This window comes from Cebus imitator, unplaced genomic scaffold, assembly GCF_001604975.1.
Source record: "Cebus imitator isolate Cc_AM_T3 unplaced genomic scaffold, Cebus_imitator-1.0 Scaffold365, whole genome shotgun sequence".
Lineage (NCBI taxonomy): Eukaryota > Metazoa > Chordata > Mammalia > Primates > Cebidae > Cebus > Cebus imitator.
The window spans coordinates 954,727-1,023,574 of NW_016107680.1; the positions used below are offsets into that span (position 1 = coordinate 954,727).

At 46.5% G+C, this 68,848-nt stretch overlaps 1 long non-coding RNA gene across 1 annotated transcript; it reads right to left on the bottom strand.

Moving 5' to 3' along the window:
* Positions 1–32,971: 32,971 nt before the first annotated feature.
* On the bottom strand, positions 32,972–46,836 carry LOC108288118. The gene is made up of 2 exons (XR_001818605.2): positions 46,571–46,836; positions 32,972–35,208 (listed from the first exon to the last, which is right to left on the bottom strand). It is a non-coding gene; the product is annotated as an uncharacterized LOC108288118 (long non-coding RNA).
* Positions 46,837–68,848: the final 22,012 nt, after the last annotated feature.

A 68,848-nucleotide genomic window follows, 5' to 3' on the forward strand; every position in this document is an offset into this window, starting at 1 on the left:
ACTGACCCCAGTGTGTAGTGCTCCCCTCCCTGTGTCCATGTGTTCTCATTGTTCAACACCCGCCTATGAGTGAGAACACGGTAGGGGCAGTTAGGAGCTTATAAGTGAAGGGGAGAGCAGATTGTATTTTACGGGAACCCAGTAAGATTAACTCTGGTTCCAGTAAAGCAGTGCATTGGAGAAGGAAGAGATGATAAAAAAAAGACCAAGACCACTGATGCAATTTTCCAGGGATGAGACGTGGGCGTTAATTATGATCAGTGGCGATGTGGACAAGGAAACCAAGCACGACTCGAGAGACTCCTAGGACAGCATTAGCCACAGACATTTGTGTGATTAATGCTTTAAAGCACCGTCAGCTCATATACACAACCAGTATATATATTGTGTTATAAAACCAGTATGTCTGAGGTCTCACAGCTGAGTCTTCAAGACCGCAAATAGGCCATTCATCCTTCGGGCCCACAAATCCTAGTTCCTGAGCCAACACAAACAGTTTCGGGCCCTGAAGTTACCACCTGTTCTTAGTGTCAACTAAGAACCTAGACCTTTGGATCCCCTGGCCAGAACAGGAATCTGACACTAGATTAAGACTCTGGGGTGAGGGGAGGTCAGGCAATTAAAAGAGCAGAATGGATTTGCAAGTATAGATGAGAAACTGCAATGGACATTTGGCCTCAGTGAGAGGGCTGCAATTGGGAATGGTGAAGACTGTGGCAAACTGAAGCTCATGTGCCCTACCTAAAGTGGTCAGCTGCCATTCTACATCAGCTAACTCTTGCCATACAGGAATAAAACCATATTTTTGAAATTTTGAACGAAGCTGGAAATCTGAATTTTTGTTGTCGGCTAATTCAAGTTTTCAAACATAACAGCAACACTATGTGAGCTGAAATCAATTTTGTCGGCAAGCTGAATTTGGTCCACTGACCTCCAACCTTAGCCCTTTGGCCCAGGGATTAGATAACTATTAGGCAAATACACAAGACCTCACAACAGAAAGAGAAACATGAAGGTAGGTAGTGATGTAGGTGAGATGTGAATCACCTGCTAGAAGAAAGAAAAGAGTACGAGACACTTTTTAACTTAAAAGGAATCAATTGCTATTCGTAATTCTCCTCTTCCATTTCCAGACGATGGAATAATGGGTTTTGGAAAATGTACAGCACTTGTAACCATCAAGCAATGCCATCGCCACGTTTGTGTTTCGCAATTGTTTTATGTGAAGGAAGAACAAGTGTTGTTATCCTCAGTTGGCTGTTGAGAAAACGGAGGCACAGCGAGGTCTGCAGCTCCCTAAAAATCGCTGAGCGGTAGATTGTCACCTCCGGCGTCGACCTATACAGCCACTTGTGAATAGGCCATCTTAGCACAGGACATTTCTCTCAGCAGCTGCCGGTGTCTGAAAGTGGCAGAGAACCTCAGCACAGGTTGGCAAGGTGTGAGAAAGGACGCGCCTGGGAATGCTCACTGCCCCCCGCTTGCCCATGGCCCCAGCAGAGGCAGGACCGCAGACAGCAGTCCAGGCCTGTGAAGAGCGCATCTCTTCCCTGTGCCATCTCACAGCGGCTCTGCGGGGGGCTTCGGTGCCCTCGGTTTTTCTCACCTGCAGCTTGTCAAATAGCATTCTCTTTTTGTCTTCATTGCTATTTTTATTGGAATTTGGAAGGAGCTGTGGCTTATAAACACAAAATGGCAAAACAAAAAAATTTTAAGAAGATTTTGGAAGGGGTTGGATTTAGGACTGCTGGGTTGTTTCTTAGGTTCCTAACTTTGGGGTGACCTCTTTTAAAAGTCACTTTACTGGGGCTTTTTCCAATACTTACACTGACCTTTGCAGACTATTGCGAAAACATGTATAACATTTGGAAAATATGCATACAATTAAGCAATGGTTTTTAAATATACACTTGGGAAATTTGAACAAAATCTGAGAAATGGGCCAGGCATGGTGGCTCAAGCCTGTAATCCCAGCACTTTTGGAGACCGAGGCAGGTAAACCACGAAGTCAGGAGTTCAAGACCAGCCTGGCCAATATGGTGAAACCCCGTCTCTACTAAAAAATACCAAAAATTAGTCAAGTGTGGTGGCTCGCCTGTAGTCCCAGCTACTCAGGAGGCTGAGGTAGGAGAATCGTTTAACCCGGAGGCAGAGGCTGCAGTGAGCCAAGTTTGTACCACTGTACTCCGGCCTGGGCAACAGAGTAAGACTCCATCTCAAAAAAAAAAAAAAAAAAAAGTCTAGAAATCTGAGAAAGGAATGAAACATCAAGGAGGCAGAATATTATAGTAGTCTGGAGCAGGGATGGCAGGGCATGGGTTTAAATCCTGGCTTGATCATCTTCTAGTTGGATGACCATGGAAATGTACCTTCCTCTAGCTTCTAAATACCTTATGATATCTTTATCCAATATCTACCTTATAATATCATTAGGAGGTTATATGATTACGAGCAGGTTACCTGGGAAACAGCTGAATGGAGATGAGCATGCAGGGCTTTTCTTGGGGGTTGCTTTTGGGATCAACTCATTGCGGGGAGTCGGGGGAAGGCAAAGAAGCGAATTTGGACAGAGGGAGAAATTAAGTTGCAATTTAGTCTCATCAAAGGCCTCAGCTAACCCCATTTGAAGCTCTGAGCTAGTAGAACATTTCACAGTTAGGTCCTGAGTCGGGATGAGGGGGTCATGTCTTTAAATTCCCATGTGGGTCAGTCTTTGGGTACAGGCTGCCCGTGGGAAGGCAGTAAGTCTCAGGCAAAGTGGCTTCCTTCAGCCCAGAGCAATTCCTGAAGGGGACTGAGACTTGAGGGCTGTTTACAGGCAACACGCCAGGTAGCTGGGGAGGTAGGTCCTTCATTCAGAAATGAAAACCTGGGCAATGCAGCCTCGCGTCCACTACACTGAGACAATCTACACACCAATCCACACATCATTTCACATATGCATGGATAGAAGAATAGTAGAATTGATTGATGCATGATAACTTTCAAGTAGTAAGGTTATTTCCTTACTTTTAAAGCACAAACAAAAATAATACATAATCAGAGAATAATGGAATCATACAAGCTGGGAGGCATTTTAGGATGTATTTCCTCCAATTGCTTTATTTAAAGATGAAGAACAGAGAACTTTAATGACTTGCCCTGGGTCATGGCAGAGTCTAGATTTAAATTCAGGCCACTGGGCTTCAAGTTCAGTGCCCCCTCCACCATATTACAATAGAACACATTGTCATGGGAATAGCAAATGCATTTCATCTTTTATGCGAACTCTAATGAATTGGTAGTGACTGCCTAGATTCATATGTTGAGAAGGAGAATCAAATTAGAGGTTTAATAGAATCTAGATCCTCATTCTGGGTTCTATAAATTCCTTGGCTCAGAGAGGAACACAAAATGGCATACGAGCTGAAAATGAGATTTATAGAGAAAAGCGGACCACTATCCTAGAAGAGAAAATGCCAGACTTGGTTTAAGTTAAGCTTGAAATCTATCTGGATTGCTTTTTTCCCCACGGAAGATGGTTCCTTGAGTGATATTTCCGCTGTCCTCACATGCAAAGTCAGGGCGTTGTAGCACATATTCATGGAAGCCCTTTACAGCTATTCTTTGAGTGTATCCAGAAATCCCTATTGATGAGATGAGTAATCTGGGTTGTGTCCTGAGAGACACTTCCAGATGCCAAGATGACTGCATGAAGGTGGACGAGGGCACCCATCCTCCTCCTCATTCCACGTCATGATGGGAGGCGTGGACTCCACAGTTAAAGCCTCCTGGAAGAAGACTGAAATTTTTTCTTACTGTACCAAAAGGTAAATTTTAGAAAGTTACCATTTTAATCCATTTCACATGTCCATTTCAGTGGTGTTATGTCCATTCACAATGGTTCACCACCATCACCATCCGTTTCCAGAACTTCTGCATCATGTCAAACAGAAACTCTGTACTTATTAAACAATAACTCCCAGAGTCCACTTTGCCCCAGCCCCTGGTAACCATCTCTATCTCTGTGAATTTACCTATTCTAGGTGCATCATATGAGTGGAAACATAAAATATGTGTCCTTTTGCATCTGGCTTCTTTAATTTAGGGTACTGTTTTCAAGATCCATCCAAGTTGGAGCAGGTGTCTGTACCTCACTCCTTTTTAAGGCTGAATGACATTCCACTGCATGGGTAGACCACATTTTGCTTATCTGTTCATCTCTAAATGGACATTTGTGTTGCTTCTCCTCTGACTATTGTGAATAATGGGGCAATGAACACTGGTGTGGGAAGGATACTTTCTGTGCCCCGTTCATGCTTGAAACTTTAGGATCATGAACTCCTTAAGAGGCTACATCGTGGTCGGGCTTGCTGGCTTATGCCTGTTATCTCCGCACTTTAGGAGGCGGAGGTGGGCAGACCACCTGAGGTCGGGAGTTCAAGACCAGCATGGCCAACATGGTGAAATCCTGTCTTATTTAAAAAAAAAAAAAAAAAAAAAGAGGTTACGTTGTGCAATTTCTCATAGAGCAGGGAACAAAGGCCCAGAAACACCAAACCTCTCACCAGTGGCAGCCCTGAAAGAAGGCACCAAGGCCATGGGATTTAAAACTTGGGTTCACCATTTGGTTGAATCTTGGTAAAAAGAATGCACCATTTTCGACAATCCATGTCCAGCACATTTTGTGGCAGGTAGGAGTCACATGACTGAAATAACATAATTTACTTTTACTGGTTGTCCAGTATCTGTCAAACCAATGGCCCAGTTACCTATTGTTTTATATCAAAGTGCCCTAAAATTAGCATAGAACAGCTCACCAACGCTTTAAATCTCTGTGACCTGAGATAAGGAATCCTCACTGTCCCTGATCCAATGACCTTATCACAATGACGTTCCTTATCACAATGAGCTGAATCTGAAGGAGGGAAACTCAAATGGCCGGAAGGAACTTGAACAGCCGGCACTGGAAGTACCTGGAGGCGTCTCATGCCTGCGTCAGGATGCCTCAAAGCCTGGCCCAGCTTGGACTGTTGATCATGCACCCACAACCGACCTTTCCAGGTAATGCTGAGCCTCCACACAGCACGGTGGAATCAGGGTACTCACACTTCTTACTTGGCAGTTCAAGGCTCTAAAAATGAGGATTTGAGTCAACAAGGCAAAAATAGCATGATTTTTTATGACCTAGCCTTGGCAATCACATGGCATCTTTCTCTCTCTATTAGTCAAAGATAAACATGCCTGCCTGTTTTCAAGGGGAGGGAACATAAGCCCCACCTCTTATGAGGAAAAAGTATTGAAGAACTTGTGACTGTAATTTAAAACCACAACATTTGGTGAATATTTTCCCCTTAAAGTGGCCCTGTTGGGATGCCGCCTTTTGGAAAGCCATCTGCGGAATATCCTTTGGACTTACTGGTGGTGGTGAGTCTTCACCTTTAAAGGTAGAGCGGACTTGGGGGAACCCCAGTGATGAAGGAAAATGGATCTCTGGACATTTCCTGAATCACTTTGTGGAGTACCAGTATGTGCTGGGCACTAGGGAGAGATACAGCAATATGGGGCTCAATTTTTAGTTAAAACCAAACAAACCTGAAGGGTGATTCCAGAAACTAACCAGATTGTCTTCTATGTCTAGTGATCAAATACGAGACTTTCCAAAGTACCACCTTAAGCAAAATCTATATGTTGAGCAATAGCTGTGCCTTCACCCTACCCCAGACCACGTCTGCGAAAGGCGGCCATCTTGTGGGCAGGTAAGTTCTGGTGTGTTCTTTAAAAACAGCCTCTCCCATGATTATGTAAAGCATAATCTTCAGGGAGGCAGCATGTTAACTGGACAAGAAGGATGTGATTCTGTGTGTTTTCTTCTGGGTTCATCCAAATGGAGCTGCGTAACAGGAAACATGGACTGCATGTTCTTTCACTCAGGCAGATCACACCAGATCTGTGATCGGATCTCATGCTAAGGTTTGCACAGGCTTCCTGAACATGGCCTTGGGACTCTTGTGCTTTAGATAAGAACGCCTGTCCCGCCGACATTGGACCTGGTGTCCTCACCTCCTGTCTATTTGGAGCTCTGTCCTAGAGGGCTGTCGGGTTACAAAGGCGACAGCAGTCCTCTGTGAAAAGTTCCAAATCTTTCCAGTGGAAACAGACAATTTGTGTCTGTGCTGTGTGATCCAGATTTTTGCATTAGCCCACAGTAGAGTTTTAGCAGTGCTCAGGTTGAAGAGGCTAATTTCTACCTCCCAAACTAAGTGATACCCCAGAAGACAGGCCAGTGAGCAGCGTGTACAGGGATGGTAAACCCACACTTCCTGTCCCACCCTGAAAGTATGTGTCATCGCTGTGCTTTTCAAGAGAGCCCAAACTAACTCACACCTTGTACCTGACTGGTTCAAAGACCCACCTCTTCAGGAGAACTGTTTAATTTGGCTACCTCTTCAACCACGCCAACGAGGACCCTTACCTCTTCCTGACTCTTAAAAGTCATACAGTGATCTAACCAGTGTTCTGGGTATTATCCCTAAGTGAAATAGGAGTCCCAGAAAGCAAACAACTGGCAGTGTCAAGACATGCCCTTTTCTAAGATGGCAATCTAGCCAGCATGGTAGCCTGTGCCCTCGGCCTGTCATGGTACCTCTAGAAAAAGGAGCATTGCTGTGATAAGAGCACTGGGCTAGGAATAGAGTCCTGGCCTGGCCTTACTCCACGACAGTCTCATCTGAACACTCAATGAAAATTGATGTGGAAGGCCGGGTGCGGTGGCTCATACCTGTAATCCCAGCACTTTGGGAGGCTGAGGCAGGTGGATTACCTGAGGTCAGGAGTTCGAGACCAGCCTGGGCAACATGGTAAAACTCCGTCTGTACTAAAAATACACAAATTAACAGGGCACGGTCATATGTGCCTGTAATCCCAGCTACTCGGGAGGCTGAGGCAGGAGAAACACTTGAACCCAGGAGGTGGAGGTTCAAGTGAGCTGAGACCATGCTATTGCACTGCAGCCTGGGCAAGAAGAGTGAAATTCCATCTCGAAGAAGAAAAGAAAGAAAATTGATGTCATGACACATCAGTGAAATGTGTATTCATCTGAACACACAATAAAAATTGATGTGAACATTCATCAATGAAATGGCAATCATAACACTGACTTCACACGGTTGCCGTTAAAGTCCTTTGTAATCTTTGGTGCATTCTACAAGTGTTTTTTAAATCTATAAAACCTTTTATTTAAGGAAAGTATTAGCAAAATTTTCTAAGGAAAAAAAACAAGACAAACCCCCCAAAAGTTGTTTTTACAATTTAAACCTTCCAAAGAACAGAACAGTTGTGATTCTCATAGACCTACCAAACTCTGTATCAGAATCAGCATGTTTCTCTCTCAAATACTTAAGTACAGAGGCTAATTCATAAGGATTTTATTTATTTATTTATTTATTTTGTGAAACAGTCTCACTCGGTCGCCCAGGCTGCAGTGCAGTGACACAATCTCAGCTCACTGCCACCTCTGCATCCCAGGCTCAAGAGATCCTCCACCTCAGCCTCCGCATGTCACTACACCCAGCTCATTTTTCAGTTTTTTGTAAAGGACTCATAATATTGCTTAGCCTGGTCTTGAACTCCTGGACTTAAGCAATCCTCTTGCCTCAGCCTCCCAAACTGCTGGGATTACAGGCATGAGCCACCACACCTGGCCAGAATTAGCAGTATCTGAGATTTATGTATTATGTAGCAACCTAGGAGCTGGCTGAGATGTTATCTTGCAATGAGTACTCAAGGCTGCCTTGAGAATTGGACAGAAAGCACAAGCATAGATATAGCTTATGTGTCAAGTACACTGGGCAAACAATCTGGTAAGTTAGTTTATTTTGAGTCAGGTGAATCTGTGACATGGTTTAGAGGATATTAAGCAAACTATTTTTTAATTTTTAAAAACTGCATAATAATATGGATAAAACCAGCCTACTCAAAACCACTTAAGAAATACAAATACTTTCTTAAGTTAGAAGGATCATCTCTTTCCTTGAATATAAAATAAAAGATTAAATATAAAAAACATTTAAAATTAAATTCACTTATTACACAATGTTCTTATGTATATTTTTCCTGGCAGTTAAAGTGAGGTAAAAAGTTCATTTGAACTTAGACTTGAGTTCAGGTTTTGGTTCCAGCAGTGAGCAGGTACGTGTACTTTGGCAAATGATTTAACTTTTTAGAGTTTTACATCCTCTGATGCGTGTAAAATAGCTTTAATTGTGAAGTGGTTGAATGAGATGGCATTTGTTAAGGTCAGAACTGACTACATATTTTGTCTAGCACAGTGCAACATAAAAATGCATGGCCCCTTGTTCAAAAAGCAGGAAAAAACTTTCTCCTTCTCCAGGGGTCACTGTCTCCACCTGTCTAGGTGTTTTAGTGACAAGCTCTGTTAGACACAGATAGATTCATCATGAGGCAGGAGAGTGAAGAGCCTAGCACTCTCCCCATTCCCAGAGAACAGGGGAGCACAGCCAAGAACCCAGCCCAGGGAGGTGGGAGGCAGGACCCAGTGTGTAGAGCAGCTGTGCTTTCTTCCCTATTGGGCCCCACTGGTCCCCTGCTGGTGAAGCCCGCACTGGGCAATTAATGTCCTTATTTGAGGGCTCCTGGCATTTAGACACAGAGATTGAAATGTTAATTCAGTCTCTCCCACCCACCAAAGGACTTTGTGAAGATTACAAGAAATGATATGCCTGAAATGTCCTTTGCAAATTGTAAAGCGCTCAACAACGTAAACTATTGTCTTTCAAAATCAAAATTTGTCTGAAATGGATAGCATGTTGTTTTCTGCTTAGCAAAGCAGTGAAGGAGAAAGTCTGCAGTAAAAGAAAGCTGTGTTTTTATTTTACAGATATCTCGTTATAAAGTCTTCTGTGACAGAGAATGAAAAACATTTATTTTCCTTTTTCTTTATTTTCTGATTTTTTTTTTAACTTTTAGGTTCAGGGGTACATGTGCAGGTTTGTCATCTAGGTGAACTCATGTCACAGGAGTTGACTGTACTGTGCAGATTATTTCATCACCCAGGTACTAGGCTTAGTACCCAATATTTTTCCTGATTCTCTCCCTATTCCCAACCTCCAAACCCCAGTATCTGTTGTTCCCCTCTTTGTGCCCTTGTGTTCTCAGCATTTAGCTCCCACGTATAAGTAAGAACATGCAGTGTTTGGTCTTCTGTTCCTGAGTTAGTTTGCTAAGGATAATGGTCTCTAGCTCCATCCATGTGCCCACAAAAGACACAATCTCGTTCTTTTTTATGGCTGTGATCCTGCTCTGATGAGTGGAGGCACACCAGGCTTCTTGGTCCTCATGCCGATTTAGATAAAATGACACGTACACACGCGGAGTGGTTTTAAGGAGCGGAGAGTTTAATAGGCAAGATAGAAGGGGGAAGAAAGAAGGAAGCTCCCTTGTACAGCAACAGAGGAGGGGGCCTCCAAAGCCACGAGAGGGAACCCTCAGTGAGATGGAAACCAGTCAGGTATATGTAGAGACTGGAGGAGGCAGTGTCTGATTTGCACAGGGCACAGGGGATTGGTTTGAGCAGGTATGTCATTCATGTAGACAGTGAAAAACCTGGTCCTCCCGCCCTAGCCGTTTAATATGCAAATGTAGGGTGCCATGATGTTCTACACATGTGGGGGTGGCCATGTTGCCAGGCACATGTTGGGGCAAGGGCAAGAAGGGCTCAGGAATCACCATGTTTGGGTGGACCCAGTCTCTTGCATATCAAAAATTGCCAGCTGGGGCTTTCCAGCTAGACAAGAAACGTCTTTAAACATGAAAGCTTTCCAAGGACCCCTTTTCCTCTCTATCTGCCTAAAATAATTTCTTAATAACTCCTACAACAGCCGCCTAGTATTCCATGGTGTATATGTGCTGCATGCCCTTTATCCAATCTGCCATTGATGGGCATTTAGGTTGATTCTGTGTCTTTGCTATTATGAAAAGTGTTGTTATAAACATTCATGTGCCTGTGTCTTTATGGTAGAATAATTTATATTCTTCTGGGTGTATACCCAGGAATGGGATTGCTGTGTCAAATGGTAGCTCTGTTTTCAGCAATTTTTTGAGGAATCGCTACACTGCTGTCCACATGGTTGAACTATTTATACTCCCACCAACAGTGTGTAAGCATTTCTTTTTCTCTGTGACATTGCATCTGTTATTTTTCAAATTTTTAATAATAGCCATTCTGACTGGTGTCAGATGGTATCTCACTGAGATTTTGATTTGCATTTCTCTGATGATTAGTGATGGTGAGCCTTCTTTCATATGCTTGTTGGCTGCGTGTATGTCTTCTTTTGAAAAGTGTCTGTTCATGTCCTTTGCCCACTTTTTTTTTTTTTTTTTTGGGACGGAGTTTCGCTCTTGTTACCCAGGCTGAAGTGCAATGGCGCGACCTCGGCTCACCGCAACCTCCGCCTCCTGGGTTCAAGCAATTCTCCTGCCTCAGCCTCCTGAGTAGCTGGGACTACAGGCACGCACCACCATGCCCAGCTAATTTTTTTTTGTATTTTTAGTAGAGATGGGGTTTCACTGTGTTGACCAGGATGGTCTCGATCTCTTGACCTCGTGATCCACCCACCTCGGCCTCCCAAAGTGCTGGGATTACAGGCTTGAGCCACCACGCCCGGCCTCTTTGCCCACTTTTTAATGGGGTTGTTTGCTTTTTGCTTGAAAATTTTAAGTTCCTTATAGATGCTGAATATTCAACCTTTGTCAAATATATGACATGACGTGAGAGAATACTTGCAAATATTTTCTCCCATTCTGTAGGTTGTCTGTTTACTTTGTTGAGTTTATTTTGCTGTGCGGGAGTGCTTGAGTTTAATTAGATACCGTTTGTAAATTTTTGCTTTTGTGGTCATTGCTTTTGGTGTTTCTGCCATAAAATCTTTACCCTTTCCTATGTCCAGAATGGTATTTCCTAGGTTGTCTTCCAGGGTTTTTATAATTTTGCGTTTTACCTTTATGTCTTTAATCCATTTTTAGTTGATTTTTGTATATGGCATAAGGAAGGGGCCCAGTTTCATATGGCTAGCCAGTTTTCCCAGCACCATTAGAAATGGAATACAAAGCCCTTTCCCATTGCTTGTTTTCATCAGCTCCATTGAAGATCAGAGGGCTATAGGGGAAAACACTCATTTTTATCTTTCATCTTTGCCCCCAGGGCTCTCAGATGAGGATGTTCAGTCAGTAATACGGTCACTGATAATATCTCTGGCATCACAAAATTCTCCTAACTTATTATCTTATCAGCAATCTTTTTGATAAGATAACCTTATCAGTAATAAAATTAATCTTATTACCTTACTATCTTTTTTGTTTGTTTTGGTTTTGGTTTTTGGAGACTGTCACACAGGCTGGAGTATAATGGCACAGTCTCTGCTCCCTGCAACCTCTGCCTCCCCTGTTCAAGCAATTCTCGTGCCTCAGCCTCCTGAATAGCTGGGATCACAGATGTGCGCCGCCACACCGACTAAGCTTTGTATTTTTACTACAGACGGGGTTTTGCCATGTTGGGTAGGCTGGTCTCCAACCCCTGGTCTCAAATGATCCTCCCGCCTCAGCTTCCCAATATCTTGTTATTAATGAAGTGTCCTTCATTGAAGATGGGTTCTCTGAACTATGAAGATGGCTTTTTGCTATGCAAGTTTCCGTATGAGTGGAACTGCTCAGAACAAAGAAAGAGGCTGAACACTGGCCCAGCCTTGCTCTCCCTTCCCTTCTTCTTCTCCTGGGCAGTGTTCAGGGTTCAATGGCAGAGCTAAGCAACTATTTAGAGAATATGAATTTGAAGGGACATCAAGTTATTAGTCCACCTCAGGCATCCACATGTCTTGGTTAGCCTTACCTGCCTTTCCTGATGGAAAGGCAAAAAATCAAATAAAATTCTTAGAATTTTAGTGCTGGGATGAATCTTAGGCTTTAATTAAATTAGCTCAAAGGACACTGCTCATTATTGGCAGAGCCAGGCCTGAGCCAGGGCCTCTGAATTCCTATTCCAGTGCCTTCTTCGTGATAATTTGCTACCATTAGTTGTGTGACCTTGGACAAGTCACTTCACTTCTCCAAGCTTCAGTTTCCCCATCTGTAAATCGATAAAACGATCCATCTTGCAGTATTGTGATGAAGAATGAACGTATGTAAGGCACGTACAATACACCAGAATAGAAAAGAGTAGAATAACGCTATGGACTGGATATTTATGTCCTCCCCAAATGCACATGTTGAAATCATAACCCTCCGTGTCATCACATGTGGAGGGAAGTGACTCGGCCTTGCCAGCAGAGCCTCATGAATGGGATTAGTGTCCTTATCAAAGAGTCCTTAAAGAGACCCTTTGTCCCTTTGCCATGTGGGGACACAGCTTGAAGCTGCCATCTGTGAACCAGGAAGGAGGTCCTCACCAGACACTGAACCTGCCAGCATCTTGATCGTGGACTTCCCAGCCTCCAAAACCATGAGAAACACATTTCTACTTTCTACAAGCCGCTCAGCTTACTTTGTTATAATAGCCCAAAAGGATTAAGACAAATAGTATAGTCTGGAGCATGGGTTAGGACTCAATAAACAGTGCTGAGAGTGATGACTGATATTATGGTAAGAGATGTCATCTAACTCCCTAACCAGAGACCAGTGTAATTCATCTCCATCTTGCTTGAATTAAAAATCATGATTTTTCTCCTACTTATCTTTGTATATGTGTATGTATAGCAATCACATATATGCTATGTATATCAATCATACTTATGTTTTTAAAAACCTGTGAAGACACCAATTAGAAGCTAAACAGAAAGGAAATGAAGACAAAACACACACACACACAAAACAAAAACAAACTTGAGGCCAAGTGCAATGGCTCACGCCTGTAATCCTAACACTTTGGAAGGCTGAGGAGAGTGGATCACTTGAGTTCAGGAGTTCCAGACCAGCCTGGGCAACATGGCAAAATCCTGCCTTTAAAAAACAAAACAAAACAAACATAGCCAGGTGTGGTGCAGCACACCTGTAGTCCCAGGTACCCAGGTGGCTGAGCTGGGAGGATCACCTGAGCCCGGAAAGGCTGAGGCTGCAGTGAGTCATGATCACACCACAGCCCTCCAGCCAGGGCAACAGAGTGAGACTCTGTCTCAAAAAAAAAAGGAAAAGAAAAAACTTGAAATCCAACTTCCAATCCATGTTGAAGTTGATCAACAAACAGTAAGTAGCTTCCTTTCATAGCACTTCATTTTCCGCGTGCAGAGCCAGAGAGATCATTCTGTTATTTAATGTGCTAGTGAGTTCTAAATGTGTGTGGTTTTAAAATGGTTTCTCAAGAACTCACACGCATTTTCAGGTCAGTTTTTACAGGCTCTCCTTTTATGTGTGTCCTGCCATATTCCCTGTTGAAGGAAAAACTGTCCACAGTGCTGAGGCCAGAGCCGCCCTGTGCAGATAACGGTCTGCTCCACCTGTGGTCAGTCAGGTGGTCTCAGCAACCTCATTCGAGGTATCTATTATTCAAGTTGTTTTTTTGTTTGTTTTGGGGTGCTGTTTTTTGAGACAGGGTCTTGCTCTGTTGTCCAGGCTGAAGTGTAATGGCATGATTACAGCTCACTGCAGCCTCGACCTCCCAGGCTTAAGCGATCCTCTCACCTCAGCCTCACAGAGTACTGGAATTACAGGCATGAGCCACCATCCCTGGCTCATTCTTCAAGTTTATTACAAAAATATGCTGATGTGACTTGTATTGTCATATCTCCTATGCTGTGGTGATTTAATGACTCTTCCTTTAAGAGGCGGAGCTTAGTTCCCTGACCCCATTGATTGCGGGCTGGACTTAGCGACTTCTAGCTATTACAATGCAGCAGAGGTCCTGTTCTCCGCCTCTGCTAATTGCTCCCCCTGTTGTCATCCCCATTTCTGTTAAGGGCAACTCATCCTCTTCCTACTGTCTCTCATACACGATATCCATTTTGCCTTCAAATCTTGTCAGTTCTACCTTTAAAATATATCCAGAGCCATTTCTCACCAGGACCTGGGCTACCAGCCTAGTCCCAGCCAGCTTCCACCCTCAGCTGGATTTTGCAATAGCACCTAAGGGTCTTTCAACCTTGCCTCTACGGTCTATACCCAACACGGCAGTCAGAGTGATCCCATAACGTCTGAGTCAGATTTCGCCACATCTGTGCTTATGTTTCAGCCCAGTGGAGCCAAAGCTCTTACAAAGGACTGGCAGCCTTCGTGCTGACCCCGTTCGGTTCCCAGGCATGTCTTTGAGCTCATTGCATCCTCTTGTCTTGCCTGGTCCTTGCAGGTCCTGCTTGTTCCTTAAACACCAGTTACACGCCTGGCTTCAGGTTTGCACCTGCTCTTACCCGCCTCACAGATACGAAGATGGCTCACTCCCTCTTCCGATCTTGGTCCAAATGTCAGCTCCCTCTGGAAGGTCTTTTCTTACCATCCTATTGAAAATGTTACTCTTTCCCTTCATATTGTCTTTTTAATAGTATTTTTAGTGTGGGAAAATATATGTAATGTAGAATTGACCATTTTAACCATTTCTTAATGTCAGGTTAGTGGCACTAAGTACATTCACGATGTTGTACTGTCTCTATCCATTTCCATGTTACAAGATATCCAATTTGCTTTCAAATTCTGCCAGTTCTACCTTTCGTGTATATCCAGGATCATTTCTGGCTGAGTTTGCTGAGACCAGCTGACTGGCCACATGCTCATCATCCCAGACTGGAACTCCACTTCATCACCATGTCCATGGCCTCTTACTCACCCTATTGGTGAGGGGGGGATTCCCACCCTGGGGTTACCGAATGGCCAAGCACTTGGCATGTGACACTGGAAAGGTGAGATCAGCAGCAATTCATTAGTCACATGTATCACATCCTGGAGGAAAAAGCCTAGACTTTAAAAAGTCACACGAGGACTCCCCTCTGTAACAGAGTGAAGATCAAGGGGCTAGGGGAGACAGGCTTTGCAGTATCAAAGTGGTGAGTGACCCCTGTTCCCAAAGGAAGGTGTGATTGGCTTGTTTGAATAATTCCATGGGCCGGTGGGGAACTGAAGCCCCCTACTCAGCGATGAGCAGGAACTGCACCTGGCCCCTTGATAAGGAGGGTTCTGTGGGGCTTACCTATGGAAGCAGAGTGGGGAGGGGACCTTGAAGTTAGGTCATTCAAGGTCCCTTTGGTTCCACTGGCTTTCAAGACAGCACCTAATACTGAGCCTTAATTTTAGGCCTTACACCAAAACCGTTCCCTATTTCCTTCCACGTTTTGTTTTTTCTTTTTCACACTTACCATCACATTTTACCTATTCCCTTATCATCCACCTGCTCCCACTGAAAGTCCATCAAGGAAAGAATTTCTATTTGTGTTATTCGCTGCTATATCTTCAGTGCCCAGAGCAGTACCTAGCACATAGGAGACGTACAATAACCATATGTTGAATTAATCAACCGTAATATTCATTTCCTACTTTGTCATTTCCTTCCGAAGAATGTAAATAATTCCCTTTTCTTACTTTTAAGTATCTGTCCATTCTTACGAATCGTCAAGAATTAGATTTCAGCAACTGATAAAATATTGCTTCAAAAAGTAAATTGGGTAGAATTTTAAGCTGCTTACTAAAATTTTTGGAAGTAATTGTGTCTGAAGCTAAGGTGAAAGTTAAAGCTAGTGTTTTGGTATCTGTTTTTATTCAAAGACCTTAAGTTTAAAAAAAAAAAAAAAGAGATTCCCCAAGAGACAGGTGAGACGTGCTGTGTGACGGTTGTCCACAGCAAGTGTAATCGTCCAGGTCAGAGTGAGTGACACCGTAATGCAGCCCAGTTACCTGCCTCTCATATCACATTTGTAGCCAGCTGACCTCACCATCTCTCAAGCTTACAGAACTGACACTATTTACTCCATGAGGAAGTCTTAAACATTTGAACTGGAGATTGGAATTTTACTTTCAAAACCTATTTAAAAACAAACTTTAAAAAAGTAACTGTCAAACATGGGAGGATATATTACCAACTGCCCAAACGCAAATGACAATTCTGCCAGTTCTCTGCCTTATTCTGCAGAGATGCTTGCAAGGGGCCGGCCCAGGGCTGAGCCCAGAGCCTGGATTCTAGACCTTCATTTACCAGTAACAGATTTCATGACCTGGGGCCAGCCATACAGCCTTTCAGTATTTCAGTTTGCTCATCCTTACAATGGGGCAATCATACCTACCCTACTTGCATTTTGTAAGATGTTATTAAATGTAATTAAATCGTAGGTGTGAAGGTGCACTGGATGTCAAGGGAGCCTGGTTGCTACCAGCCCATCGTTCAACAGACTTTTATTATTACCGTTCCACACTCTTCAGAGGCCTATTTCACAGCTTCCCCTTTGCCCTCAAAGCTCCAGCACCTCCTCTCCTTTCTTTACCTGGAGCTAATACCCTTGCTTCCTATTTCACGGGGACTACTGAGGCAATCGGAAAAGAACTTCCGCAGATGCATCCACTCCAGCCACTCCAGCGTCTGAACCCACACACCGTTTCCTCCGGATGCACTTATCTAGAACCAGTTTCTAGTTTTGTTGGTTTTTTTCCCCATTGTTTTTCAATTTTGATTTCTGCTCTAATCTGTAACCTGGATTTATTTGCTCTTCTTTGTCTAAGCTTAAGGGAGAAGCTTAAATAATTCTTAGCTCATTCTTCTTTTTCACTTCAGTGCTGTATATTTCTTCTATGCACCACTTTAGCTGCTTCTTACAGATTTTAATATGTGACGCTTTTAGTGTCATTCAGTTCAAAGTATTTAAAAAATTTTCTGGGTGACTCCTTCTTTGGCTCTTGGGTTATTTAGGAGTGAGTTGTTTGATTTCTAAATACTGAGGGCTTTCCCGTATATCTCCTAATTGCTAATTTCTGATTTAAATTCAGATATTTGGTCAGAGAATATACTTTGTATAATTTCAATAATTTTAAATTTATTGAGACTTGTTTTATGGCCCCGTATACGTTCCACTTAGTGAATATTCAACCTACATTCAAAAAGAATATCTTTTCTGCTGTTGTTAGGTGGAGCATTCCATAAATGTCAATTAAGACAAGATGGTTGGTTGATAGAGTTATTCAAGTCTCCTACTGGGCCATAAAACAAGTCTCAATAAATTTAAAATAATTGAAATTGTACAAAGTGTATTCTCTGACCAAATATCTGAATTTAAATCAGAAATTAGCAATTAGGAGATATGTAGGAAATCCCTCAATATTTAGAAATCAAACAAGTCACTCCTAAATAACCCAAGAGCCAAAGAGGGACTCACCTGGAAATTTTTTTAAATACTTTGAACTGAATGTCAATAAAAGTGTCACATATTAAAATCTGTAAGAAACAGCTGAAGTGGTGCATAGAAGAAATTTAATTTTTAATTGACAAATAATGGTTGTACATATCTATGGGGCACAATGTGGTATTTTGATACATGTATACATTATGAAATGATCAAACCAGGCTACCCAGCATATCTATCTCCTCAAATATTTTTATTTTTAAAATCCATTTCTTATAAATTGCATGTATCTGGATATTGCTTTTTGGTCTTTGTCATTTTATTGGAGAGCTAAGGTTATTTACGTGTAATGTCATTGTTGATATGATTGAGTTTAGGTCTACCATCTTAATATTTGTTCTCTGTTCTTTGTTTTTCTTTTTTTCTTCTTCTGGATTAATATGTTTTTCAGTATATTTTCCATTTGTTATTATTTATATCTCTTTGAGTTTTTTTAGTAGTTGTTCTAAGGTATATCATAATATTATATTACTTCCTGTAAAAGGCGAGAAGCTTACAATAATATACTTTCATTTTCTGCTTCTTGTCCTTTGGATTATTAGTGTTATACATTTTATCTCTATATGTATTATAAAACTAACAATACATTGTTATTGTTTTAAGCAATTTATTTTAATAAAAATTTGAAAACTAGAAAAAGTTTTTTTATGGTTACCATTTCTGGTACTCCCCTTTATTCTTGTCTTTTTTTTTTTTTGAGACAGAGTTTCACCATGTTGGTCAGACTGGTCTTGAACTTCTGACCTCAGGTAATCCACCCGCCTTGGCCTCCCAAAGTGCTGGGATTACAGGCATGAGCCCCTGGGCCCTGCTGATTTTATTCTTTCTTATGACAGAATGGTATTCCATTTTGTATACATACAGATCACATTTTCTTTATCCAGTCTTGCAATGATGGAGGCCAAGGTAGGTTCCATATCTTTGCTACTGTGAATACTGCTGTGAATAGTGCTGCGATTCATAAATGTACAAAGTGGGGGTGAGGGCAGGGAAAGGCCGACTGCCCTCTGGACCCGGGGAAGAGAGGAGGTCTCCTCCCATCTCCTCCTCCAGGCCTCCTTGCATCTCCTCATCCCATCCCAGATTCAGAGGAGCCCCTGCTGATTCTCTGTTTTGCCTGTTTTAGAGACAGGGTCTTGCTATGCTGCTCAAGCTGGAATGCAGTGGTGAGATCACAGCTCACTGCAGCCTGGATCTCCCAGGCTCAAGCCTTCCTCCCACCTCAGCCTCCTGAGTAGCTGGGACCACAGGTGCATGCCACCACGCCTGGCAGTTTCCTTTTCTAACAGATGACTTCCTCTGCAAATTCCTCAAAACATAAAGCATTCCCAGTGCCCTTGGAATGAAATTCAAGGAATATAAATTTTATTCACACAATGCTTCTAGAATATACATTTTGTGTGATGAAGAAAAATTGCTTTTTTATTTGAAGTAAATTATAATGAACTAGATTCGCTTTTTTTTTTTTTTTCCACTCAGCCTGCAAACTAGTTGACAGCAGTGATTAGCTGTCATTCAAAACAGCAGACAACTGTCTTGGTGACTTCCATTTTCAGGTTCCTGAGGCGGGGTGGCTGGTGGGAAGGGTCCTCAGGATCTTTATTAGATTCTTTGCTAAGTAATAATACAAATATGAAGTAGGAAAATCAAAGTAATATTCTCTTCAAATTGAGTTTTCTTTTTTCTTATTTCAAGTTTATCTTGATAAATGCAAACTAAAACAAGGAGATACCTCTTTAATTCTAGCAGAATGCCTAAAAGCAAAAACAAAACCCCTGACATTACCAAGTGCTTGTACAGATGGGAAGCAGCTAAGTAAAACCTCTCACATTGCTGGGGAAGGCAAATAATGCAACCAGTCTGGAAACCAGCTTAGCAGTTTCTTTTAAACGTAAACATTCACTTAGTATAAGACTCAGCCATTCCTCTCCTAGGTATTACCCAAGAGAAGTGAAAGGTATGTTCACATCTGTATGCAAATATTTATAGCAGCTTTTTTTGTAACTGCCAAACATTGGAAGCAATCCAACTGTCCATCAACAGGTGAATGTGAAATCAAACTGGAAACTGCATGCAATGGGATACACCCAGTAATAAACTAAAGAGGGATGAACTAGGAATACATACAGCAACTTCTCAAGGGCATTATGCTAAGCGAAATCAACAAATCTCAAAGGTTCACACCGTGTGATTCCACGTAGGTAACATTTTTGAATTGGAGAATAGATTAGTGATTTCCAGATGCTGTAAGTGGTGGGGAAGGAAGGAGCAGAGAGACTAGGAAGGCACTGCACAGGGTAAGTCTCGGTGGTGCTGGACGCGGTTCTAACACTGGCTGAGGTGTGGTTATGCGAACCTGCGTATGTGATAAAATGGCAAACATGATATTGCTGGGGCTTAGAAAATGGCACCCCAAAGGGAGACCTCAGAAGCAGCGCTCTCTCTCTTTTTTTTTTCCCCGAGTCAGAGTTTTGCTCTTGTTGCCCAGCCTGGAGTGCAATGGCGCTATCTCGGTTCACTGCAACCTCTGCCTCCTGAGTTCAGGCGATTCTCCTACCTCAGCCTCCTAAATAGCTGGGATTACAGGAGTGTACCACCACATCCAGCTAATTTTTGCATTTTTTAGTAGAGTCGGGGTTTCACCATGTTGGTCAGGCTGGTCTCAAACTCCTAACCTCAGATGATCCATCTGTCCTGGCCTTCCAAAGTGCTGGAATCACAGGCAGGAGACACCGCGCCAGGCCTGAAGCAGCTCTCCTTGACCTTCTCCTGCCTTCCTGTCTCTGGCCCCTCATTCTCCCTCAGGCTAGTCATAGAAACTAGAATCCCTCCTACCCAAGTGGCCTTTCTGTGTAAAAACTGGACATAAAGAAATTATCTGACCCACCTTGTTTGACTTTAGGTCATGGGAAACCCATTCCAGAGAGGGCCCTGCCCCACACCCAGAAAGAAGGAATGCTGCCCAGAGAGGCCAAGAAGAATCTGCCCAGACAGGCCTTGCCGGGTTTCCCGACTCAGTCCGGCAGCATTAGACCTTATCCTTTTTGTCCAATAGTGTCTCTGCTCGGCTGCCCATACTTTGTTGAACGTAAGTACAAAAATGGATGGTTTCCCCTGTATCTTCGGGTCTTCATTCTGAAGGTTCTTATGTCACATAAAACTATGATCAAATAAATGGGCATGCCTTTTCTCCTTGTTTTTGGAGACAGAGTCCCACTCTGTTGCCCAGGCTGGAGTGCAGTGGCCTGATCTTGGCTCACTGCAACCTCTGCCTCCCGGCTCAAGCGATTCTCCCAAGGACATTCTCCCAAGCGAACCTCCCAAGGAGAATCGCTTGAGCCGGGAGGCAGGTGCGCACCACCACACCTGGCTAATTTTTGTATTTTTAGTAGAAACAGGGTTTTGCCGCGTTGGCCAGGCTGGTCTCAAACTCCTGGGCTCAAGCAATACGCTGGCCTTGGCTTCCCAAAATGCTGGGATTACACATGTAAGCCACTGTAATCCCTTTTCTCCTATTAATCTGCCTCTTGTCAGTTGATTTTCAGCAACTATTTAGAGGGCGAAGGGGCAGTTTTCCCTCCTCTCCCACAGTATCAGTGTCCATGTCCCGCTCCCGATGGCACGCGGTAATTACGTAAGGTCTAACCATTGGAGGAAACTGGCTAAAGGGTACAGGGACCACTTGGTATTATTTTTGCAGCTTCCTCTGACTCTATAATTACTTCAAAATTAAAAGCATATATATGATAATATTGTTACATATAATGCATATTTTACATATATATAGGTACACACAAACATGCATGTACATATACACATGCATGCACATATTGTAGGAGTTATTAAGAAATTATTTTTGGCAGATACAGAGGAAAAGGGGTCTTTGGGATGTTTTTGTTTCTTTTAAAACAGCTCCAGAAATGTGTCTTGTCTAGCAGAAAATCCCTGGCTCTTAGAACCCAGCCGGCAACCTTTAATATGCAAACGCCGGCTCTTAGAAACTGGGTTCACCCAACATGGTGACCCAACATGGGGGTTCCCACCATTGTCCTCTTGCCCTTGACCCACGTGTTCCTGTCAACATGGCCGCCCACACATATGTCCACGTGTGTAGAACATCAGGGCACCCCGTATATGCACATTAAAAGGCTGGAGTGGGACGGCCAGCTTTTTCCAAGTGCTACATGAATGGCATGCCTGGTCAAACCAATCTCCTGAGACCTATGCAATTCAAACACTGCCTCCTCCAGCCTCTTCAAATACCTGGCTGGTGTCCAGGGCACCGTGCAGCTTTGGACCCCCACACCTCTCTGTGTCTGTACGGGGGAGTTTCTTCCTTCTGCCTTCTCCCATCTTTCTTGCCTGTTAAACTCTCCCCTCCTTAAAATCACTCCAGGTATGTTCCCCTCTTTTTTTCCAATTCGACTTGAGAGGAAGAACCTGGTATTCCTCCACTCATCAGAGCTGTATCAAAATAATAGAATAATATGGATAAATCTCAAATACGCTAAGCGAAAGAAGCTAGGCACAAGAGGCTACATTCCAAATTACTTCATTTATATGACATTCTAGAAAAGGCCAGACTAGGGACAGGGAACCGACCAGTGGTTCCCAGGGATCCCAGATGGGACAGTGTGAAGGAGTGTAGAATGATAGAATTGTCCTGTATCCTCACTGTGGTGGCAATTACTTGAATCTATGAGTGTGTTAAAACTCGAGGAACTGTGCATCAAAAAGGGCAAATTTTACTATACATATATTTAAAAGTGAACATTAAAAAGTGGTTTGTCAGCAATGCACAGAACAGCTCACTTCTATTGCAAGAAACGATTGTGATTACTTTTGCATAAGTTACACATTAGGCCTTCACAATTTGAACCCCAATCGTGACACTATCTAAAGGCGGAAAAATTCTCCGAGATTGTGTGATCAGTAAAAGATTATATATTGCGTTATATTTGTTCAGTGTTTTTGACTTTAGCGACACTAATGAGAAGCTTTGACAGTGGTTAGTTTGTTGACCAGCCAGTTCAAATTACAGCTGGGTGGTTACCAAAAAGGCTGGACAGATTACAGCATTGAATTAAAGTCTGAACAGAGCTGTGGGAATGCTAGCTTGAAACCAAACTAGGGTTTGAGGGGAAAAGAGCTTGGGAATTAATTGCATTCCTTGAATTCATTCCTTGGAAGTGTTTTGCACTGGCTCCCGCAGTGACTCAGGTGTACGTGCTTTGTTTAGCAGTTGATTCTTTGGATCCTAGGAGGTTTGGAATGCAGTATGTTTGTTCTCACCCCACTCCGTGTCCGTGAATCTGTTCAGTAGGTTTATGTATTCACTCTTTAACTTCTGTTGAATGCTTTTGCACCTGAGTATAGCAACAGTAACATTAGGCTAGAAAGTATGCAATCATAAGTTGAAATTGACATGGACAGGTGACTAACAGGTGGACAATGTTGAGCTCGCCAGGTCACCACTCTCATGGCCAACGTTTTCTTTCTGCTATTTTTGGCTTGGTTCCACATCAGCAAGTTTAAACCCCGAAGTTGTAAACATATTGCTTTTAAGAAAAATCAGCTCATGTCTGGACATTGATTTAATCGCTTATTCATCTTTTTATAGTACTCTTTGTTCTCAAGATAAGCTACTTTATAAGGCAAAATTTCCTTCTCGGCGTCATTACATATAAACTTTTACTGATGAAATGCCAGGTTACATCTGGTGTCTACCCATAAATGCAGGCAGATGCTCATACCCGGCCGTGCCCTTGCCCGCTTCTGGGGGTGCGGCTTTGCACTTCCTCTCTGTGCCTGTCAGCACCAGGGCTGAGCTTTGCTTACAGCATAGATGCTCAGCTATCTGACTCCGAGCTCAAAGTGCTTCAAATGATACTAATTGATATCAGATGCTATAAAATATTCATCACTTAGTTTCATTTATTAGTTCAGAGAGGCATGCAATGTGAGTTTTTTGCTGTTTGTTTATATTTTTACTTTAACTTTTATTAAAGTAATACAACCATGAATTTTATAGAGCCAAACAATTCTACAATGTTCATTAACACAAAGAGTTCCCCCCACCTCTTCTCCAGAAACACCACTTTCAATTATCTGAGCCAATTCTATTGGCGTTAACCTATACATCTCTAAATAAAATGCTTATATTGTGTTCCTTGATTTTTCATTTTTAGGTATTTATCTATTGACTTATCCCTTTGCAAATGAAGAATTTGGCGGCCCTTCCTTCCCTTACTCTGAGGAAAAACACCCATACCCTTCTCATCTGCGTATCTTCCTAATATGCTTATATCATAATTTTTGTTAGCTCTCTGTTGAGCACTGGTATGATTACAACCATGAAAATGCTATTTTAAGCCATGTAGCAAACCATAATGACTTGTCCTATCCTAGCCACTCTTTGCTTCCCTGGATTAAAATTTTATTATTATTGTTATTGTTGATGCTTATCATGAATTCAAACACAAACTCATTTAATTATATAAATATCCTATTAAGACAGCCTGAGCATTACATATCTTGTCAATCCAATCTTCATGAAATTTCTCCCAGATTCTCCAACATACTCCAGTCTAGACCAGTGATCCCCAACCTTTTTTGGCACCAGGGACCAGTTTCATGGAAGACTATTTTTCCACAGACAGTGGGGGATGGTTTGGAATGAAACTGTTCCACCTCAGATCATCAGGCATTAGGTTCTCATAGGAGCTCACAACCTAGACCCCTTGCACGTGCAGTTCACAGAAGGGTTCATGGCCCTATCTGATGCCTCCACTGATCTGACAGGAGGCGGAGCTCGGCAGTAATGCCCGCCCACCTGCCATCCACCTCTTGCTGTGTGGCCCAGTTCCTGACAGGCCACCGACCAGTACCAGTCCATGGCCTGGGATTTGGGAACCCCTGGTGTACACTGTTCTCAGCAACTGGGGCAGAACTGTCACCCTAGGACTTCTCCATCTTCTGGGGATTCTCTTCACTTCTCTTGTGTTGGATCTCCTGTTTTCTGCACGTCTTCTTTCTTGATTGGCTCCTTCGTCTTGGTGAAGGCTTTCTTTTAGCAGCTTCTCACCATAAAGGAATAAAGGTGCATGGGAAAAACAATATCTGGAACATTGCCTTTCTAAAATGTCCTTATTCAATCCTCATGCTCAATGGATTTTTTTTTTCTTGAGACGGAATCTCACTCACGTTGCCCAGGCTGGAATGCAATGGCGCAATCTCAGCTTGCTGCAACTTCAGCTGTCCAGGTTCAAGCAATTCTTGTGCCTCAGCCTCCCGAGTAGCTGGGACAACAGGTGCCCACCACCACACCCAGCTAATTGTTTTGTATTTTTAGTAGAGACGGGGTTTTGCCATGTTGGTCAGGCTGGTCTCGAACTCCTGGTCTCAGGTGATCCACCCACCTTGGCCTCCCAAAGTGCTGAGATTACAGGGGTGAGCTACCACGCCCAGCCCTCAATTGATATTTTGACTACATACAGAATTCTAGGATAAGAGTTATTCTTCTTCAGATGTTTGAAGGCCTTGCTGTAATGTCTCCTAGCCTCTGCCATTACTGTTGAGAAGCCTGACAACATTCTGATTTGATCCTTTGTATCCTTTAATCTTCTCAAATCCTGTCTTTATCCCAGCAGTTCTAAAGTTTCCCAGTGACATGCCTTGATTTGTGTCTGTTTTTATCTACCATGTGTCAGTCTGAAATCTTACATCATTCTTGTCCAGGAAATTGTTCAAATTATTTACTAAAATATTAACAAATGAGTTCTTCCTTTCCATTTTTTCTTTTTTTTTTCTGTTCTCTCTTTCTGAATCTCCTATTATTTAGATATTGGCTCTCCTAGACCAGTCTTCTAATTTTTGTTTGTTTGTTTTTTGCTCTACTTTTTGGGAACGTTCTTCAATTTTATCTTTCAATTTGTTAAGCTTCAAACATTTTCAATAATGTTTCTAAATGTTTAAAGCTCCTCTGGCTTCAAAAGTTCTGTTTTATGTCATCCTGTTGCTGTTCCAAGGGTAAAAGGTCTCTTCATGTGTCTGTTAGGTTAGTGCGGATAGGTTTTTAAAAGAGCTGCTTCTTGTGAACACCTCTATTTTGTCCACATTGCTTTTTACATTGCTTTGTCTTGGTCTGGTTCTTTCACTTAGAATTTTTCTGATGTGTCTCGAATCCATGATCACGTGCTCATAAGAGCGAAAATAAACTGAACATGTGGGTTGTCAACAGTGAACTTTACCCTGGGGGTGATCTGGCTGAGCTGTTTCTCCAGGAAACTCATAATCAGTATCTTTAAGATCTTTAAGATTTTCTTGGGGCCAGTCAAATACCCACAGGACTTTTTTTTTTTTTTTTTTTTTTTTGAGACAGCTTGTCACTCTTTCACCAAGCTAGAGCGCAGTGACGCGATTGCGGCTCACTACAACCTCCAACTCCCTGGGTTCAAGCGATTCTCCTGCCTTGGCCTCCTGAGTAGCTGGGATTACAGGCACACACCACCACGCCCAGCTAATTTTTGTATTTTTTGTAGAGACGGGTTTTCACCATGTTGGCCAGGATGGTCCCCATCTCCTGACCTCGTGATCTGCCTACCTCAGCCTCCCACAGCACTGGTATTACAGGCGTGAGCCACCATGCCTGGCCCCCCTCACAGGACTTTTTTAGTCTCCTGCTTGGAGGATAATGGCCTGGCTGGGTTCTCAGTGTTCTGGGAGCTAAGGAGGATGGAGGAGACTGCAGGTCTCAGAATCCAATGAGAATCTACTTACCTACTGTCCCTGTTTCTGGGATAGCATCCACCTCCATCTATGTCTGCTGTCCCCTAGTCAGGGGACCTTTTTTCCTGTGAGTGGGGGGCGGGGCCACTGCCTGATTGCACAAATTGCATGAGATGATGTGGAAATGAAATTGCCTCTTGTTTCTGAGAGAAGGTCTCTCTCTGTCACCCAGGCTGGAGTAGGGGCTCGGTCACAGCTCATTGCAACCATGACCTCCTGGACTCAAGCCGTCCTCCTGCTTCACTTTCCCGAGTAGCTGTGACTGCAGGCATGTCCCCCTAGGCCCAACTAATTTTTTTAAAAAAGGTTTTTGTAGAGACGGTGGTCTTGCTGTGTTGTCCAGGCTAGTCTCAAACTCCTGGTCTCAAATGATCCTCCTGCGTCAGCCTCCCAAAGGGATCACAGGAATGAGCCATGGTCCTGGCCCAAATTGCTCCCTAAAAGCTTTCCACAATTCGTTTAGGCCTGGACCCTCAGTGGTGCCAATTTGTAGCTGTTTAGAGACCCTGGTACAAAGTAGCTTTCCTCCCTGCTGATTTAAGATTCAGCTTCTTTACTCCTGCTAAGTCAGTTAAGGCTCATGTGTATACTTTCTGGATTCCAGAATTTGTTGTGGTTGTCCCCCCTCCCATTCCCCCATGCCATTAGAAATCTCCTGTACCGTAGTTTGAGAGAGCTATCGGGAGACAGGCGTGTTCAACCTGCTATCCTTATCCGGAAGTCACTATGTCCTGGCAACGCGATGAAGCCCTCCTGGCCTTCCCAGAAGGTGCTACCTTCTGGGAAGATGGTATTCTCCACGGTGTGGAGTTCCCAGATGTGGGGGTTCTTCCTTATCATCCTCCCTGATGTTAAGTCATCCCTCTCCTCTACTCAGTCATGGCTCCTTCTACACCACATCTGCTTTTCCAGATGTGGGTTGGGCATACAGAATGCAGAACATTCAAGATGTCTCCTCTTACACAAAGGCTTTATCCTATATTTTCATCTAGAAGTTTTTTTTTTTTGAAACAAAGTCTCACTCTGTCACCCAGGCTGGAGTGCAGTGATTCAATCTCAGCTCACTGCAACCTCTGCCTCCTGGGTTCAAGTGATTCTCCTGCCTCAGCTTCCTGAACAGCTGGGATTACAGGCACCTGCCACCATGCCTGGCTAATTTTTGTATTTTTAGTACAGACACAGTTTCGCCATTTTGGCCAGGCTGGTCTTGAACTTCTGACCTCAGGTGATCTGCCTGCCTTGGCCTCCCAAAGTGCTAGGATTACAGGCGTGAGCCACTGCACCCGGCCACAACTAGAAGTTTTATAGTTTTAGGTTTTACATTTACAGCTATCGTTCATTTTGAATATATTATTGTATATTTATAATGTAGAGGTTTAAATTTATCTCATCCTGTGTAGATATCCATTTATCCCAGCATAACTTGTTGAAAAGACTATTCTTTCTTCATTGAATTTCCTTCATACCTTTGCCAAAAAAATCTGTTGTCCATGTATGTGTTGTTCTATTTCTGATATTTCTGTTCTGTTCCATTGATCTATTTATCTTTATGTCAATACCACATTATTTTGATGAATTTACCTTTATAATAAGTCTTAAAATCAGGTAGTGTTAGTCTTCCAACTTTGTTCTTTTTCAAAATTATTGTGGCCATACCAGGTCCTTTGCATTGTCATGATTTTTAGAATCCATTTTTCAATTTCTACAAAAAAATCTGCTTTGATGTTTTTATTAGAATTGTGTTGCATATATAAATCAATTTGGGGAGTTACTATTTTAACATGAGTCTTTGGACCCATGAACACAGTTTATCATCATTTTACTTACGTAGGTTTTCTCTAACTTCTCTCAGCAATAATTCCTAGTTCTCAGTGTACAGGTCTTTCACAACTTTTGTCAGATTTATTCCTAAATATTTCATGTTTTTAATGCTGTTGCAAATGGACTTTTATTTGGATTTCCAATTGTTTATTGCAAATATATAGAAATACAACGAACTTTTCTATATTGAGCATATGTCCTGAAAAGCTCATTTATTAGTCTGCTAGCTTCTTTGTAGATTCCATCAGTTTTTCCACATGGATGATCATGTCTGAATAAAGACACCTTTCTGGCCGGGCTCAGTTGCTCATGCCTGTAATCCCAGCATTTTGGGAGGCTGAGGCGGGCGGATAACAAGGTCAGCAGTTCAAGACCAGCCTGGCTAGTGTGGTTAAACCCTGTCTCTACTAAAAAAAATATAAACAAAACTAGCCGGGCATGGTGACGCAAGCCTGCAGTCCCAGCTACTCGGGAGGCTGAGACAGGAAAATTGCTTGAACTCAGCAGGTGGAGGTTGCAGTGAGCAGAGACTGCACCACTGCACTCCAGCTTGGGCAACAGAGCAAGACTCTGTCTCAAAAAAAAAAAAAAAAAAAAAGATACTTTTCTATATTGATCTGGATGCCTTTTGTTTTATTTTTTCTTGCCTGTTGAACTAACAACCTCTAGTACGGTGATGAGTAGGAGTGGTGAGAGCAGATACACTCGACTTGTTCATGATCTTAGGAGGAAAGCAGTCAGTCTTCTACAATTCTTAAGTGTGACATTAGTTATGGGATTTTCATAGATGTCCATTACCAGGTTGAGAAAGTTTCCATCTACTTTTAGAGTTTTTATCAGGAAAGGATGATGGATTTTTGTCAAATCCTTTCCCCACATCTATTGAGATGATCATATGTTTTTTCTTTTTCTACCAACTTAATGAATGATATTCATTAATTTTCAAGTGTTAAACTAACCTTGAACTCCTGGAAAAACCCTACGTGGTCATAATATATTATCTTATATGTATACACATATACACAATGCATAACATATCATAAACGTATACACACCCACATCCGTAGTTAGATCTGACTAATCTATAGTTTTCTTTTTTTAAATTGTCTTTGTCTGATTTTGGTATCAGGGCAAAGCCAGCCTTGATTTTCTGAAAGAGTTTGTATAGAATCAGTACTGTTTCTTCCTTGAATGTTTCATAGAATTCTTCAGTGAAGGCATCTGTGCTTGGAGTTTTCTTTGTGGGAAGCTTTTAAATTACAAGTTCAATTTCTTTCATAAATATTGGGCTATCCATTTCTTTTTGTATGAGATTTAGTAGTTTGTGTCTTTCAAGGAATTTGTCCATTTCAACTAAGTTGTTCAATTTAATAGCATAAAGTTATAGATAATATCCCTTTAAATCCCTTTGTTGTTGTTTGGCTTGTTGTTGTTGTTGTTTAGACAGGATTTCATCATGTTGGCCAGGCTGGTCTCTAACCCCTGACCTCAAGTGGTCTGCCTGCCTCAGCCTCCCAAAGTGCTGAGATTACAGGCGTGAGTCACCGTGCCCGGCTTCCCTTCAATCCTTTTAAAGCAGGGTTTCTCAACAGGCAACAACTAACATTTTTGACTGGACAATTCTTTTCTGAGGCAGCATGTTCTACACATTGTAAGATGTTTAATGACATTTCTGATCTCCACCCACTAGACAGATGTCACAGTGATGCCCCCTCCCTTCAGCTTCCCAGTTTCCAGACATTGCTGAATATCCTCTGTGGGGGAAATAGCCCCCAGCTGTTTTAATCTCTGCAGAACCTGTAGTGATGGCACCTCTCTCAATCCTGGTATTGGTAATTTGTGTCTTCCCTCTTTTTTCTCTTGACAAATCTGTCTAGAGATTTATAAATTTTATTGATCTTTTCGAAGATCCAATTTTGGTTTCATTGATTTTTCTCTATCTTTTTAAAAATTTCATTAATTTCTGCTCTGATCTTTAATGGTACTAGCTTTAATGGACTTTCTTCCATGCATGTGGAGTTTAATTTGCTCTCCTTTTTCTGATTTCCTTTAGAAGCTGAGGTCATTGATTGAAAACAGTTCTTCCCTTCTAATGTGAATGTTTATTGCTCTAAGTTTCTCTCTAAGTGCTGCTTTAATGGCACATCCCACAAACTTTAACATATTATGTTTTCATTTTCTTTCAGTTCAAACTACTTTCTGATTTATCTTTTGATTTCTTCTTTGATCCAAGGGTTATTTAGTTGTGTGCTACTTAGCTTCCAAACATTTTGAAAAGGTTTCTTTTTTTTTGTAATTGATTTATTATTTAATTCTGTGTGGCCAGAGAACATACTTTGTCTGACTTTAATCCCTTTAAGTTTATTGAGGTGTGAAAGATGTTTTATAGCCCAGAATATGGCCTTTCTTGGTGAATATTCTGTGTGCTCTCAAGAAAGTGTATTCTGCTCATGTCTAATGGAAGGTTCTACAAATATCACTTAAGTCAAGTTGGTTAATAATTGAGATCATTTGGCTCTGTGTCCCCACCCAAATCTCATCTCAAATTGCAATCCCCACATGTCAAGGGAGAGACCTGGTGGGAGGTGACTGGATCATGGGGGCATTTTCTCTTACTGTTCCTCTCTCTCTCTCTCTATCTCTCTCTCTCTCTCTTTCCTGCTGTCTTTGAAGATGTGCCTTTCTTCCCCTTGCCTTTTGCTATAATTGTTAAGTTTCTTGAGGCTTCCCCAGCCATGTGGAACTGTGAGTCAATTAAACCTTTTTTGTTTATAAATTACCTGGCCCCAGGTAGCATCATTATAGCAGTGTGGAAACGGACTAATATAATAGTGTTACCCACAGTTCGTATATTTTTACCGGTTGTCTCCCGGTCTCCTTGCTCCTATTGATTGCAGTAAGAAAAATACTGAAAACTGCATCTATACTTACGAATTTTAGTAGAGATAAATCAATTTTTTCCCAAGATAATAGACAATAAAATATTCTCCTATGGATAGAGAATTCAGAAGGAAGAGATTATTTTGATAAAGAAAAGCAACACTTTTGAAACGGAGAAGCTTTTAAATTTTTTCTATTATACACAGACAGTATTGTGAAACAGTTAATTTAGGGAAAAAAGAAAGACAGGTATAATGGCAGTCAGGAGCATCTGGATGTGAGGCTCTGTAGCATTCAAGTCAAAATGAAAAATTTGAATTTAGTCATGGTGAAACTCAGACAAGCCTAAGTTAAAGACCATTCTATGAAATAACCAGCCGATATCCTTCAGTCATGTTAATGTCATGTACATTATATTATCAGGATATATTTGGATCAAAGAAGTGTTTCAAATGAAAGGAAACTGTAAAGAGAAAACAACTGAAAGTGGTGTGACTCTGGGATGGATCCTGTTCCAGAAGAAAAACAACTGTAATAAATTACAATATTGGGGCAGTTGATGAAAGAGACAATGGGCTCTAGATTAGATAAATGTATTGTGTCAATGTCAATGTTAAATGTCCTGAATGTGATAATGGTACTGTGGTTACAGTTAAAAATGTATTTTTCCTTAGAAACTACACAAAAGAATTAAGGGATGATGTATGTATTGTCTATTACTCTCATATGGCTCAGGAAAAAATCGCTGTTAAGAGAGAAAGACATGTAGCAAAATGTGAAATATTCGTGAATAAAGGGCATGTAGGCACCGTGGGCACACCTGCTGGGATGGCTACCACCAAAAGCGCACACTAGTGAATGTCTGTGGGAATGTGGGAAATGGGAGCCTCAGGGACTGCTGGTGGGAATATGAAATGTGCTAACTCCAGAAGCCAAACATCGGGTCACCGTGATGGCCCAGCCCCTCCACTCCGGGACACACACTCAAGGAAACAACACATATCCACCTGTACCCAAGAACAACGAGACCAAGAACCTGGACCCAAATGTTCGTGGCCGCATTAGTCACAAGAGCCAAAGCGTGGACACAGCCCCAGTGTCCAAGGTGAAGCAAAATGTGGTCTAACCAGACAGTGAATTATTTTTCACACATAAAAAGGAATGAAGTGCCCGTTCACATGAGGCGTGGATGGGCCTTGAAACATAATGCTCACTGAAAAAGCCAGTCACTAATGGCGTGTGTTGAATGAAACATTCCCTTTATGTGAAATGTCCAGAATGGGCAAATGCATGGAGACAGAAAGCAGATTAGTGAAGGGGACAGGGTGGAGAGGGAACGGAGCGTGACTGCCTCCGTGGATATGGGTTTCCTTTCAGAATGAAGAATATGTGCTCGAATGAGGTCCTGTGATGGTTGCACAATGTTGTGAGTATACCAAAAACCACTGAACCATGCCCTTTGAAAGGTCCATTTTATAGTGTGTGAATTACAACTAAAAAAAATAGCCACCAAAAGGCCTCGAATGACATCACCGAATGGGGTACAGTGTGCCCATGTGTATGGGGGTGGAGTGCAGCATGCCCATGTGTGTTGGCGCCTGGTGTGTATGGGGTGGCGGGACTCATGCCCATATGTGTTGGCACCTGGTGTGTATGGGGGTGGGGGGACGCATGCCCATGTGTGTTGGCACCTGCTGTGTATGGGGTGGGGGGATGCGTGCCCATGTGTGTTGGCGCCTGGTGTGTATGGGGGTGGGGGGACACGTGCCCATGTGTGTTGGCGTCTGGTGTGTATGGGGTGTGGGGAGGCGTGCCCATGTGTGTTGGCGCCTGGTGTGTATGGGGTAGAGGGGACGCATGCCCATGTGTGTTGGTGCCTGGTGTGTATGGGGTGGGGGGACGTGTGCCCATGTGTGTTGGTGCCTGTTGTGTATGGGGTGGGGGGACGTGTGCCCATGTGTGTTGGCACCTGGTGTGTATGGGGTGGGGAACGCGTGAAGTAGACCCTGGGAGAGGAGTGTTGCACAGATGCACGTTCTGGGGACACATTGGCCCATGGGGACCTCTGCACTGAGACACTCTGATGTTCCATAAAGTGAGTGAAGCAAAATCAAAAAAACATATTGATACAAAACAGCTTTGTGTTCCTGCATTTGAACTGTGATACAACCTGAATCTTCTGTGCCAGTTTCAAGGGAAAGAAAAAGCCCAGTGCACCTCTCCATCCTTTCGTCCGTGCATCTAGTAAGCACAGCCCTTATCTGAGACTGCTTAGGGACGCAGAGCACAGGTGTGTGCACTGAGACACACACACACTCGTCCCGTGCCGCAGGGGAGAAGGGGAGGCGTGATGTGGGCACCACATTGTAAACCACAGGCCTAGGGATGGAGGTGCTTCCTGGTGTTGGCAGGGGAAGGCTGAGCTCACTCCTGTTCAATTTATGGCATGTCCCCTGGAGGAGCCACCGGGAGTGGTGCCTTCACGGAGTTCCCTCCTCGTGGGCTCCTTACTAGTTCCCCACACTTGCACGTGGCAGGCACTCCGTAACTATTGAGTTGAATAAATTTACCAAGTTAGCAAACACTTGTTAGTTTTGAGCAGCCCCACCCCAGAATCTTTTCCTGTGGGGAACTGCCTAGAATCTCTAAACGCGGGCTCACTTCCCACACGCGGGGCTGGCACCTTGACCTGGGTTGTCAGGGTCCTTCTCAGGGATGACTCTGGGCCCTGGGAGAGAGGGATTCTTGCCTTCTGAGATCACAGGTGTCAGAGAGCGGGGTTCCTGTATCCTAAGAATGTCCATCCCCGGCAGGCTGGATCGCCAAAGGCAGAGCTGGAGCAGGCTGAGGACATCCCTTGCCCCTGGAAGGCGCGCCTCCTCTGTTTTGCTTGAGCTCCTTAGAGTTGGTTCCTGTCACTTGCAACTGGGAAGAGTCCTGACCAACACGGGGAGAAACACTGATTATCCTCATTTTACAGATGCAAAAGCTGAGGCTTCAAGCCTTGGGCAAGTCACTGAAATGTCTAGTGCCTTGCTCTCCTGTGCAGAAGGAAGATGATGGTAAGACCTAGGGTTCCCTACAGAATTGGGCTGGCAGGAGAACTAAGTAAAACAATTTATGAGCTCTCTTGTCATGAGGCCTGATACAAGCTAAGTGCTGGGTTAAAGTTAGCTATTGATATTATTACCCAGTGCTTGACAAGCCTCCCCAGGTCACACAGCAAGGAAGTGGCAAGGCCAGGATTTGAACCCAGACTGTCGGCCTCAAGCCCAGCTGCATTTGTGGAGTGAGAGGATACAGTGCAAGAAGAGGAAAAGTGGAAAACAGCCTTGGGAGGGCCGGTTAGGATCGGAGCTAGAGAGCCCTGAATGCCATCGAAAGCGATTTAGATTTTATCCCCCACATAATCGAATGCCTTCGAAGTAAATCCAGAAGATTATTTTGGCTGGGGTGTGAGAATCTAGAGTCGAAACCAGGGACACCCAGCCTTTTAGAAAGGCTTTCAACAGTCTGGTGACATGGAGATGAAGAACTGAAACAAAGAAGAGGTCCCAGAAATCCAGACAGGGACTGTCATTCCAGACTAGCTGTCCTCGAGAGGGGAGGGCTTGATGATCATGCTTTGGGTGTCATCCCCTGAACTGGGGCCAGCGGCTAAACCCCACACAGGAGAAATCGCTGTGTTACTAACACATCTTCAAGGCACAGTTTGAAAACAGTTCAGTAATTTCCAGAAAGACAGTGGCTCCGGGCACCACTCTTGAGGAATCCCTGGATACGTGCCTTTTCAAGCCTGCAGGGCAGAATGCTGATGCCATCCACTGGAGGGAGGGGTGGGTTTGGGAGTTCAGATAATAAGTTCCTGCTGGGACTTGTGCATGACGGTGGGAGGAGGAAGCCGAAGTACAGGCCTGGAGAAGTCAGCGCTGGGGAGCAGTATGGTCAGCATGGAGGGGTGGCTGAGATTGGGACTCAAGGGAGAAGTCCCAGGAAAGCTCTCGGGAGGAATGCCGCAGTGTGAACCCATCCGCAAGCAGACCTCAGCCCAGAGGAAGACCTAAGACATCCCACACCCGTGAAAGACAAAGCAGGTTCACAGCCCTCCGGGCTTCTTGATCCTGTATTTGTATTCAGTTGCTAATGCGGCCTTAACAGAGAACACAGATGGGTGGTTATGTGACAGAAAGTGACTTCTCACAGTCCTGGAGACTCCAAGTCCCAGATCGGGGTGTTGGTGGGGTTGGCTTCTCTGGAGGCCCCTCCTTGGCTTGCTGAGGGTCGCTGTCTCCCGCTGTGATCTCTCGTGGCCTTTCCTCCGTGACTGCATGTTTCTGGTGTCTTTGTGTGCCTAAATTCCCTCTTAGAAGAACACCAGTCACACTGGATGAGGGCCGCCCTAATGGCCTTATTTTAACTTCATCACCTCTTAAAAGGCCTGTCTCCAGTCGTTTTCTAAGTATTTTTATTTAACTGGATAAAAAATCTTCATGTTAGGATTAATTTTTTAATTCCCTCCACTTTGAGGAAACTGAAGCCTTAAATGTGTAAGGAAACTCCGTCTCAATTTAAAATATATGCAGGTGGTGTGATGATAACATGAACATCCCGGACTGGCTCTGTGGGGTATGGCTCTATTTCAGTAATTAAAGTAAGTGCCGATCTACAAAAAAAAAAAAAAAAAAAAAAAAAAAAAAAAAAAAAAAAAAAAAAAAAAAAAAAAAAAAGGCCTGTCTCCAAATACAGTCCCAATCTGGGGTACTGGGGCTTAGAGCTTCAACATAGGAATTTTGGGGACACGATTTGGCCCATAACCATATCCAAGGTTGATGAGCTCCTCTTCCTCTTCTGGAGAAAAGGCTACATCCTGGGAGTGCAGGCAGGTGCTTAGGGACACCATTGCTCCTCTGGAACTGGGGCTAGTCCCCAGCATGCTCTGCTTCCTGCCTGGGGAAGCCAAGAAGCCACCTGTGCGCCCAGAAATGAAGCCACCCACACCCATGGGTTCCTTTCTCCTGGCACAGCGGTGGCTTGTGTCAGCAGAACGGTGGAGCACACAGAAGAGTCCTTCTTTCCGTGATCCTCGGACCAGAAGGCGAGGAATCTTTCCTGCCTGGGAAAGAGCCGTGAGTGGGACAGGCCAACCCAGGGCATGGGTTTGGAGCATGCTCCCTGACTTCCTCTTTGAATGTACTCAGAGGCCTTCCCACAGATGCTCAAATGCACAAATGGACAGGGCACATGTGTGTGTGGAGGGAGGAGGGCACGCAGAAGAGCAGTCGGGCAGGTTCACTGGTCCCCCGCTCCTGAGGATGTCGGGGGAGCTCGGCCTTGGCCCCGGGCATGCATTGAGCCCTCCTGCCCTCTGAGCTGGAAGCACACACACTGCCTGGCAGGAAGAAGAGGCCCTATCCTTTGTATCCTGATTCTTTTTCCAAACTTAGGGAGGGGTTCCCCTAGAATAACTGGTTGGTAACTGGACAAGAATCTCCCCGAGTCTAAATCTTTTAAATCATATCTCTTTTTTCTTGTGTAGATGCACCCAACTGAAGACATCCATTCCTTTGCATATGCAGAATTTCAACATTGTCTACGGCTTATGTACCCAAGCTATTTTTTAGTTGTCTTTATCTAAAAAAAAAAAAAAAAAAAAAATGCCATCACTGAAAGCAGTCCTGTGTTGGGAGCAAGCAAGGGCTGTGTATTTGCAAGAGCCAGGCAGAAGCCCTAGCTTGGGGGAGGCAGTCACGGCACAGTGCCAGCCACAGTGCCAGCCACGTCCTCAGCTTCAGTCTTCCGCTGTAGGTAATGATGGCATCTACTACACTGGGTTGTTTTGAACATCAGATGGCCTTACACAAACTATGGGCTCAATCCTTCTGAAAATGCCACCACTCACACAGATGAGGCGGCCTGGGGGAACAGAGCTCCGGATGCAGAGCTTGAAATCTGGGTTCTGATAACAACTTGGCCATAACCTGTCTGGCGACCTTCAACAAGCCTCTTTCTGAGACTCACTTTTCTAATCTATAAAATGGGCACCACGTCTCAGCTTTAACGTACATCAAAATCACCATGGCCGCACCTTGGGTCCTACTTCCGGAGATTCTAATTTGGTGGTTTGGAGATGAGGCCCAAGAACCTGCATTTTAAATGAGCATCTTAGGTGATTTGGATGCAAATGGGCTGGTGGGCATGCCACGTGGAGCACTGGTCTGGACGTCCATTCACTCATTCAACAAGTGTTTACTGAGCACTGTGTTAGTCTGGTTGTTACTGTAAAGCAGTGGTCCCTGGCTGGGCTCCGTGGCTCATGCCTGTAATCCCAGCACTTCAGGAGGCCAAGGTGGGTGGATCACCTGAGGTCAGGAGTTCAAGACCAGCCCGACTGACAAGGTAAAACCCGTCTCTACTAAATACAAAAAATTAGCTGGGCATGGTGGCACATGCCTGTAATCCCAGCTACTTGGGAGGCTGAGGCAGGAGAATCTCTTGAACCTGGGAGGCGGAGGTTGCAGTGAGCCGAGATTGCGCCATTGCACTCCAGCCTGGGCAACAAGAATAAAAACTCCGTCTCAGGAAAAAAAAAAAAAAAAGCAGCAGTCCCCAATTTCTTTGGCACCAGGGACCGGTTTTGTGGAAGACGACTTTGCCACAGACCGTGGAAGTGGGAGGTGGTTTCAGGATGATTCAAGCACATGACATTTATTGTGCACTTTATTTCTGTTATGATTACATTGTAACATAAAATGAAATAACGATACAACTCATGATAATGTAGAATCAGCGGAGTCCTGAGCTTGCTTTCCTGCAACTAGATGGTCCCATCTGGGGGTGATGAGTGACAGTGACAGATCATCAGGCATTAGATTCTCTTAAGGAGCAGGCAACCCAGATCCCACACTTGCGCAGTTCACAACAGGGTTCACACTCCTGTGAGAATCTGCTGCTGCCTCTGACCTGACAGGCAGCGGAGCTCAAGCCGTAATGTGAGCGATGCGAGCCTCTGTGAATACCGGTGAGGCTTCACTCACCCTCTTGCCTGCTGCTCACCTCCTGTTGTGCGGCCTGGTTCCTAACCCCCTGGTTTGGGGGGTTGGAGCCCCCTGCTATAAAGGAACACCTGCAGCTAGGCAATTTGTAAAGAAAAAGTTTGAATTGGCTCACAATTCTGCAGGCCACATGGGAAGCATGGCGCCGATATCTGTACCACATGAGGGCTTCAGGAAGCTTACAAGCAATTGGCAGAGAAGGGAAAGGGGGTACAGGTGCATCCTATGGTGAAAGCGGGAGCCAGAGAGAAGCTGGGGGTGCCACATTTTTTTTTCTTTTTTTGAGGTGGAGTCTCGCTCTGTCGCCAGGCTGGAGTGCAGTGGCGCGATTTCATCTCACTGCAACCTCTGCCTCCCGGGTTCAGACGATTCTCCCAACTCAGCCTCTCGAATAGCTGGAACTACAGACCCACACCATCATGCCCAGCTAATTTTTTGTATTTTTAGTAGAGACAGGGTTTCACCACCTTGGCCAGGATGGTCTCGATCTCCTGACCTCGTGATCCGCCCACCTCGGCCTCCCAAAGTGCTGGGATTACAGGCATGAGCCACCACACACTCTTTTAAACAACCAGATCTCAGAAGAATTCACTTGCTCTTGCCAGGACAACACCAGGCCATTCATGAGAGATCTGTCCCCATGCCCCAAAGACCTCCCACTAGGCTGCACCTCCAACAGTGGGGATCATGCCAACATGAGACTTGGAGGGGATACACAGCCCAATGGATCAAGCAGCTACTACGTATGTGAGGATCTGGAGGAGCAGGAAGGGCCTTGCTCCTCCGGAGTTGACACTGCAGTGGGAAAGACAGCCATGCACAGGCAGACAGACTGATGCTAGCACAGCAGTAGGTATAGCTACCGTGTGCAGAGGGAAATGGAGCAGAGGACGGACAGGGACAGGAGCAAGCAGTGGAGCTTTCAGAGAGAATCTATCTTGCCCATCACTCACGTCCCATGGCACCCAGCACATCACTGAGCAAGTTTCTGAGGCCCCTGTGCTGCCTAACTTGCTTCCAGAGGCTTTGAAGGACACCAAAGCAGCAGCACGGATGCAGCAGCTGCGGCCTCAGAAGCGCACCCTTTACTTGGCGAGCCATGAGCACATAGCTTCAGGGTATCATTACATGGTGCTGGTGTGGGGCTGGGTCCTGGTGCAGCGGGCGGAAGGTTCCAGAGGTGGTGACCATCTCGGGTGGAGGTGGGTAGGGAAGCTTCTGAGAAGAGAGGGCTCCTAGACATTGCTCTAAAGACGTGTTAATGTGAGGTGGAAGCAGGCCCCGGGCGCAGAGCAGCAGGCTTTCCCAGGACTTCATGGCTGTTTATGAGGGTGGCAGAGACGTCTGGACCTAGAGAAGCTTGGATAGCTAGAGCTAGCCATAGAAGCAGCGTAACGTCAGGGAAACAGACATGGGCTCTCACCTGGCCTGTGCCGAATACTAATTCTCCAGCCTCGGGCATGCCGTTTAATCTCTGTGCTTTAATGCCTTCGCCCATAAAGGAGGGATAATAATTTATGTCAGCCTCTCCCAAGGGATAGTATAAGGGGAGAAATGAGGTAATAGCTGGGAGCGTGGTTGGGATGATAAACAGTAACGGGGTAAGGCTATTATGAAGTATTAGTGTTGTGATTTTGCAGCTCCCAACTGGCAAGCTCCCTGGACAACTGCATCGTGAAGAAGCGCGAAGCTGTGAATTCTCTGTGGGCACTTGACCTTCAAACCCATCAGATTCCACAGACACTAAAACTCCGTTTGCAAGGTTTTATTTTCTACTATATAGTTTTAATATTCATTAACTGCTTAAACCCTCATAGCTCCCTCCAAGTGGCCCCTGACTACTGCTTGGCGTTGTTTGGGTACAACGTTGAATCGGGCCCCCGAGACACCTGCTTTGATGCAAGCTACCCAGAAGTGGGAAATGTCGCACACTGTAAAGTCTTTCCCATATTTTGAGCACAAGAGCAAACTGTCATTGCATTGTGTAATTAACCCAGGGCTCTATGTCTCCAGCCAGGGTGCTGGGACTGGGGTGAGTAGAGGCGGGTGGTGGGGTGGGTCTTCCTTGAGCATCACTTTAGTTTGTGGAAAATAATTTGAAAGATTATGGTATCAAGTCAGATGTGTTTAACTCAGTGTCTCCGGCCTCTTTAGACACAAGCCTGTGTCTAGAAAGCGAATCACCCTTCTCTTTAGAGATGGAAATGGTGATGTTGGGAGCTCACATCAGGCTGCCTGCCGAACCTCTGTGAATGCTCAAGCGCGCTGCCCACAATACTCTGGGACGTCTTGCTCGCCTTCAACTTATCTGTGTTGTCTTCAGCCTCTGCACCTTCATGACAGGTCTGCCCCTTGGGGCCCAGCTGATGCCCACCACTGCCTCCCACCCACAGCCTGGCAGCCAGGACACCCTCCTCTCCCATCCCGGCAGCTCAGCTGAGATGAGGAGCTGATGGAAGCACATGGTGCTCAGCCTTGGGGACAGCTGGAGGACCACACAGAGGGTAGGGGTGCTTGGCGCTAACAGGGCTTGGCTGCCCTCACAATTGCCGTAATGCCCGCAGCAGGCTTCCCTCCATGGGCACAGGCGCTGCCGCCCACCCCCCATGAGGGAGAATCCACACCTTGGAATGGAGGCCTGGTAAGCTGCACAGAGAAAAGCCCTATTCGCCCCCATCGCAATCCCCTTCTTTTTCTACTCTGGGATTAAACTCTTTTCAGGATGACCCACAGTGGAAACATCTATTTGTTCAGAGGGAAACAGCCACAGGACCTGGTCTCTGCCAGCCAATACCAGTCAGTAGAGTAACTGATGATGCATTTCACAAAGCCCAGTCCCTTCATTGTCAGATGCCATTGAGAACCTGTCCAGGCCAGGCGCGGTGGCTCGCACCTGTCATCCCAGCACTTTGGGAGGCCGAGGTGGGAGGATCACTCGAGTCCAGTAATTCGAGAGCAGCCTGGGCAACGCAGGAAGACCCTGTCTCTACAAAAAGAAAAAGGAATCGGTCCAGGAGGACAAACGCTGTCAACTCCACTTCTAGGAGGTACCTGCAGTAGTCAGATTCATAGAGACAGGACATAGATTGGTGGTTGTCGGGGCCTGGGTGGGGAGGGGGAGTTAGGGTTCAGCAGGTACCGAGGAAGCTTCAGTCAGGAGGATGAAAAGTTTCGGAGACAGGGCGTGGTGATGGGCGTACACAGTGTGAATGTGCACAGGCCACAGAGCTGTATACTTTAAAGTCAATAAAATGGGGACCCTTATCTTATGCACGTTTTATCACAATTTAAAAAGAATCAGTCCAGATTGCATCAGGCTGCTTGGACCGTTCTTGTCACCGCGCCCCTCCAGCGCGAGAAGAGACAGAGGCCAGGTCTGGGGGCCGCATCCCGCACTGGCTGCAGGCCTCCTGTGAGCAAGCTTGGACCATCAGGCACACAAACATTCCCCAAGAGCAACAACATTTTCCTGCTCAGGCTGAGTCCACAGGTGGGGAGAAGAAGGAACTATTTCTCCTAACTCTGCGGGGTGCAGCTCAGCCGGCTCTCAAATGCACTCAGGGCGTGCAGGGCCCCTGGAGAATAATGAGCATGCCTCGCTTTCAAGGCACCCAAAGACCCCTCCTGGTCCGTTTTCTCAAAACAAAAGGTCTTTCTAGGGCATTAAGAGCCTTGACCTCTAGTGCAGAAACTGCTGGCGACTTTGAAAGGGCAGTCCTCCAGCCACAGAGAAAATTGCCGGCTCTGCAGGCTGGGATTACACACGGACCTGCAGCACCGTCAGTATCTGCATGGATTTGCAAGATGAAACTTGCCTCCAAAGAAAGGTCTCCCTTCTGGCCAGACGCCCCTGCCCTTTTGGGCTCTTTGCTCTCTCGCCTTCGGCCTTCAGGAACAGCTGAGCGGAGGGTGTGGGCCATCTGAGCCAGGGTAGGCTGTCTCTGGAGCTGGAAAAGGCTCAGGATGAGCCCTTCCTGGCTGGAGGCCCCACCCAGGAACCTGAGAAGTTCACGCTGTTGAACAGCTTAGTATTCTCCACTTGTAAGGACCTGAGCTACAGTACGCCTGAAGGGAGCTGAAGTACAAGAAAAGAAAGAGAACAGCTGCTGGGCGTGGTGGCTCACGCCTGTAATCCCAGCATTTTGGGAGGCGGAGGCGGGCCAATCACACGGTCAGGAGATCGAGACTATCCTGGCTAACATGGTGAAACTCCATCTTAATAAAATAAAATAAGAGAACAGCTTCATGTGCTACAGTGAAATCCCACCAAGAGAATTCTCTGATATGGTTCACAAGCCCTGAACAGACCCTCCCCGGCACACCAGACCCCCATCAGATCTCAGCAGCCCCAGCGGAGTCACAGTCACCAAGCAAAGGGGACTCCAACAAGTGACTGCGGGTGACCCTAAGGTGGACATCCGTGTGCACCGAGCCTCTGTTAGCAGAGGGTTCTCTAAAGCAAGAAACAATATTCCAGCAACTAGCGAATCCGGGCCCAAGTCGATGCATTGTGTTGACGACTCTGAAAGAGACTTTCCGCCTCCCCAACTTTTGGAGAAGGTAACTTGAAAGAAAACTCGATACCTGCTGTTTTTTTTTGGCTGCTCAGCATCTCAGCTTGTCCATTTCAGGGACCCCCTGCCTGGAGGAGGAAAAGTCTGCCTGGCACGGTCCAGGATGAAAGTGCTAGAGACCACCTGCCCGGACCCCCAGGTGAGCGGTGACCCAGGCTATGGGCTGGAGTGGCTGATGGGAGGTAGCAGGCAAGGCGGGTTCCGGGACGCTGAGGGTGGGCGTGGCTGCTGCAGAGGTTCTGGAAGCTCCAGGGACCTCACCGTAAACCCGCGGAGGTTCTGGGTTATGGCTGGGAGGTATTCCTCGTGGTCTCATTCTCCAGCCCCCTGGTGATTCCATCAGGCCACCCAAAACCTTTCCAACACAGTCCCTTTCCTCTTGAGTAAACCAGAGTCTGTGTCTATTGCTAGAATCTAAAACTAACTAGGCTGTTTCTATCGCTAGAATCTGAATCTAAAACTCCCACATGTGGTATGCCACTAGCACTGTGTACCAGAGAATGTCTCGTTTTCTTTTATTTTTTTTAAATCAATTTATTTCAAGAGCTCTAAGGGTACCGGTGGGTTTTGGTTACATGGATGAATTGTGTAGGGGTGAAGTCTGGGCTTTAGGTGCACCCGTCCCTAGAATAGTGCAGGTTGTACCCAGTAGGTGATTTTTCTTTCCTCTCCCCCCCACCACCGTTGCAAGTCTCCAATGTCCAATGTACCCACTCTGTATTACCCAGAGCTTAGCTCCCACTTATTTTTATTTTTATTTATTTATTTTTTGAGACGGAGTTTCACTGTTGTCGCCCAGGCTGGAGTGCAATGACGCGATCTCGGCTCACTGCAACCTCCACCTCCTGGGTTCAAGCAATTCTCCTGCCTCAGCCTCCCAACTAGCTGGGATTATAGGCACCCGCCACCATGCCCAGCTCATTTTTTGTATTTTTAGTAGAGACGGGGTTTCTCTATGTTGGTTGAACCTCCACTTCCCAGGTTCAAGCAATTCTCAAGCCTCAGCGTCCCAGAGTGCTGACAGTGCTGGCATTACAGGCGTGAGCCACCGCACCCGGCTAGCTCCCACTCATAAGTGAAAACATATGGTATTTGATTTTCTGTTCCTGGTGACTCTATTTTGTTTTAGGTTGAACCCTGACTTGGCAACAAAATCTTGACCATCCTGGAGTACTTTTGAAGTCATATTTAATTCTCTGAAAACACAGGCAGTGAAGCCGACAAGTCCTGGAGCCCAGTCTTTATGCAGGAGAGGGAGGCAGAGGAATGGACATTGTAAGAATTAGTAGTACACAAATATTTCCCAATGGTCTGAAAGCCTCAATGCACCCAACTAAAGGATACTTGAAGATCGAGGCTTTCCGACAGGAGGAAGAGCCCATCTCAGAATCCAGCCCAGGGCCTGTGGGCTGGAGAGAGGTACAGGTCCCCCTGTTTCTCCTCCTGTGTCCCCCAGCCATCCTCCTTCAGTGTTCCCAGATGGCATGGTGCCAATCACATAACTGGAGTGTTGGGGGCCCTCACTGGGCCCTGCAGGGACTCATGGCAATAAGACAGAGGGCAGGTGCATTGAACGTGGGTTCAGAAGCCTCGGCCCCAACCCGGGCTATTCTGCACTGTGGGCTGGAACCTTTGATGGCGGAGCGCGTGGGACCCCTCAGGGCCAGCTTCCTCCTTTGTAAATAAGGGCAGGAGGGATGTAAATCACTGATTTAAGTCAGGGGTTCTCAAATTCTAGTGCAAGAACTGGTGCTGGACTGTGGAAAAGTATCCATTTTCACAGGTTGATGTAGAAACAAGAAAACCACAATAACAAGAAAGTAATGATTTTGTCCTAAAGCTAATTTATTTCCATTAAAATGCCGAGAAGTTCTGTTTTGTTATAATTTACTTTGCATGTGAATTCTATCACGGCGGTGAGGTGGGTGATAGGTGTTCTAATTACTTCATTTGAGTGAATAAAAAGCAACTCAATACAGGTCTTCAAATTTTTTTTTCTTTTTTTGAGATGAAGTCTTGCTCCGTCACCCCGGCTGGAGTGCAGTGGCGCAAACTCAGCAGCTAGAATCACAGGCACCCACCATCATGCCTGGCTAATTTTTGTATTTTTGTAGAGATGGGGTTTAACCGTGTTGGCCAGGCTGGTCTTGAACTCTTGACCTCAGGTGTTCCACCCACCTCGGTCTCTCAAAGTGCTGGGATTATAGGTGTGAGCCACTGCCCCTGGCCCCAAATCTTTTTTATAAAATTTATCAGCCTGTGAGATCCAAAACTCTGGTAACTACTAGGTTAACTAAAGTCCAAATTTCCTTCTACTTGTGTCTATGGATTTAGCTGAGTAGAAGTGCCTGGAATGCAGTGAAATAGTTGAGAGTCAGATTTTAATTTAACATTAAATACTAAGTCTAATACACAGGCAATGAACAGATGCGTTAGCACTGGTTAAACTGAATGGATTGTTCTCTGCTACATACCATGAATGGAAGACAGCAAAAACGGCATGCCCTCTTTCAGCCGCTGTGAACAGTGAACTGCGACGGCAGCTGGTGACCTACATCCTTTCAGAAAACCTTGAGGAGAGGACGTCTCTCCAATCTTTTATGTGGATAGTGGTCAGCGCTCACTATCAATCACTGACTCTTGGTCCACAGGGCACATGGCACCTGCTTCCATTTCAGAAATAGGGGTGACTTCAAGTCGCAGGGAACTCAGTGGAGAATGAACCTGTGCTTGCAGAACAGTGGGCCATTTCAAAGTCTGTGTTTGTGAGTTGCTTACATCCTATTTGTTTCCATTTCCCGCATGAGGGCCTATGCTATCTGCAGGTAGAGAAATGACAGGAATGTGAATTGATGCTGATCTTTTAAAGTTAAGTACTTTTATAATACGGAGCTTCACAAATTCTAAAAAGGCCCTGCTGGTTAGTCTTCTGTTTTTCCCACGTGTCCTGGGTCCCACCCAAAGGGTAAGAACACCCAAACTCTTTTTTGCTTCTAGTCTAAGCGAGGGCTTTGTTTTCATAGAACTGTGCCCCTGTCTCATTCTGTAATGGAATATAATTGCATGCGTGGATGTATGTATTTGAGTAACAGCCATCATCCTCTCTGGGTCCAAAGCACTAAGAGATCCGGATTAGGCCTGTGGTGGTTGTCTTTGTGTATCCATCACACTGCAGGCATGCAATCAGTGTGTACTGGCTGGATGGCCAGGATGAAGTGCCAGGGCGCTCATCTCTGCTTCAGGGCACATCCTCAAAACGCACTTGTTGGTTGGTAAGAACCAATTTTCTGCTTCTCTCTGCCTTCGAATCTAATGGCTTCAAATTTACACTAAAACTGAATCGCAGGGTTGATACTACTAGTTCTAAGACGAATGAGTTCTGGGAGCCTAATGTACAGTATGGTGACTAGAGATGATGACACTGTATTGTATACCTGAAATTGGCTAAGAGGGTAGATTTTAAATACTCTCACTCTAAAAAGAAAGAAAGAAAAGAAGGAAAGAGGAAGAGAAGGAAGGAAGAGAAGGAAAGGAGGAACAGAGGGAGGGAGGAAGGAAGGAAGGAGGGAGGGAGGGAGGGAGGGAGAGAGGGAAGGGAGGCGAGGGAGGGAGTGGGGAGGAAGAAAGGAAAAATTCATTTGCTATATGGGCCTTGTTAACAGTCATAGTGGGACATTAATATAGGATGATAGTATTTTTTAAAATCAAATAATTCGTCCCCTCCAGCTTTGCCCGCCCCGAGCTCCTCTGCTCCCGGCCGTGCCCATCTTGGGGCGGCGCGAGGCACGGGCGAAAATGAAAAGGAAAAATAATTAATAATAATAATAATAATTCGCTCATCCTTTGAGACCCTCCAGGAACGTTTCTCCAACACCCCCCAGCAGCCACATCTTTTAAAGCCCTTGCATCATTTTTTATTTCTGCACAAGTCCTCCCACTAGATCCTGAGCTCCTAAGGGGCAGGAATCCAGACAACAGACTGATGATTAAGTATGGGCTAGTTGCGGGGGTTCCCAGAGCTGTGGCTCGCATGGGACCCCAGAAACTAGGCATTCAGTAATAAAAATGGCTTTGGATCGTTACAGAAGGAACCTACCCAGAAGGACTCTCAGCATCCTGTTTCTCTGCAACATCTGCAAAGAGCCGCCTCCGGGGTCTGACTCAGCAGAGGCCCCATCCTGGGTCTGGGGGGAGGTGAGTGCGCCCCCACCCTCCCTCCCGAGCCCGTCCTGCAGTTTAATCATGCTCCGCATCTATTCTAGGCCACGCTCATCTCCTGGGGTGGAAATGGGTTCTTGACAGTATTCCTTTCACGTTTTAATCTCTCCGTGCTAATTGCACCCCGTCCTGTCAGTGCAAGGATGGCTCTTCCTCTGTGTCAGATGAGCGGCTCTGCCCGCGCACAAGCCCCGCCCCTTCGGGAAGCCCCGCCCCTTCGGGAAGCTCCGCCCCGCCCCGCCCCACCGGGCAAAAAGCCCCCTTGTGTGGCTGACTCTCCCCCACCTGCCATCCAGGGAAGGATGTACAAGGACGCAGCACACCAGATGGCATTTGCTAACCAAGGGGACACCTAGTGATGAAAGGGATGAAAAGCAGCCGTGACAGGCCCAGAATGTTCTTTTGAGTCTTTTTATTTTTCAGGTTTGTAAAATGCATTATTTAGGATGAAGCACTCCAGGTCAGAGCCTCACCACGTATTTTCGATCCGGTGTTTCCAGGGAAATTGGCTTTGGTCGCCGTCTCAACCGCATTGGATCTATGAGGGTGTATTTAAAAACAAAACAAAACTTCTTTTCAAAGTTCTCCATCATCATTAAAACATATTTTTAGACATCTTATAATTTGCAGGGCACGGTTAGGGTTTGGCAAAATAGAGGCAAGAAGAGGTTGGCAAAGGAACCTCAGCTCGTGATCAGGAAACAAGTTCCGTTCCTGCCCTATGGCTCGCCTCTGTGGCTGTGGGAAAGTCAGTGAGCTCTCTGATCCTCAGTTGCCTTGGCTGTCACATGAGGCTGTTGAACTACAGGGTCTAACATTGTAAAAACGGGTGATGAACAGCCCTGCAATTGATTATTCTATAGACGTCTTGGGGGCTGGTAGAAACGAGAGGGGCTGGAGGTGGAAGAAAAACAGACTCTGTCCTTGGAAACTTTTCTGGTACATGAGCACTAGTCATGAGGGGACTGGGGAATGGACACTCTGTCTCCACTTTGCAAGGCTACCTATGAATTATGCATATGGTACACACAGGCAAAAGGAATGGATAATTACCGGTTTGACCTCTGAGAAGAGACACACTGGGTGAAAGGAATGTTGTTTGCTAGAGTGGGTAGAACAGGGGCTTTTCGGCTCTATTTAATAAAGGAAATTTACTAAGCATCTAGGCTATACCCACCCACCTAACAGGCCAAGAAGCCAACACTCAGAGTGATTGAAGTAATTGGATCAAGAGCACACCATTGGTTGTAAAGTCAGAGAAATCCACCACTAGGGAAAGCCATTCTAAAGAACAAGAAATTCAGTGTTTACAGCCCAACTCATGCAATGATAGAGTCTAGTTTCCACATTAATGTTGACAACAGTCATGTAAAGCAATGTAAAAATGTGACAAATATTATCAACCATTGTCTATACGTGCCTCAGTCATGTGCAGAGCCTCAGATATCCTTGAGAGAGCAAAGAGAGACATGATACCTAGGTCCCCAGGGAGAGGCAATTCTTGGGATGCTCCTTGTTTCTTGGACACAGTGTCTAACCAAAGACCAAGGCCCCTGTCCTCTAGAATTTTGGAATTAGTCCCAAAACATTGTATTTTAAATTTTCTAGTGTTTTTATCCAACAAACAGAACACCTATACCACTGAACTTTTCTCCCCAAGTTTTTGCATACTGAAAGAGGTCAACATTACTGGCCTCATCTCTTTTCACTCTCCTCCTCCCTCGCCCTCCACCTGCTGGCCGCCTCCTTGTCCCTCCCTGAAGATGGCAGCCACAGTGCCCATGCAGCTCAGCACCTATACACAGGCTGCTCCTCTGCTCACAATACTCCAGAATCTACCCTGTCCACTTCCCTGTCATCTTCAAGGTTCTGCTCAAATATCTTCTTCACAGGAAGCCTTCCCTGAGTGTCCTATCTAAGATCCAGCCCCACTCCTGGTTCCTTTTCCTTTGAATTGTTTTTTTTCTTTGACCCTCATCACCTTCTAACATTTTCGTTTTTTGTGTGTCTCCCCTCAAGTGTGTAAGCTTCATGAAGATCAGAGCTTGGGTTTGTTTTGTCCCCTGTGATGTCCACAGGTCCCAGCACGGTGTCTGGCAGAGTGCTGAATATTTTTCTGAGTGCACGCAAGCTTTGCTTCACTTTCTGTTTTTTGTCCCTGCTTGCCTCTTTCCCAAACCTGCTCAAGTCTCACCCCCTAACTAGAAGTGGATTAATTAACTTCACAGCTGAAAGAGCCATTTCCGGCCTCCTCATTTGAGAAAACCAGAAAGGCTAACAGCACAGATCCAGGACTTGAACTTGGATCTCATATTGCCTCCCAGCCATGGCTCTCCTAACAGTTCCGGATTCCTCCAGCCTGGTGTGCACCTTCTTTCTTCCTCCGGGGTCTGGCCCTCTCTACCTGTATGTGCCACGCCTTCTTACACTTCATCTGAGCAATGCTGAACCCTGATTCTGCCACAAGTTAAGTATGTGGTCTTGGGCAAGTGACTTAACTTCTCTCTGCCTTGGGCTTCTCTCTCCTCAAGGGAAGAGTAGCATTTCCATTAGAAGATGTTCGCAAGGCTCAACTAAAACGAAGGAAGCACTGCCCTCTCCTCAGTGCCTGGCCATTCCTTTCCCTTTGGGGGAAATGGTCATTTGCTCAACAGAAACAGGAAGTTTCTCGAGGTCTCTCTGTTGTCCCCATCCCCAGGCCTAAGCTCCTAGAAGACAATGAAGAAATCCTTGGGGAGTGAAAATGAGTTTTAAAGGGAGGATGGTGGCCTCCATAATGTGGGCATCCCACTGTCTGGGCTGGCTGGTGGATCCTAGCTCGCAGGCCTGGCACCCCTTAAGACTGATGATGAAGATGAACAAGGCCTCCAAGATGCCAGGTAAGGCAACAGGGGGTGTTTTCTGCCTTTCTCAGGGGCCAGCTTGTTAGCAAAACATCTCAATTTCAAAAGTCACCCTCAAGGTAATGGGGCAGGAATCTTGACTTCCTCAGAGACCACCATAATGAGCATTTCTCAAAGTCTGCTCTTCAGTATCTAAAAAGAAAAAACAAGTGAGGGTGTTGTGTGATTTTTAAACAGTTTACAATACTAGGTTAAGGAGTTACCCAACTGCATTTATGCAGGACTTCCCAGAGACTTCGTCAACTGTATGTGCATTATGACTCTCCAAGAGGGATGGAGGTATACACACGCTGAAACAGTTTCCCGGGGTATTCGGTCAAGATACCCTTGCTTTCCAAGGAGCAGCTGTTATGCTAGACACCACATTCTGGGGAAATACAGCTCTAGACAAACTCAGATTGGGGCATGAAAGCTGAGCCTGGAGACACTAAGTGGCTTGGCCAGGATTAAACAAATAATGGCAGAACCGGGGCTATAATCCAGGGCCCTGGTGTGTTTCCCAGTGCTCTTCCTTCTACATGGCACTGAGGTTGGTGAAGGCCTTCGAATCAGACCAGCTCTAGTGACAGAGCATGGGGTTTTCGCTGGAGAAAATACACTGGCATGAAATGTAACCAGCAAGACAGTCTTACCAGAGATAAAAAGTGAAAGTGTACATGTGAGTGTGCGTGTGCATATGTGTATGTGAGTGTGTATGTGTGTGTGCATGTGTGTATGTGCATGTGTATGTGCATGTGTGTATGTGAGTGTGTATGTGTGTGTGCATGTATGTATGTGCATGTGTGTATGCATGTGTGTATGTGAGTGCCTATGTGTACATGGGAGTATGTGTGCATGCATGTGTGTGCTTGTGAGTGTATGTGTGCGTGTGACTATGTAAATGTATGTGCATGAGTGTTCATGTGTGCACATGTGTGTGCATGTGTGTGAGTATGCATGTATTTGAGTGTGAGTGTGCCTGTGATTGTGTGTGCATGTGAGCATGTGTACATGTGACTGTGTGCATGTGTGTGTGTGAGCATACATGATGTGTGTGTGCATGTAAATGTGCATGTGAGTGTGTGCATGTGTGTGTGCATGTGAGCATACATGTGTGTGTGCATGTAAGTGTGTGCATGTGTGTGTGTGCGTATGTGTTTTGCAGGGGTAGCAGCAACAGCACTGAAGGGCCTATTCCCACCCAAGATGGTTGCATGGTCCTTGCAAGCCCCGTTGAAGATCTCTCCCCTAGCCCAGCATGGTCCCTGCAAGTCCCGGTGAAAGAGGATCTCCCCCAGCCCTCCCCTGGCTTTTCGTGTTTCTGGGCACGGTGGGTGCACTCCCTGGCCCACTGTGGAAGGCTGAGTGCAGCCCCTAAAGAGATCCATGTCCTCATCCTCAGAACCTGTATATGTCACCTTATACGGCAGAAGAGACTTTGCAGATGTGATGAAGCTGAGGGTTTTGAGACGGGGACATGCTCCTGCATTATCCAGGTGGGCCCTGTGTCATCACAAGGGTCCTTATGAGGAGGCGGGAAGATCTGACCACAGAACAGGAGTAGGGACTGCGATGATGATGGCAGAGACTGGAGGGACAGTTTGAAGGCAGAGGAAGGGGCCGCAAGTCCAGGGGTTCAGGTGGCTGACAGAAGCTGAAAAAGGCAAAGCAATTCTTGCCTGGAGCCTTCAGAGGAGGCCAGTCCTGCCAACATTTCAACTTTAGCTCCATGAAACCGATTTTGGACTTCTGAATAAATGTGTGTCACTTGAAGCCAGCAAGTTTGTGTAATTTGTTACAGAAGCAATAGAAAATGAATACATGCAGTCTGATGAGAATATCCCAGTCCACTCGGAGCAGGTTGTGCTGCCCATATAAGGTGAGTGCTGGTGACAGGGAGCCTGCGGTGGTGTGACTGGTTCGTGTATGCAGCTGGGTCACCCCACACTGCTGGGAACCACCCAGAGGTCTCCTCCAAGCATTGTCCTCTGTCACAGCTTCATATGGAGGGAATGGGGCCACGTCAGTCTCCCACTCAGAGGTAAAGGCATCTGTGTCTCCTGCAGCGTCATCAATTTGTCCCTGTGGCAAGAAGCAGGGAGTGACTGATTTGTGACACCACGCCTCACCTGTATGGCTTTCAATGACTTTTCCTTGGCAGCATTGTAGCTGAGCTGTCAGGCAAAACGACCCAAGCAAGTTGCAGCTGCCCAGGAACTGGAAGTGCTTGCTTATAAAACGTTTCGACATTTCCAAGGGTGTATTTTCTCCCACATGCTCTGGAATACTTGGAAATCACTTTAATTAGCATTGTTGGCCTGTCTGGCTGTCTCAGTTTTTTCATTTGCTGAGGGCCTCTTCAGCACCTGCATTGAGAAGTCACAGGAGACCAGAGCCGCACAGGACGTCACAGAGCTGAGTTCTGACCCAATTATCTGAATCAAATGTCACCCAATATCCTATCTTCAACAAACAAAAGAGCAAAGAAGCCAGAGACACTATCTTCAGATGCCTTGGCCTATAAGGAATTCATTCTGACTTGAGATGTGCTTTAACAGTTTCAGATGAAACCTCTACCTGCGCTTCAGATTTGACAGTGCAGTGTTAGGGATTAGATTATGAAGTGTCACGGCAGGCGGTGTGGAAGCGATCGTGATGCTATAAATGACAAGTTGCATTTCTTTCTTACAATGGCATATTTGCAACTTAATCAATTGCCTTTTTATTTCCCCTGATCCACAGATTTGTTAAAATAGTCTATCAGATGAATATTTTGCTTATGTTTTATGCAAAAGAGGACTCACAGAATCTGAAATGTGAAACACACAGCCAATTGACATTCAATGAGCAGGCTACCCAGAGGCTGGTGTAAAACCACCACCTCTAAATTAGAACTAAATTACTAAATTATAACCGAAACTGTAAAATCGATTCAGGCTGTTGAAACCATCGAAAGCAGCAGAAGGCATTGTTAACTTTGTCAACTGCCGTATTTGTTTATTAAGTGTTTTGGGTTTTGTTTTTCTTTTTGAGACAGAGTCTCCCTCTGGCGCAATTCTTGGCTCACAGCAACCTCCGCCTCCTGGGTTCAAGTAATTCTTCCACCTCAGCCTCCCAAGTAGCTGGTACTACAGGCACACACCACCACACCTGGCTAATTTTTGTATTTTTCAGTAGAGACTGTTTCACCATGTTGGCCAGGCTGGTCTTCAACTCCTGACTTCAAGTGATCTTGCCCACCTTAGCTTCCCAAAGTGCTGGGGTTACAGGTATAAGCCACCACACTTGGCAACATTTCCAGGGCTGCTGGTACCGCTTGGCTCGGTGTCTTATCGGTAGAGGAATGCGCTGGTGTCATCCTGCCCTAGCTACATACTTGATGTTGTGGCGGGGAGATAACTATAAATGAAGAAGTTAAAATGGAGTCAGTCCGGCTCATTTTCCATACATAAGAATGAGTTGATTAGGCCAACACACGGTAGGTTAACACAGTGACAGCTGTATTAGGAAATCCTCTCATGAACCTTGTCATTTCTCACTTTCTAATGTATTTGGAAACTGTTTTTAAGTGATGGGTAATACATGCCAACACACTTGACTAATACAAAAGCAGTTTTGATTGAATTAAGCTTTACAAAGTCTCTCACTGGAAAATATGGCTAAAATACAGTATTTTATTTCTCCCCTGTTTTAAATCCTCTCTCTGCAGTGGGTTTACTTGCCTCAGCAACCTTACAATCTATATTTTCTCAAACAATTCCAATTTAGTACCATTTATGTTTTTTCAAGAAAATTATTATAGAGATCACTTAAATGCAACATAATTATAATGCTTATTAAGGCTTATGACGCAAACAAATTCACAAAGAATAAAACCTCTTTGGTTGAGTGTCCCAATTTGGAGATCAGAATATTTTTCTCTAGCCTGATTGAGATAAAAATTAAGAGTCTGGGGAGAGTTGGGCAGGGGGTCAGTAGAAGGACGTTGACCTCTGCAGAGAAGGCCGGCGTGACGGGGAAGCAAGAACCAGCTACGGCAGCATCCAGCCATGTCCCTGTGGGTGCCACACCCCTGACACCAGGCACTATGATTTTATAATAATGGAGTTCTCCGAGAAAATGTGTCCCTCCCTCTTTTCTTCCTGGTAATTAAATGTCAGAAGAAGAAACTCGAAACCAAGACTGGAAAAGGAAATAGCCCGAGAGTTGGCACTGGGATACAAAAAGCCCATTAGCTGAGGTCAACCCAACAAGGGGCACGGCAGGCCAGAGAACTCCCACAACCTTGGTACCAGGCTCCCCTCTGCCCCGCCTCAGAGCTGTGCTGGGCTGGGGACTTCAGAGGACATTTTCACAGAATAAGCCAGGTATTTGTTTTGTTTTTTTTGAGACGTCGTCTCACTCTGTTGCCCAGGCTGGAGTTCAGTGACACGACCTGACTCACTGCCACCTCTGCCTCCCGGGTTCAACTGATTCTTCTGCCTCAGCCTCCTGAGTAGCTGGGACTACAGGTGCGTGCACCATGCCTGGCTAATTTTTGTATTTTTAGTAGAGACGGGGGTTTCATCATATTGGCCAGGCTGGTCTTGAACTCCTGACCTTGTGATCTACCTGCCTTAGCCTCCCAAAGTGCTGGGATTACAGGCACTGCCCGGCAAGCCTGGTGTTACGAGGACATAGAGGGAAGAAAAATTCAAGATGTGACACTAGAGAATTTTCTCCCAACAGAGAGCTTGGAGAAAGGACACCTACGTGGTGAGGAAAGGAGAAGGAAGGAAGGAAAACACATTTGTGATGTGGGACGGGTCCTCGAGATCCCGACATGGAAGCTGTGTTTGCAACAGAGAAAGAGGCAACAGCCAACAAGGAGTTTGGGGTGTCAGGTCCATCTCGGCAAACGTCTACTGGGCATTAGCAAGGTCCTCGGCACTGCGTTAGACACTTGGGGCGCACCTGTAGGAAGATGTGGCGTCTGGTCTGCAGGGGCTTACTGTCAGACTTGAGAATAAGTGACGTACTGCAGGACGGCCACTGCAGTGGGAGGCGCATGCCAAGCGTCTCTGCGGCACCTCTCAGAAGGCACTTCGGAGTTGAGTCCTTTGGAAGAGGAAGCATCTGCTCAAAGGACAAACAGAAGAGAGGTGCTCTCAGCAGCAAGTGTGGACAGCAAGTCCGTGCTGCGGGAGCATAGATCACGGGACGGAGGACACCACAGCAGGGACCTCCATGAAGGGCCTTGGCCCCAGGGGAAAGATGTGAGGCTTTGTCCTGGGGCCTATGGGGAGCTCAGAACAAGTTCTGCTGAGGAAAGCATGATCCGATCTCTGGGACACAAAGATGTGTTGGGGTGTTTTTGAAGGCCGGCATCGGTGGGAGAGAATGAATGGAAGCAGGAGGCCTGAAATCAGCCCACTGCCTCTCCGCATCTGAACCAAGCTTCCGGCAGCGCGACTGGGGTGGGGAGAGGCCTTGCTTAGAGGGCAGGCAGGGGTGAGTAGATTTAAGAGAAAGTATCAGCAGTGTTGGAAAGTGGGGGAAAGGAAGCCCCTGCATCAGTGCTTTTCTCTCTGGGCGGTTGCCTGCCATGTTGCAATCCACTGAGCTTTGAAATGCGGGACGGAAATCCTGGCGTGTCCTGGGGTGTGGAGAGGGGGAAGACGGACACGGGCCTGGAGTGCTGAATGTGACGGGTCTGCCGAGGGGACAGCCAAGTGGGGAAGCACGTCTGGGGGTCAGGAGGGAGGTCCCCAGAGAAAGCACAAGGGAGAGCTTAGCGTAAAGAGCAGGGAGGTGACAGGCGAAAACCTGCTTGTGAGCAGAAGTACTTAGGCTGAGTAGGAAGAGTAGACAAAGACCCTTGATAGCAAGCTCAGAGCCCTGGGGACACAGATTTCAAGGACGGCAGAGCCAAAATCAAATATTCACAAAAGAGGTTGAGAAGGGGCCAGAAATACTATAAAGACCAGAAAGCGGTGTCGTGAAAACCAAGAGTAAGGCATTCCGGCAAGGAGGAGGGTTATCCTACTGAACTCTCTGGCATTGCATTTTGTTTTTAGACAGAGTCTTACTCTGTCACCCAGCCTAGAGTGCAGTGGCACAATCTCAGCTCCCTGCAACCGCCACCGCTGGGGCTCAAACAAATCTCGTGCCCCAGCCTCCTGAGCAGCTGGGATTACAGGCATGCACTACCGCACCTGGCTGATTATTTTATTTTTAGTAGGTGCAGGGTTTCCCCATGTTGGCCAGGCTGGTCTCAAACTCTTGACCTCAGGTGATCCACCCACCGCGGCCTCCCAAAGTGCCGGATTACAGGTGTGAGCCACTGCATCCGGCCCTCTGGCATTCTGTTCTTGCAGTCTGGAGTCAGAGTCTGCGCTTTATGTAATCTTAGTTCTCCCTGGTTTGGTAAATGCATGCTGTGTGGCCATGTGATGCTGGGCAATGCAGAGTCAGGGAATGCAAACGTGAGTAAGGCAACGCCCAACATCAAGGGGCTCTCAAGCTAGTGGAGAAGACAGACAACCAGAAAGGAAAACACAACCTAATCTCAGCTCACTGCAACCTCCGCCTCCCGGGACCAAGCGATTCTCCTGCCTCAGCCTCCTGAGTAGCTGGGACTACAGGCATGTGCCACCACACCTGGCTAATTTTTTTTTTTTTTCTTTTTTTAGTAGAGATGGGGTTTCACAGTGTTAGCCAAGATGGTCTTGATCGCCTGACCTCCTGATCCGCCCACCTCGGCCTCCCACCATGCTGGGATTACGAGCATGAGCCACCACACCCAACCCCAGGAATTTGGATTTGGAGAGACACAGGTGGAGGCTGAGGCTGTGGGGTGGTGCTTTTCAACCCTGGCTGTGCACGGGAAACACCCGAAGCTCTGACAGCCTGTCACTCTGGGCCCCACCCCAGAGGGTCTAATGTCACAGGCCTGGGCCTGGAGGAAAGCTCCCCAGGAGGCTGGAGTGGGTTGCCCGGGTCGAGACCCACTGGCATAAACAGAAGGGTTTCAAGCCTGCAGGATGCCCCTCCGCACTCCAGGGTTTACCAGCCAAGTGACCCTGGGAAAGTCTTAGCTTTATTGTCTTGGCTTCCTGTGCTAGGAAATTAAGATTGTGCCTCTTCAAAGAAGTATGAATATTAAATAAGATAACATGGGTGAGTGCCTAAGCACACCCCTGGCACATACTGCAAACCAGGTATGTATCGGGATTCACTCCCAGACCAAGTCGGAGGAAGGGCATACCCTCGGCCTGCAGTCCCAAAATGAAACCAGGCAAAGGGAACTAGGAACCTCCCCCGCCTGCTGTCTGCAGGACACCTCTCTGTGTGCATGCCCGGTGGCTCTGACCTCACACAGCGGCCTTCGAATGCGGCATGGAACACGGAAGCATCATGATGCCCCAGCCCTCACAGCAACGCTCCAGCGGCCATGGCTGTCACCGAGTCACAATGCTGGGATGCAACGGATCCGTTCACGCGTGTCGCCCCCAGACAACTATTTGGGAAGCACCGTGTGTGCCCGGAAGGGAATCCATCCATCTTTCCTTCATCCTTTCAACCAACGTTCTTCAGACCTTGCTCTCTGCCAGCGACCACACTAGGTTCTGGAGGAAAAATAATAAGCAGGAAAGAGACGGTCTGCGTCTCTGATGGGACAGACCCGGGTCCCCCACACCTGTCTAGTCTGTTCCCTTTTCAGCATCAAGGCAGCCCCCGCTATTTCCACCGTCATCGTTCCTCTCACGGGTTTTGCCAAGAGCCCCTAACTCTTTCACCCGAGGCCAGTAGCAAGCTCTTCTAATCTGCTCTGACATCAGATATGGATTACTTATCACATAATCCCTTAAATAAATGTTAACTGTGACTGTGTGTGACAACAAAGGTACCTGACGCTATGGGACCACATCTTAGGGGCTTCGATCAAGTAGAGAGGCCAGGCTTCTCCAAGACAGTGACAGCCAAGCTGAGAAGTCAGCGCAGATACAAGTGGAGAGGGTTGGGGACACTCCTCAGGCCTCACAAGCCTCACCCATCAGTATCCCATGCCTCCAGGCCCTTCTTTGCACAATTCCTCCGCCTGACAGATCCCCACCGCCTGGTCCTACAGCCAAGGCACCCCTCAGCGCCACCCCTCTCGAGGTCCATGCTGACCACAGCTGCTCCCCAGTCATCCCTCCCCTGTGTCTCTGCTGGATCTGTCACCAAACCTCTCACCCAGTGCAGGACACCGAGGTGGCTGAGTCTCTCCCACTGGTATGCCTGCTCACCCCACCACCCAGTAGCAAATATCAGACAGATTTATCTTCAGGGTTGGGCTCAGGATTTGGAGGCTTGGCAAGCCCCAAATCCGAAGGGTGGGGGGCAGGCTGGAGACCGGGAGGGCTGCTGGTGCTGCCTGAGTGCCCAGGAAGTGGGTGTGGAGGCAGAATTCCCTCTCCTCAGGGACCTCAGCCTTTTTCTCTTCACACCCTCAACTGCTTAGACAAGGCCCACCCACATTGGGAGGATAACCTACTTTACTCAAAGCCTGCTCATTTAAATGTTAGTCTCATCTTTAAAATACCTTCACAGCAACACCGAAGCTGGGGTCTGACCAAATATCTGGGTACCAGGGTGCAGCCAAGTTAACACAAAAAGTTAACCGTCACCCCAAGTAAAAACAGCACTTGGTAACTGTGAAGTCACGAAATCTGCTCATGATGTGTCCACCTTCTCCATTCTCCTCCTTTCCCTCCCTCCTTTGCTTCTCTCTCATGCCTCTCCCTTTCCCTCCCACGCTCCCCTCTTCTTTTCTTCCTGTGCGTGTCTCCTTCCGAGTGCCGGGGGTCCCATCAGCTGCAGGTCTCGGGAGGGGTGAAGCGAAGCTGAAAGTCCCGGCCATGACCACACGCATCTCAGAAGGCCCTTTCTCGGCGGGAAAGGAAATCCCAGGGGAAGGGACTTTACAAGGTCAGACATCGGCACCAGCCCCGGGCAGCCCGTGCCCTTTCCACTAACTGCGCCAGCTCTCACCAGGGGAGGGCTGAGCAGGAACAAAGGCCTTGGAGGAGAACCGACCTCCTGCAGCCTGGCTTCCAAGAGACTCTGCCCCACGGAGCCTGGCACTACTCCCGCAGGCAGAACGTGCCTGAGGATGCTGGGAGCTGAAGGATCCCAGGGCCACCAAGCGTCAGGGCAGGCATTGGAATCAGCGTGTTTGCTCCTCGTGGACAGTGTGCCACCCACTCTCAAGTGTGCTTCTGGTGCCAGGGGCTGCCGTGCCAAGCTCCACTTCACAAGACTCGCTCCTGCCCAGCCACCTCCTGAGCACACGCAATCAAGTCCAATCTACCTTTCAACAAACGTTTATCAGTACTCCCTCCATGCCAGGCACTGTGCCAGGTGCGAGGGTGCCATGAGCAAGCCAAGGCCCTGGGCTCAGAGCACTCACAGGCCAGTGGAGGGGACAGCCCTGTGTGGCCCAGCAGGCACACCCACCCAGGGCTGGACTGGGCAGCCCTGTGGCCATATTGACTCCCTGTTCACCCATACCATCATCCAGCCTTCCTGCTTATACATTAAAACACTGCAGCCGGAGAGGCAGAGGCCAGGCGTCCTGCCAAGACACAGCCGGGTCTCCAGCGCCAGTCGATCCAGTTTCCTCTCAAGCCAGCCTCTCCTTAGAAGCTGTTGGGCAGCTTCAACCACTAGAGGGCACCAGCCAACCCTCGATGGATCCAGTGTGCCCACATCTTGAGGGAGCCTCAGCATGGGTTCGGGGCTCCCAGCGCCACGATCACAGAACAGAGCACAAATAGCCTGTATCTTTTCTCAGAACGAGCCCTGCATTGAGGCAAGCTCTACACTGGCTGCACAGACCTCACTCTTAATTTTCTTTTTTGCGAGTACATAGCCGATGTATGTATTTATGGGGTACGGGGTTTTGATGCAAGCATGGAACTCATCATGATCACTTCAGGTTAAGTGGGGTATCCATCCTCTCGAGTATGTACTCTTTTGCTGTGTGACAATCTAATTATACACGTTCAGCTATTTTGAAGTGTACAATAAATTATCATTGACTGTAGTCACCCTGCCATGCTGTCAAACACTGCATCTCACTCATTCTAACTATACTTTTGTATCTATCAACCTCTCCACCCCCCAGTGCCCCGTCCAACTGCCCTTCCCGGCCTCTGGTAACCATCCATCCACTCTCTGCGTTCATGGCTTCAATTGTTGTCGTTGTTACTTACAAACAGAGTCTCCCTCTGTCGCCCAGACTGGAGTGCAGCGGCAGGATCTCAGCTCACTGCAACCCCCGCCCCTCCTGGTTCAAGTAATTCTCCTGTATCAGGCTCCTGAGTAGCTGGGACTACAGGCGCCCACCACCACACCTGGCTAATTTTCGTAATTTTAGTAGAGACCGGGTTTCGCCATGTTGGCCAGGCTGGTCTCAAACTCCTGACCTCAGGGGATCAACCCGCTTCAGCCTCCCAAAGTGCTGGGATTACAGGCGTGAACCACTGCACCCTGCCCAAGAACCACATTTTCTTTATCCATTAATGAACAGATTTTACTCTTGAGCCAATATGTTAAGGGGTGAGGGAGTCAAGCTGTCCTAATACAGAGAAAAGAGACCAAAGATTGCCTTATTGATAAATAACCAGAAAAATGATTAAAATATTTTTTAAAAATTTTGCTCATTATTCTAACCAACTGCCAATGTCTAATGTCAATACATAACCACACATAAGCTTGCATTATTGACAAGCCACTGTATAGCAATGGTATCAAATAAATGCAGGACCACGGACCAGTGCATTCCAGTGTGCACCAGAATCACCTGAGGGGCCTGCCGGCCTTCCTTCCTTCTTTCCTTCCTTCCTCCCTCCCTCCCTCCCTCCCTCTGCCCCTCTCTCTCTTTCTTTCTTTCTTTTCTTTCTTTTTCTTTCCTTTTAAGATACAGATTCCAGGGTCACATCCACAGAGATTCTTTTTAATAGTCTTAGGTCTGTGATGGGCTCTAGAAATATGTGCTGTCAAAAGGCTTCTGGCATGTAAAAGAATATCAGAAATGGCTAGAGCAGACTGAATTTGAATATTTGCTGGCTTTGGGGTAACTTGTACCTTTGGGCACGATAAGAAGGACAGTGCATCTCCAAGGTCCCCAGGTACACTGAGACCACGTTCCCTGCTTTGCTACGCAACAGCTACCCTTGGCCTTTGGAAGGTGAGTGTAGGTCTCTTGGCTGGAAAGTCCCTCCCATGACTTCTAATCTCAGTTGGATTGAAGCGACAGCAAGGCCCAGCACACTGCTGGAAGGGACACAGTTTCAGAGTCAGATCAGCCTCAACTGGTCTCCTGCTCTACCACCTAACAGTTATGTGCCCTGGAGTCAAGTGTCCTTGCGTTCCCAAGCCTCTGTTTTCTTATGTATAATAAACACTTTGCCCATCCCACCACTGTGGGGATTAAATGAGTGAAGGGCAGCTTAGTGCCCAGAGGAGTGAGAGCTGCTCTCTGCACCTGACCGTTGTCATGAAGAGCCTATGAGAAAGAACAGCAGGCGGCACCACCGGGGCCCCTGCAGGGCGCCAGTCCCCTCCGCTGTCCCGGATCTATTAGAACATGGGCCACATTCAGCTCCAGCTGCTGGGTGACCAGAGGGCTGTCCTTTCTAGCAGAAAGTCTGAATTCATCACCTGAAGGCACTCATATTTCTTCAAAGTTCAGGTCTACGAAAGAAAGGAAACAGAGTCTGAGCCTCCCATTCTGTTTCTACGCTCTTCAAAATCATAGACGTTTTTTCTTTTTGAGACAGTCTCACTCTGTAGCCCAGGCTGGAGTGCAGTGGCACGATCTTGGCTCAGTGACGCCTCCACCTTCCAGGTTGAAGCAATTCTCCTGCCTCAACCTCCTGAGTAGCTGGGACCACAGGCACTGCCACCATGCCCAGGTAATTTTTATATTTTTAGTAGAGAGGGGATTTCGCCATGTTGGCCAGGCAGGTCTCAAACTCCTGACATCAAGTGATCCGCCCGCATCGGCCTCCCAGAGTGCTAGGATTACAGGCATGAGCCACCGCACCTGGCCAGAAACACAGACTTTAATGATGACCCCCATGTTCAATCTAATGGGTCTTTAGAATCCTATAAACCTTTTCTGTACCTCTCCTTCCAGATGCTACTGACCCTCTCTTCCTTCTTGAAGCCACCTGAACCCCTGCTTCTAGGTATCCTAGCAGCCTTCCGAGCTCTCTTTCTCTTTCCTTCGCTTTCCTTCCCATCCATCCTCCTGGTGATGTCCTTCACCTACTCTCCTTGTCCATCAGGGTCCCCCAGGATTCTATCCCGGTCACCCTGACCTTCTCCTTTGAGCTCTTTCTGTTGTCGTTACTGCTGTTATACTTTTAAGACACTTCCACTTTGTCACCCAGGCTGGGGTGCAGTGGTGCAATCACAGCTCACTGCAGCCTCGGCCTTCCAGGTTCAAGCAATTCTCGCAACTCAGCCTCCACGTAAGTGGCGGGGACCACAGATGGACACCACCACGGCCATCTAATTCTTAACCTTTTTTTGTAAAGATGGGATCTTGCTATATTGCCCGTGCTCATCTCAAATGCCTGGACTCAAGCGATCCTCCTGCCTTGGGCCTCCTCAAGTGCTGGGATTACGGGCATGGGTCACCGCCCCCAGCTCCTCTGAGCTCTTTTGAAGTGACTTCACCCACTGTCATGCTGTCAGTCCTGCAGCTGACACTGTTATCTCTGGCCTGCATGTTTACATCTGAGCTGTCTTCCAGGCATCCATTAATGGGCTGTCCATTTGAACTTTAGAATCAACATATCCAAAATTAAATGAACCGTCTTCTCCTACACCCCCTGTCCACATATACATACCCACCCAGTGAAAAATGGAGTGCACTGGCATGATCTGGGCTCACTGCAACCTCTGCCTCCTGGATTCAAGTGATTCTCCTGCCTCCACCTCCCCACCTTTGCTCCTGGATATCGTAGCCTACTAGCTTACAGAGCTCTCCTTCTCCTTCCTTCCCATCCATCTTCCTCGTGTGTCCTTCACCTACCCTCCTTGTCCATCACGGTCCCCCCCAGGATTCTATCCTGTGTACCCTGACCTTCTCCTTTGAGCTCAGGGTGGACCCCTGAGAATGACTTTGTCTTTCTCCTTATTGCCAATATCAATCAACGGAGTCACCAACTAGTCCATTCCCAGACCAGAAATCCAGCAATGATTTTCCCTGTTCTCCCACCATATTTAATCCTTCCGGCAACTCTTCCGATTTTCTCTCTCCAACATGCTCAGCCCATCCTTAACCCTGATTCAGAACATCATGGTTTTTATCTGAACCATTGTGGTACAAAGAAGTTAAAATCCTTGGTACCAAGTTCACCACCCCAACCCCCTGCCCCTGACTTGGTCCTGCATTCACCTTCCACCACACTCTCCCTCACATTTCAAGATCTAGTAAGACTGCATGCTGTTTCCCAAGATCAAAGAGCTAGTCCATGCCCCTGTGCCCCTCGTGGTGCCAAGCCCTTCCTGAATGCACTCTTCCTGCCTGTCTTTCTGCGGTACCTGTTCCTCACTGCAGGGTCGAATGGTTTCCTGCCTCCCCCTTCCCCTCCGCTGCAAAGATATGTCCTCCTGGAAGCTGAGAATGTGAGTTGATTTGGGAAAAGGGTCTTTGCAGATGTGATTAAATTATGGATCTCCAGATGAGATCATCCTGGCTTATCTGGGCAGCATAAATCCAACGGCAAGGGCCGCTGGATAGGAAAAGAGGACTCGGGCACACAGAAGGGAGAAGCCAGGTGGGGATGGAGGTGGGAGGCAGGTGGTGCTGCTGCAGACCGGACAGCCCCTGCAGCCAACAGAGGCCGGAGGTGACAAGGAGTGAAACCTCCCCTAAGGCCCCAGAGGAAGCATGGCCCTGCCACTGCCTTGGTTTTTGACTTGTGGCCTCAAAACTGTGAGAGGACACATCTGCATCATTTTCAGTCTCTGGGTTTGTGGTGATTTATTATAGCAGCTCTAGAAAACTAATATTCTAATTCCTCAGGACTCAGTTCATGAAACACCTCCTCCAGGAAGCCTTCCCTTGTTCTTTCCATCACCACCCACCTCCTGCCGCCTTATACTAGGTTCCCTTCCTGTGCCTGCCTCGCTCCATCAACTCCTGAAAGGAGCAACTGCATTCTGCTTCATGGTATACAGGGTCCAGCACCATTCCAGGATTTAGCAGGTGCTCTCCCAGATCAACACATGGGCATCTCAGCCCCTGTGCCCCTCCTGTGGTCCAGGTGTGATGCCAGGCATTTCACAGACACCGCTGCACTGAGTCATCTCAGCAGGCCCGGGGTGGGGGGGGCGGGGTAGGGGGAGCATCATCGCTGCTTTACGGTCACAGAAACAGGCTCAGCAAGTTACCCAAGACTGCTGGGTAAGCAGAGTCATGACGTATATCCAGATCTCTCAATCCCAGGTCTTGGCCACCATGAGCATGACATGTTCAAAAGCCCAGTGCCAATCAGAAAAGAGGGGATATGGGTGGCACTGGGGAAGGATGGGATCTGGATGAGCAGCTAGCTGTGAGACAGAGGCATTGTGCGTGTGTGCACATGTGTGTACGTGTGTGCATGTGTGCGTGCATGCATATGTGTGCGTGCATGCGTGCATGTGTGTTTGTAAATGGCAAAGAGGGCCGTAGGTTAGTGAACTAAGACAATCTAACTCATAATGCAGCATAAATATCGTACAGCAGCGGCAATTCTGAGACTGGGGGACAAGAGGTCCCGTGATGTAAGAGGGATGAGAAGGGACGAAGAAGGAGACGGGGAAGGGGGAAAGGAGGACAGGGACAGCTCTGCTCAAGCTTTGAAACAAGACGTTTTCCTTTCACCTCCCGCCTCCTCTTCCTCTCGTCCATGCTCTGCCCTTTCTGCTGGCCTCAGGTTCTCACAGCACAAATGGTGTGACATAATGGCATGGCACTTCCCCCAGTGCAGGAGGCTAAATAATGACCCCCCCCAAAGGCATCCAGGTCCTAATTCCTGAAACTGGTGAATGTCACCTTACATGGCTAAAAATGGCTTTGTGGATATGAAGTTCAGGATCCTGAAATGGAGAGATGACCCTGGTGGGCCCTAAAGGCAGCCCAAAGCATCCTTCTGAGACGGAAGCAGAAGGAGGTTTGGGGCACAGCAGAGGAGAAGGCATGAGAACGAGGTGATGCGGCCACACGCCAATGCATGCCAGCAGCCGGGAGGCCGAGGGCTCAAGAATTGAATTCTCCTCTTAAGCCCCAAAGGGAGGTGACCCGGCTGATGCCATGACTCCAGCCCAGGGCTGCAGGTTCCAGACTTTGAACCTCCTGACTGTGAGAGAATACACGTCTGTTCTGTGGTCATCTGTGACAGCAGCCACAGGAAGCCAGATCTTCCAAAATTACCTTCGTCCCAATCGAAACTTGTTTCTCAGTGGTGTTCATCCGTTTGGTGTCAGAACGACCAATCTCATTATGTCAGTTCACCCTAATAGCACTTCGTCACGCTCCCAGTGCCAATTCGGTTTTTAAAGGAGGGAATTGGTAATTCTCAAATTAATCTCGAATTGGTTAGATTCACATAAGAACATGAAGTGAATGGAAAATGTAAGCAGTGGGGTCCGATTTGAGGCCAGTGCGCAAAGGAGGTACATTGGCCTGCTTAGGTGTAGGGCTCCCCTCAAAGGCTATTTCCTTAGAATGGCTCTTCTGCCCACGCGTGGGGATCTGTAAGTGTGGAAGCTCCATGTTTGCTCCCAGTGGTTCCAAGGCCATCCCGCCCAGTGCCTGGCACACAGTAAATGCTGAGTTCTGGAGGGGAACGAATGATGACAGCAGCAATCAGAATGCCAGAGAGGAGGGGTGGCATTCCCAGAGCCAGTTCTGGAGCAGTCACTGCTGGCATTGGCTGGTGGCATGTCCAATGCCTGCAGCTTGGGTCTTGCCCATAAAACGGTAACCATTATCCATGTGACTGTAATCTACATTTCTCCTAACCTGAACCTTGTCCCCAAATGCCCCACATTTGAGGCAGTTTACAATAATCTATTTTCAGCAAGGTACACCTCAGTTTTCTGTGAAAATGAGCCCCATAAAGCAGGTGAAATCTTTCTGTGAAGTGCTGACTTCACCTCCCTGAGAACCATAAAAGAATGCCCCTCGGCTGGGCGAGGTGGCTCATGCCTGTAATCCCTGCACTTTGGGAGGCCGAGGTGGGTGGATCGCAAGGTCAGGCGTTCAAGACCAGCCTGGTCAATATTGTGAAACCCTGTCTCTACTAAAAGTACAAAAATTAGCCAGGTGTGGTGGTGGACGCCTGTAATCCCAGTTACTCGGGAGGATGAGTCAGGAGAATCGCTCGAACCCAGGAGGTGGAAGCTGCGGTGAGCCAAGATGGCACCACTGCACTCCATCCTGGTGACGGGGAAAGACTCTGTCTCGAAAAAAAAAAGAATGCCCCTCAACACGGTAAGCCAAAGCTCTGCAGGGCGGTGACTTCTGGACGGTTGCTGCAGTTAACACAGTGCAAGGAGTTGTAGACATCAGCCCAAAGAGAAAAGCCGATGGCCTAGAATAATCAGAGCCTGTAATGGACACAATTCACTGCACCTGCAACACGCTTTCTAAGTGACGTTAACATCAAATATGGAAAGCAACACCTCCAGCTCTCTGCTGCCTCCCTGGAAGTAGTCTCTCTCAATCAGTCTATTTATACTCCTTCCACTTAGTGCTTTTATTTTGTTTTCTTAGAGACAGAGTCTCACTTTGTGTAGTGGTGCAATCATGGCTCATTGCAGCCTGTCATTCCTAGGCTCTACCGATCCTCTCACCTCAGCCTCCTGAGTAGCTAGGACTACAGGCATGCACCACCACCATGCCTGGCTAATTTTTAATTTTTTTTTTTTACAGACAGGTCTCACTATGTTGCTCAGGCTAGTCTCAAACTCCTAGGCTCAAGCTCTCCTCCTGCCTCAGCCTCCCAAAGTACTAGGATGACAGGCGCAGGCCACTGCTTGGCCCTGGGTGCCTTTTAAAGACCAAAATTGACCGGGCTTTGTGGCTCACACCTGTAATCCCAGCACTTTGGGAGGCCAAGTCAGGTGGATCACCTGAGTTCAGGAGTTCAAGACCAGCCTAGCCAACATGGTGAAGCCTTGTCTCTGCTAAAAATACAAAAATGAGCTGGGCGCGGTGGTGCATGCCTGTAATCCCAGCTACTCAGGAGGCTGAGGCAGGAGAATCACTTGAACCCAGGAGGCAGAGGTTGCAGTGAGCTGAGATCATGCCCTTGCACTTCAGCCTGGGTAACAAGAATGAAACTCTGTCTCAAAAAAAAAGTCCAAAAATAAATCGTAAAATATGACCAAGTGAGAGACTGCCTATAGAAATAGCTTCAAAATTGCTGCCAAAATAATTCTTAAAGTCCCTCCCCAGTTTTCCTTCAATCAACAAAACTACCTTAAGGCCAGGCAAGTTGGTTTGGGACTATAATCCTAGCACTTTGGGAAACTGAGGTAGGAGGCTTGCTAGAGGCCAGGAGTTTGAGATCAGACCCTGTCCATACAAAAAAAAAATTAAGAGTTAGCCAGCACAGTGGCATGTGCTTATAGTCCTAGCTATTCAGGAGGTTGAGGCAGGAGGATTGCTTCAGCTCAATGGTTCAAAGCTTCAGTAAGCTATGATCTCACCACCCCTGCACTCCAGCCTGGGCCACAGAGCAAGACTCTCTCTCAAAAACAAAAAACAACAAATCAACCATTTTTGAGCATCTAATAAAAGTATTCTTTTTCTCTCTTTCTTTCTTTTTCTTTTTTTTTTTTTTTTTGAGATGGAGTCTCGCTCTTGTTGCCCAGGCTGCAGTGCCATGACACGATCTCGGCTCACCACAACTTCCACCTCCTGGGTTCAAGTGATTCTCCTGCCTCAGCCTCCCAAGTAGCTGGGATTACAGGCATGTGCCACTACACCCAGCTAATTTTGTATTTTTAGTAGAGATGGGATTTCCCCATGTTAGTCAGGCTGGTCTCGAACTCCCAACTTCAGGTGAGCCGCCCGTCTCAGCCTCCCAAAGTCCTGGGATTACAGGCATGAGCCACCGCGCCTGGCCAGCATCTACTACTTTCAAACCCTAGAGGGACATGCAAGAAATAAATTGTTGCATATAGAGTAGGTGGAAGTCCTGGAAACATCCTACTGAGTGTTTGAACAAGGAGGGCTGTAAAACCCATCTTGTGCACAGGAAGTTTTTAGTCTATGCAGTTAATTCATTCCAGTTTGGTCAACCTGAAAGTTCCCTTCACCTTGGCTTCCCACTGTCCTTCTGGGGCGGCCATTCCTACCTGGGATTTATCATCGGGTAGCCACAGTGCGCTGCAGCTTCAGTACAGCAGTGCTGCTCATGCTCCACAGTACGCACACCAGCTGGGAGCGTTGTTCGAAGCAGGTTCTGATTCAGTGAGGTCAGGGGAGAGGCCTATGATTCTGCATTTCTTTCTTTTTTTTTTTTTTTTATTTGAGACAGAGTCTCACTCTGTTGCTAGGCTGGAGTGCAGTGGCATGATTTTGGCTCACTGCACCCTCCGCCTCCGGGGTTCAAGCCATTCTCCTGCCTCAGCCTCCTGAGTAGCTGGGATTACAGGCACGTGCCACTACACCCAGCTGATTTTTGTATTTTTAGTAGAGACAGGGTTTCACCATGTTGGCCAGGATGGTCTTGATCTCTTGACCGCACCGGGCCTGATTCTGCATTTCTAACGAGCTCCCGGGTGGTGAGATTCTGCTGTTCTGAGGACCACATTTCCAGGAGCAAGGAATTAGGGCACTTAGTTTTTACTGAAAACAAATGCAACATCTGGAGGCATGAGATTCTAGTGGCATGTGTGCAACGCTTCCAATTCTTCTTCCAAAGGGTAGAGAAGGTGAAAGCACTTGCCTCATTGCATAGATTGTGGTGCTGATGAGCAACCGTGGCTTCACTGCTGCTACCTTCACTGCCAGGTACTAAAGCTAAAAGAGAGCTAGAGGCCGGGCGCGGTGGCTCACGCCTGTAATCCCAGCACTTTGGGAGGCCGAGGCGGGTGGATCACGAGGTCAAGAGATCGAGACCATTCTGGTCAACATGGTGAAACCCCATCTCTACTAAAAATACAAAAAATTAGCTGGGCATGGTGGCACGTGCCTGTAGTCCCAGCCACTCAGGAGGCTGAGGCAGGCGAACTGCCTGAAC